Here is a 72,089-nt window from a genome sequence, read left to right as displayed (position 1 = left end):
TTCAGTGTCAATACGAACATGTCATCGTAATGGGTGACTTGAACATAGACCTGCTAAGAGACACTCCCTCCGCAATAAACCTAAGAAGACTGTTTAGTTGCAATAGCATGAACATTCTTCCATTACAACCTACACACCATACGGCGCACAGTCATACTCTTATAGACGTAATCGCAACGAAACAGACTGACAAAGTAAGAGATGTTGGTCAAACATCGGCCCCTGGCCTCTCAGCACATGATGTAATATTCCTGGCCTACTCTGTGCAGCCCCCAAGGATCAAATCGCGTTACATAACTTGTAGGAACATGAAACGTATTGACCTTGACGCTCTAACAGCCGATTGCTCAGAAATCCTATGGCATCAAATAATCAGAAAACCCACAATCGACGGAAAAATTAATGACCTTGGTGATAAACTCACTGCCCTCTATGACAAACATGCACCTGTGCGCACAATCCGTGTAAGAAAATCTCCTGCTCCATGGCTGACAGCTGAATTACGTCAAATGATGACTAATAGGGATGCTGCCCACAGGCGTTTCAAGGCAGATCCGAAACCCGAGCGTTTCGAAGAATATAGAAAGCTACGGAACAGAGTGAAACAATGCATTCGCAATGCTAAAATCAGGCACGCTCGCTCCCTTGTATGCAGCGATCTGACGCCCACGACTCTATGGAAGAATCTCCGTAGCTTGGGGGTCGGAAAGGCAAAATCGGAAACTACTTTTCATGTGTCTGCTAACGAATTAAATGAATTCTTCTCTGCACCTCAGAATACCAGCACAGCTGATAATTACCGTCCACAAGAATCCCCAAACAGGATAACTAACAACGATACCTTCCATCTAAAACATGTAACAACAAATACGGCAAGAAAAGCAATAATGAGAATCTCTTCTGATGCAATAGGCAACGACAGTATCGGTATAACCATGATTAAGAATGTTGCCGATATCTTAGTACCTGTCTTAACTGACATATTTAATTTTTCCCTCGTGAACGGAATATATCCTACTGCATGGAAAAGAAGCCTAATTCGACCCATCCCTAAGATCGAAAACCCGCAACTGCCTAGTGATTACCGACCAATTAGCATACTGCCTGCTGTTTCCAAAGCACTTGAATATATTGTTCATGACCAAATCACTGAACACTTGCACGAATTCAGCCTATATGACAAATTTCAATCCGGTTTCCGTAAACATCACAGCACAAACACTGCTCTAATTAAAGTAACTGATGACCTGAAATATGCCATCGACAATCGAAAGGCAACAATATTGACGCTACTAGACTTCAGCAAAGCTTTTGACACTGTTAACTTTGACATATTGCTCAGAAAAATGCAACAGCTTAATTTCTCTGATAGTGCAATGAGATGGTTTGAAAGCTACTTAAAAGACAGACAGCAATGTGTTGTCTGCGTAAATGAAAAATCTTCCTGGAAACATGTTTCCTCGGGAGTGCCACAAGGATCAGTCTTAGGACCACTTTTGTTTTCTTTATATGTCAACGATATTTCGTCGGTTCTGTCCTCCTGTAAATATCATTTCTATGCCGACGACCTCCAGCTCTACCTAAGCGTCAGACCTGAAGATGTAAACACTGCAATCGCTCAGATGAATGATGATCTGTCTTCAGTAGTGAGATGGGCGAAAAACCTGGGGCTTAAACTAAATGCAAAAAAGACGCAAGTAATCTTAATAACCCATCAGAAATTAATAAGTTCAGATTTCCGCGAACGGCTACCTCCTATTCTGCTCGACGGTACTCCAATACCATATCAGAAAACAGTGAAGAACTTGGGTGTAACTTTGGATGAGCATCTCAACTGGGCGGAGAATACAGTCGCAGTGTGCCGAAAGACGTCTGCTTGTCTCTATGCTCTCAAAAAGTTTCGGAACATATTTCCACAGGACTTGAAACGCCAGCTCGTGCAAGCACTCGTTCTACCGAACCTCCACTATTGTGATGTGATTCAACAAGGCATGAGTAGTGAAAACAAAAGACGGCTAGATCTAACCATGAATGCCTGTGTGCGTTACACCTGCAATATTCGCCGATATGATCATGTTAGTGCTTCATACTCCGAGCTAGGGTGGCTGCGGCCGGACAAATTGCGTGACTACCACACTCTATGTCTACTCCACCGACTCCTCATCGCACAAGCACCCCAGTACCTTGCTTCAGAGATTAAAAACCTGTCATGTCATCATAATCGAAACACGAGGTCACTCTTATTTGGTATCCTAACTGTGCCCACTCACAAAACAAAAACTTTTGCAAACTCCTTCTCAGTTGCCGCTGTCCGCCTATGGAACAAACTGCCCCTTACCTTGCGCAAAATTCGATCTCCTGCTGCTTTTAAGAAGAAGTTGAAGCATTTCCTACTATCATCCTCACAAAGTTCTCCACAAAATTAATGTACAAGGACAATCCCCTCATCTGTCAAATAGCAAAGCTAGCGTCTCCTATCTTGCTCCTGAGACGCCTTCCTCTTCATCTTTCTCTATTAGCCACGCAATCTTCTTCTCCTTTATATTTCCTTAATTATGTTTCATCATGTCTCTATTCTTCTCCTCCCTTCACCATGAGTCTCCCTCATACTCCGTGCTGCCGGCACTCCTATCTAAAATCTGTCTCTTCAATAATGTCTAATTATAACAGTACTTGTGACCTAAGAATATAAACTCTATATGTATGTATTTTTCCAGGTGTACCTTTCAAATTGTTTATTTCACTTTTTGTACTAGATGTAGTTTAACATGCCTACTAAAACATATGAATGTAAAATAAGTAGAATGCCTGGTTAGATGTAAGAGAGGGCCTGATGGCCCTAATCTTGCCAGGTTAAATAAATAAATAAATAAATAAATAAATTGTGAATTAGACAAAGAACGGGGAAATAGCGGTTTGTTGCTTAAATTTTAGACTCCAGTGTATGAGAACACGCCAGGCAAGTGGAAATGGTCTGCCTGTACTAATGTTTTAGTTCGATACTCAACAGGGCATGCGTGGTGATTATGCTGCAGGGTCGCAGCAGAGCCAGGTCCGTAGGTAATAAGGCTTGCACGTTTTGGTAAGTGACACGGATAGTGGCAGTTGTCCTGAACATCGTTATTGCCCTCTTGAGTGTAGAGCTAAAACACTAGTACAGACAGGTCATTCTGAATTTCCGCGTGCCTGTTGTGTTCTCATTTGTGCTATTTATACTACCAAAGAACATTTATCTCCACTTTAAAGTAGGTGTACCTCCTTGAAAAGCATTTTCGGTCATATTTCCATATGGCGTTTTCTGCTCCTTTCCTCTCAGTATCTTTTCATTTAGCAAAATCACACCGTATAACCTCAGTTCCCTGGAACTATCTGTTTGAAGCCTTCTCAAAACTGAAGTGAACAGCACACCCATAGAGGAAACGGAGCAGAGAGGTTTGGAGACATATCAACATTTAAGAGTTGATTCGGAAGTGTTTGAAAGAAATCAGAGCTTATCGCACAGACGAGTGCAGTAGTACACTACTGGCCATTAAATTGCTACACCAAGAAGAAATGCAGATGAGAAACGGGTATTCATTGGACAAATATATTATACTAGAACTGACATGTGATCAAATTTTCACGCTATTTGGGTGCATAGATCCTGAGAAATCAGTACCCGGAACAACCACCTCTGGCCGTAATAACGGTCTTGATACGCCTGGGCATGGAGTCAAACAGAGCTTGGATGGCGTGTACAGGTACAGCTGCCCATGCAGCTTCAACACGGTACCACAGTTCATCAAGAATAGTGACTGGCGTATTGTAACGAGCCAGTTGCTCGGCCACCATTGAGACGTTTACAATTGGTGAGAGATATGGAGAATGTGCAGGCCACGGCAGCAGTCGAACATTTTCTGTATCCAGAGAGGCCCGTACAGGACCTTCAACATGCGGTCGTGAGTTATCCTGCTGAAATGTAGGGTTTCGCAGGGATCGAATGAAGGGTAGAGCCACGGGTCGTAACACATCTGAAATAAAACGTCCACTGTTCCAAGTGCCGTCACTGCGAACAAGAGGTGACCGAGACGTGTAGCCAATGGCACCCCATACCATCACGCCGGGTGATACGCCAGTATGGCGATGACGAATACACGCTTCCAATGTGCTTTCACAGCGATGTCGCCGAACACGGATGCGACCTTCATGATTCTGTAAACAGAACCTGGATACATCCAAAAAAAAAATGACGTTTTGCCATTCGTGTACCCAGGTTCGTAGCTGAGTACACCATCGCAGACACTCCGGTCTGTGATGCAGCGTCAAGGGTAACCGCAGCCATTGTCTCCGAGCTAATAGTCCATGCTGCTGCAAACGTCGTCTAACTGTTCGTGCAGATGGTTGTTGTCTTGCAAACGACCCCATCTGTTGACTCACGGATCGAGACGTGGCTGCACGATCCGTTACAGCAACGCGGGTAAGATGCCTATCATCTCGACTGCTAGTGATACGAGGCCGTTGGGATCCAGCACGGCGTTCCGTATTACCCTCCTGAACCCACCGGTTCTATATTCTGCTAACAGTCATTGGATCTCGACCAACGCGAGCAGCAATGTCGCGCTACGATAAACCGCAATCGCGATAGGCTCTGAAAAGCTAATCACTTGCATATCACAGCATCTTCTTCTTGTCGGTTAAATTCGCGTCTGTAGCACGTCATATTCGCCGTGGAGTAATTTTAATGGCCAGTAGTGTGAATTCAAATACGAGGAGACAACGAATGGAACAGTCCCTTCAACAGGTCCGGGTATACAATAAACGTAAATACCACTCACGGGTTACGTCCTAGACTTGTTCCGATTGCTGGCTTCAAGACAGTATGAAGAGCGGTCTGTGATCGCGGGCCATGTGATCAGCATGTCACAAATCTCTCCAGGCATTATTTCCCAGTTTATGAACCCTGACGATGTTGCTGCTTCTTTATTCAAGGCGACTCTCCTTTGGTCTCACGAGGATGAGTGGACTCGATTCCAGACCACCTCGATCCATTCGACTGGAAGATAGCAACGCTAGCCATTCAGCTACTGAGGCAGCTATGAGTGAACAGTGATTTGTAAGATGTAGCTTGTTGGAGTAGAGTAGTACTTCTTTGGGTGGTAGGAAAGGGGCTGAAATTTCATCCGAATTAAATGAACTCTTGATAGAAAAGTTTAAATTCCAAATGCGTTTGTACAAACAAAATCTCATATTGACGACAGTGCCGGCTCGAAACCAAAAATTCAGTTGTATCTCGCAAACGGCTCTTTTGGCAGCACATGTGAGAGGTGGCATGAGCCCCCTCTCATATTTCTATCTTACGATTTTCCTCTCTAATTGCATGCAGTGAAAAGTCGCTATTCCTTCACACGCGGACTTCCCATGCAGCGTCTCTCGTCACCAGGGTGGTCCGGTGACAGGCGGGCTCTGCTGATCTGGAGAAGGTTAAGCCGACGGGTGTGAGGAAGTCGAGTGAATGCTTTGCAGACGTCAACATTGTCCAAAGACACGCCCGGAGGGCTCTGAAGTAGCGGATGGGCTAGAGGTTCCGTTACTTTGCAGAAACTTAGCGAAAACACTTTCTAGCGGGCTACCAGCGAGGCGTGGGAATGACTTGTGTACCCAGGCAGTTGTGGCGGGAAAATTCCCGCGCTTTCTGCAAAATAGTAACTGTGATTGGCTTGCTCAGGGCATAGCTCCGTGACGTAGCAAAATCAGCGCAGAAATTGGCGCCAAGAATCTCCATTGGTGGAATGGTAGTGCTCCGGCAATGACGTGGAATTTTCGCCGGTTTTCGATTTGCTGATTGGAATATTTAACCACGGCCACTATCGTGGGGGCGGGAATGTTCTGTGTTCGGCCTGTACAGGTGCTCAGGGGTAGTCGTCTCTCGCCTTTCGGTGGAAGTAGGTTACAAGACTGAGCTCTTGCTGCTCGGGTCAGCCTGCCTTCCGTGGGCTGTCTAATATACTTTTATTTAATTGTAACTGTTTGACGAAGTTGCTGAAGTTTCGACTTCAACGTAACTTTCCGAGTACAGTTGGCAATTGAGCGTTCTGTGTACAAGAGGCCTATGTTGTCTGTCTTGAGCAGTTTTGGCTAATGTTGACTGTATCGGAGTTACTGGGTGACTTCGCTTGTTAAAATCAATCACTGTACCGTCAGTGATTGTGTGGCGAGCTTTCTTCGTCTCCCTCAGAGGCGCATTTGTATTACTAGGAAGTCTTTAGTCTGGAACAACCAGGCCAGGATAGTTTGTTTCGGGCTATACTCGCGACATTATCATCACCACGACGGGCCGTCGAAGCAACCAGCCATCGCCTCCGGTACGCCAAATCGTGTTCTTGCAGTTAAGAAGACAGATTGGTAATGTATGTCCGCAGCACGGGCAGACAGGGATTTTCCTAGGTGATAATCAGAGCTCAGCAGAGCGCGCCTGTTCGTCTTTTCTAACTTTGTTCTGTCTTGGGTAGCAGCAATTAATGTTGGGTTGGCTGTGTGTTCTCTCTTAAGATTTGAGTTGCAAGGAATTGGCTCCACATACCACTTCGTCATAATCCTCACAATCTAGTTTAGGGACAACTTCACATTCACAGTGTTTGTTTGAGTATCCAATTTGAGCCAATTTGATGTATTGTAAATGTTTCATGTGTTTTTGTTTATTATTTTGTGTTTAGTCTTAATAAATCATATTGTTATTTTGGACAGAACTTTCATTCTGTGAATCGGTAGAGCAACCCTATGATTTCTCACTATGTTAATGAAACCTTCGTTTATTTAACTTATTTATCAAATTAAATTATTGCAGGTGCCAAACTCTCTTCTACTCCACTGGCAGGGTTGATTAGAGTCAGTTCGCGTATTTTTTTTATCCTTGTGCAACAGCAAAAGTCGGAGTTAGAATAGGGGGGGCTTAGAGCATCATTTACATATGTAGATTCTAGAAGAATTTAGTGTTAAATACACTGCTAGCCCCAGCACCTGGCATAAAATGGCGACCCTTAGCCTCGGATCTTTCCTGTGAATCGCTGATAAGCAAGTATTATTAGTAGTAGGGACATTCAGAATTTTTTTTTTGCTTAATTTTTTTTATTGATTAATACCCAAGGTTTTTTTTCTGGTAGTTCCGCATTTAGTTTTAAGAAGCTGCGCATGATTACAGTTTTTGTTTTCAGTGTATATATTCTTTTGTTCATTGTTTTTGTGTTCCTTTGATGGTGTGTCCGTATCACATCCCACTTTGTCGGGTTTGTGTGCGGTTTCTGTACCACAACAAATCGTGCGTATAATTACAGCGTTGGAGAGGCGTTGTTGAAATTTTATGTCTATGTGTAAAAAATATATGGAGTAGGTTAATTTTATTGTGCATTTTAGATAAATTTGTTTTTCATGAATGATAACGAGAAGTAAGGCACGACTATTATCGAGCGAAGCTAAAACAAAAGAGGATAGCATAATGGATAAGGGGCAGTTTACTGACGGGAATAGGTTCAGAGATGAGATGGGCACATTTTGAGCAGGACAGGACGCCAGGGTCATTGATGAGGAAGGTGATTTGGACGCGATCTCAGAGCAGCGTTGCGGCCGTGATTATGACAGTGAAGTAGAGGATGAAACAGAGACAGGCACACAGGTCGAGACGGTAGCAGAAGTTTATAATCAAACGAACGAGAGCAGACAGGGGCTAGCTCGGCCACGTCAGAGCTCTAGCGCCCAGGTGTCAAGAGTTACATCTCCCACGTTTGAAGAGGATCAAAAAGATGACGTAAACCCAATACTGAGCTTCCTACGATCAATGAAAGAAGAAGCTGACGAACAGCGTAAGAGGGAGAAGGAAGAAGAGGAGCAACAACGTAAGAAGGAGAAGGAAGAAGCTGACGAACAGCGTAAGAGGGAGAAGGAAGAAGAGGAGAAACAACGTAAGAAGGAGAAGGAAGAAGCTGACGAACAGCGTAAGAGGGAGAAGGAAGAAGAGGAGAAACAACGTAAGAAGGAGAAGGAAGAAGCTGACGAACAGCGTAAGAAGGACACTGAGGCAATAATTTCGCATATAGGGGAAATTCGTGGGGAATTACTAACAATAAAGAAAGAATGTGGAGAAGTAAAACAAATGTCAATGGCTGCACAAAAAGTAGCAGGCCTTGCCAAAACGGCAGCAATAGGGGCAATGAAAGTCGCGGAAGCAACTTCTAAACTCGCAGGGCGCTTGCGACGTACAACACAATCCCACCCAAAATCCCTAGCATTCTTAAAAACTCAAGGTAATATCGCGGTTGCGAACGCCACGAAACGAATGGAAGAAGTAGAGAGTCGGATAGCAAAACTAGAGCAAAACGGGCACACGAGCACTCCGCGTTCGGATACCAAAGATGGAGTACGCAGAATTGTGTCTCCGAGGAAAAGCCCGCCGTGCTCTAGCCCAATGACCGAGTGCGGAACTAACAATGCACACGCAGAAACAGCGAGTAATAGCTCCAATAATTATAGCCCACTTAGGAGAGTGAATTCTGAGTGCCACTTCCACTGTGATACAGAGGTAGCACATCACAGTTATCAGCAAGATAGAACAGGACACTCAGCAGACGTGCAAGTATCGGAAACGAGTGACAACACCAGTGCGAGGATCAGACAGGATTTTGATCACAATCACTTCCTGTCGATACTAAAATTCCAAAAGTTCAAAGAAAATGGAGGTTCGATGCATCCGAAGAGCTGGGTGATGCAGTTTACAAATTCATTACCGGCATCATGGCCAACCCAGGCAAAATTAGAATTTATGTGTGGACACATCGAAGGCTAAGCCGCGGAAAAGATGCGGGGTGTGGCAGTGACGTGTCGGACTTATCAGGAATTTGTTGGTGCATTCCTGCGGACCTACTGGTCAAAGGAAACGCAAGACAGGATTAAAGAGGAAATAATATTTTGTCCTGAACTGGAAGTGTCCGGGCATAGGAGCGCAACCAAATTTCTTGACGATTTACTCAAGAAGAATCAATTTTTAGATAGTCCGTATAGCAACGGAGAAATCATTAAATTTTGCTTTTCCAAATTGCCAGTTAGGTACCAACAGACACTTGTTGGGAAGTGTGGATCTGACATAGAAGCATTCAAGAGTCTATTGCGCGAACTCGAAGTAGTCTTTGATAAACAAGACGCAAAGGACAGGAAGAAGGGGCAAAGTAACAAATACCACGGGCCAGGAAGGGAAGACGACAACAGATCGCATAATCGCACTGGTTAGTTAGGAAACCAGGGTTACGGAAGTCAAGGTTACGCTATTCAAGGTTATGGAAACCAAAGACACGGAAACCAGAACGTCAGGGAGCAGGGTCAATCTAGACAAGGAATCTGGGATAGGAGGAATAACGAACGGCAAAGCGACCGTAATTGGAGAGAGCGAAACCAAGGACAACAGTGGAACCAGGAGGTTGAAACTAGACCCGCAAATCCTAATGCACGTCAGAGGTGGGGGAGCTTAACAAGGGATTGACGCCAGACTAGTGCGAACACAGGCCGCCGGAATATCGCACGTAACTCGGACCTGGCCAATTACGGATGATACATTACGAAGATTTATCAGAAATCCTGCTCGAGGAACATAAAGCAACTCCTCGACAACATCGGCAGCCTCTTATCACAGTAGCAATAGCTGAAAAGAGGATGAATGCGATAATAGATAGTGGAAGCTACATAACAGCAATATCTGAGGCAGCATACAAGAGGTGCTCTCAGGAGATGGACTGGCCTGTTCTATCGGTTAAGAAAACCAAAATAAAAGGGGCATTAGCGGGTAAATGTACGGAGGTCACCCAACAAACAAGACTGGAATTCTCCTGCCAAGGACACAAAATAGAGTCTAACTTCTGGATCGTGCCAAATCTGGCGATCGACATGATAATAGGAATGGACTTCCTAAATGAACATGAAGCGATAGTTGATCTAGGACGAGGTGATGTGGTTTTGAGGAAAGGGAATCCCGTCCACATTAAGTTCGACGACCAGCTGATCCCAGCTCAACTACCGTCTAACTGTGTACGGATAAACTATGCGTGTCTGAAAGACAGAAAGGAAGAACAGGTCGACGTTGCGGGTAGGGGAGAGGACACGTGTGAGAATGAAGTCGGAATAATGGGAGAAATAAAGGAGAAAATAGGAGAAAAAGTGGAAGCAATAAACAATATAAGGTGCGACCACCGCAAAGAACTTCATAAATTACTAGTAGAACATACGGAGGTCTTCCTTCCCAAGACAGGATCAATAAAGAACTTCCAATATGAATTTCGTGTACCTCCGCACAACCAGTTTCGTGTGCCACCCTATCCAATCCCCTTGGCATATCGACAGAAAGTAGCAACTGAAATTACGCGAATGCTGAGTGAAGGAATAATAGAACCTACGGCTTCAGCCTATAATAACCCGTTAAGAGTAGTCGAGAAGGCAGATGGTAGTATTCGTTTAGTCTTGGACTCGCGACAAATTAATACCATAATAGAACCCGAAACAGACAGACCGGAACGATTAGAGGAACTCTTACAAAACTTCCATGGAATATCAATCTTCTCATCAGTTGATCTAAAATCGAGTTTCTGGCAGATAGAGCTCCATCCAAATTGAAGACAATACACAGCCTTTTTAGCATTTGGAAGATGTTACCGGTTTCGTCGTCTACCATTTGGTTTGAACGTTTCATCTGCCGCATTCATTCGGGGGCTGGACGGCATACTAAGCGATAATTTGAAATGTCATGTCACCAGCTATGTGGACGATTTGCTGATCGCGGAGAAATCTTGGGGAGAGCACAATGCGGTCCTCGGTGAACTCCTTGCGACATTCAAGGAATACGGAGTGACTATCAATATCGAAAAATCGAATTTTGGGACGTCCTCTGTCAAATTTCTAGGACATATCATCACGGGTGAGGGCATTGCGCCAAATCCCGAAAAGATCGAAGCGATTGAAAAGTTTCCCATTCCTACGACAAAGAAGCAGTTAAGGGGGTTCTTGGGGATCATAAATTTTTACAACCGCTTTATACATGTCAAAACTCAGAGCAGTCCTAGGTTGCATCAACTTACAGGAAAGAAGATTCCTTGAGAATGGGATGAGGCGGCCGAATCCGAATGGAAAGCATTAAAATTCGCATTATTACAAGCACCCATCCTATCACACCCTAATTTAGCAGAAGAGCTTTGCATAGTAACGGACAGTTCATACTCAGGTCTGGGTGTCATGGTGTTCCAAGACCATGTACATGAAGGAAACAGGGTGTGGAAGACAATTGCGTTTGGTAGCAGAGTACTAGCCAAGAGTGAGAGGAATTACTCAGTAACCGAGTTAGAGGCGCTGGCTATTGTATGGGCGTTTGAAAAATTCAGATACCTTCTGTTTGGTCGCAAGACGAGGGTCTACACAGACCACAAGGCACTCGAGTTCTTGATGACTGCAAAGCTTAATCACAGGCGGCTCATTAGGTGGGCATCATATCTGCAGCAGTACAACTTTTCGATAGAATATATCCCCGGCAGTCAGAACATTATTGCAGACGCCTTATCACGGTCACCGATCGGATTTGGGCACAACATGGAAGAAGATCTGGAGGAAAATCACTACTGCCTTTTCTATATGCAGAAAGTAGCCTTTGAAAATTTTATTACCTGTAGTATGCAGGACGTCAAGAAGGAGCAAGACAAGGACCCTGCCCTAGTGTTATTGAAACAGAAATGGATAGACAGAAGACACGCCACCATCAGGCAGTTCTACCTCTTGCGGAAAGGCATAATTTTCCACCGAAATTATGCCAATGACACTGAATGGGGGGTATGCATCCCTGAACACCTAATAAACAAGGTTATATGGCGTACTCACTTCAGCTATGGACACTTCGGACCAAGCAAGTGCAATCTCAAGCTAAGGACCATGTGTTACTTTCGAAACATGGAGCGTCGAATACGGAGGGTACTGTCGGTGTGTAAAGACTGCGAAAAGGCTAAGCACACCACTGTGATCATGCAGGCACCATTATACCCAATCGTACCGACCAAATTAAGACAATTAGCAGCAACAGATTTGATGGGACCTTTGCCAAGAACAGGAAGAGGATATACTTACGTATTAGTGTTTGTTGAACTAACGTCCAAATACGTTACCTTTACGCCACTGAAGAGGGCGACAGGACGAACTGTATCACGAGTCCTAATCCGGGATTTCCTACCACAGGTTGGTCATGTGAGTAAAATTATTTCTGATAACGGGCCACAGTTTAAGTCAAAAACATGGAAGGAGACGTTGCGTGGATGTAAAATTGATCCCATTTTTATATCTTCACACCATCCGAGCTCGAATGCTGCAGAACGGGTTATTAAGGAACTCGGAAACTTGTGCCGGTTGTACTGTAACAAACAGCACACGACATGGGACGTTTTCCTTAAAGACTTCCAGGAGGTGATCAATGAGGCACCCCATGGGATAACAAAATTGGCACCCATTACAGTACTGAAAAACCGGATTACTAAGGACTTGATAACCGAGGTCGTAAACTTCCCACCAAGGGCGCGAACGCAGCACCAAGCCATAGTGGATTTGGCTCTCAAGAGGATACGGGCTGCAGCAGAGGTCAGGAAGAGACGTGCCGACAGGGGAGCTCGTCTACGACACTTCCAAATTGGACAAAAGGTGCTCGTGAAGTCTTTCCGACTTTCGAACAAACAAAAAATGAAATGCCAAAAATTCTATTCTGTTTACAACGGCCCGTACCGTATAAGGAGAGCAGCTCACCACAATGCTTATGAATTGGAGACGCTGAAAGGAAAGAAGTCCATAGGACTCCACCACATCTCTCACATAAAGGAGTTCGTGGAACAGTAGAAGTGTAAGTGGTGTACATAGTAGAATGGGCAAATACATTAACCTTGCTATAGTAGTAGTGTAAGTGGTGTACATAGTATAATAGGCAAATATATGAACCTTTCTTCGGGGAACAATAATCGTTGCATTAATAGATTAAGATTGTTAAAGTATTAACACGCTGCGTTTTCTCGCATAAGAATTTACTGCTGTTAACTTTTTTTTGTCTATGTTCGGGATCTCCTCTGTCGTTGCGATAAGAGGCACTACCTTTCCATGAGCAATGTTTTTGTCCTTTCCTATCTGGTGTCCATGTTAAGGGATAAAGATGAGTGACGAGATGTCGCACAAACGGGCGCATACAAGAACGTGCTCTTAGAAGCGTTCTGAGAAGTCGTGATACGCTCCATAGCGGCCACAACCAGTTCGTGAGATGTTCATACCAATGCTTGCAGGCACGCGTCAGTGCACTGCAAGATTGTGGTATATTGCGTGATTTCGAGGATGAATATGGGCAGTGTAGTTTTTTGCAGAGCTGCGCCAGCATCGTTGTCTTGCAAGTCAGGGTGAACCTGTGAGCGTTTGACTCCAATGGTGCCCTAGACGAGAGAAATGCGGGCATGAAGCCTACCATGCCAATGTGCTGGTTGGGGATTTAGCGTGCTGCTCGTGACTGTCACACATGAATAACCAGGGACTTATACTTGGATATTCGTGACATACTGTGTAGCTGGCGTGTGTTGGGCGACTGAATCCTCAACAGGAACCAGTCCTGGCTTGGTCATATTACATTGCCTCTGGAAAGGTGTGCTTTGATCGCGAAAACCGCATCACATAGAGAAGGAAGTTGCAACTATAAATTTATTGTCGTGTATAGCCATGGCTAACCCAGTCTCTGGAGTTTCAGTGAGGCGTAATGAAAACTCGGAGGTCATGTCGTACGGCGCGCACATCACTGTCGTCAATAGCGGCGAGCAGCGAGACGATATACTAGGATAAGTTAAACTGTAGGATTTAACAATAACTAGATTAATATTGTGGGGGTTTTCTACCACAAGTGTTTGGCGCGCGCCTGTTAGGATGTTATTTTTCAGGTCATCAAATCACAGACCCAAGATGGAGGGACGACCGGCGAGTGAACGTAGAATAGTTGCTTGTTATTTATAAGCTCAGTAAAACTTCGACCTGCATAATAACATAATTTATTCAAAAGACATAGAATGTAGATCGTTGGCAAATGGTAGTTAATTCTTGAGCATGTCTAATGTCGATCTATATAATCTATAGTAATATTAGTGCGGGCCCGCACATTTAGCTGTTCATCCAGTGTAGCGTCACACACCATGTACAGTAGTGAGACCGGTCTCTACACAAATATCAAGATAAATTATTTCCATGTCTAAATTTGATACACCAAGATTTTGTTATAATGATATCATCATCATCATCATCATCATGATAGCCATAGATTAATAACTATAAAAGTAAAATAAGAGTGTCTGAAATGACAGACCATCAATGTGTCATTATGTAAATTTATTATAACATAGAAGGTCATGGGAAAAAGTTAGGCATAAGATTTTTGTCAGAACTGTGCAGATGACGGGAATCGTCGCAATGCAGAGGCCAGCCAGCGCAAAACAAGAGGTCTTCGGCTACCTGCAAGAAGGCGAGCGTCCGGTCCTGCAAGCTGACAGTCACCGGGCCGTATACCTGAGGAATTAGGCGGGATCCTCGCCGGGCCACAAGCGAAAGTGAGGCTGGCCGTTGACACTGACACGCGACCCACACGCGACAGCCTGCTAGCTCTCCGGACGCGGCAGCCGTTTGGAGGGATTCCCTGCAGCAGACCACGTTGTCGTGAGTACACGAAGAAGATCACATATCGTGTCAGAACCTGCGCCTCATGTGCCTCAGGACAGAAAGGGACGCTATATACTCACCTGTTTGGGTTTTTACGACTCACTGGCATTGGCCGATCTGCATACACAAAGCAGTATCGTGCCACACTAACAAATGTATGGTCTCATTTCTAACTTCTCCTCTCTATTAGAGAGCAGTTTTAGCAATCGTCTCTCCTAGTTCGATCCTGTATGGATGACCTCACACACTTGTGGAGTCACTCCACGTGCCATCATCCCTCATCGAACTGCAATATTGGGAAACGTAAAGTACTGTCCAGCGAGAGAAGAGACCTAGACTAGTGGTGTATCCCAACAAGTAGACCTCAGAGACAATTAATCGACGTGAGGAGAGCCTATCACTGTGTCTTCCTACCGTACTGCCATGACCATATGCGTGGGTCTTGGTGCAGTCTCAACAGAGTACTGCAGATGCTCCAGCACACCCTATTGCCGTTGCAACAACGTAGCAACAACACCCGACGTTTAGCCCCATGTGATGTCAGTACTGTGGAATTTGTGAAGTGCTTCGAATATTTCTAACAATGTGATTTAGTGCCTCATTCGCAGCACAGTCGTGAACTTTGTGCAATGTGCACGCACAACTTGATGCCCCATGATCCTTGTTTTTTTTTCTTAAATTTCTTTCTCTAGTGTTGTTTTTGTAATGTATGTTATACCTTGTATGTGTTTGTGTTTTACACTGTAATTCTTATTACAAATTACTGTATTGTTCTCCACGCAATGTTTTTTTTGTATTTTGTATTTATTGTTGTGTGTATACAAACAGTGTGCCTGAAGTCCCCATAAACTGAAGCAGATACCACCACTGTCATTGTGAATGGACCATCAGTTCAGGGAACATTTTGTAAAGGTTATTCTTGCTGCAGGGAGACAGAATGAATCGGAGGTTGTAATTAGATTCTGAAAGCTCACAAAGAGAGTGTTAACTTAAATAATATCATGTGTGAGTGAGTTCAGGTTAGTTTAATGATTAAAATTGTTGTAACATCTTGGGCATTTAATTGCGGAGCACTCCAACTCTGATTGTAAAGAATAAATTGCTCCATATTTGGCTCACATGCCCGGGCCGTATTTAGAGAGTGAATGTCTGTGTGAATCGGTGTTTGGAAGGGGCTCCCTGGGTATGGATGTGTGATGTAAGTGTTAGTGTTCCATATTAAGAAGGTGAAGTTGGCTACATCATAAATAATCGTCCCTCTATGAGCTGCATTTTTCAGTTGCAGTGATTTTCTGTATAGAGTGCGGCATGTGCAGCCAGTTTGCGAGATTGTTCTTGGGCGATTGACTCACTACCTTGCTCCTAAGAGAGCCAACCGCTCACCAATTACAATCTAAAATGGCGTAGGGGCTATGAGAGATGGCATGAGCCCCGTCTCATATTTCTATCTTACGATTTTCCTCTCTAATTGCATGCAGTGAAAAGTCGCTATTCCTTCACACGCGGACTTCCCACGCAGCGTCTCTCGTCACCCGGGTGGTCCGGTGACAGGCGGGCTCTGCTGATCTGGAGAGGGTTAAACCGACGGGTGTGAGGAAGTCGAGTGAATGCTTTGCAGACGCCGACATTGTCAAAAGACACGCCCGGAGGGGTCTTAAGTAGCGGCTGGGCTAGAGGTTCCGTTACTTCGCAGAAACTTAGCGAAAACACTTTCTGGCGGGCTACCAGCGAGGCGTGGGAATGACTTGTGTACCCAGGCAGTTGTGGCGGGAAAATTCCCGCGCTTTCTGCAAAATAGTAACTGTGATTGGCTTGCTCAGAGCATAGCTCCGTGACGTAGCAAAATCAGCGCAGAAATTGGCGCCAAGAATCACCATTGGTGGCCTGTACAGGTGCTCAGGGGTAGTCGTCTCTCGCCTTTCGGTGGAAGTAGGTTACAAGACTGAGCTCTTGCTGCTCGGGTCAGCCTGCCTTCCGTGGGCTGTCTAATATACTTTTATTTAATTGTAACTGTTTGACGAAGTTGCTGAAGTTTCGACTTCAACGTAACTTTCCGAGTACAGTTGGCAATTGAGCGTTCTGTGTACAAGAGGCCTATGTTGTCTGTCTTGAGCAGTTTTGGCTAATGTTGACTGTATCGGAGTTACTGGGTGACTTCGCTTGTTAAAATCAATCACTGTACCGTCAGTGATTGTGTGGCGAGCTTTCTTCGTCTCCCTCAGAGGCGCATTTGTATTGCTAGGAAGTCTTTAGTCTGGAACAACCAGGCCAGGATAATTTGTTTCGGGCTATACTCGCGACATTATCATCACCACGACGGGCCGTCGAAGCAACCAGCCATCGCCTCCGGTACGCCAAATCGTGTTCTTGCAGTTAAGAAGACAGATTGGTAATGTATGTCCGCAGCACCAGCAGACAGGGATTTTCCTAGGTGATAATCAGAGCTCAGCAGAGCGCGCCTGTTCGTCTTTTTCTAACTTTGTTGTGTCTTGGGTAGCAGCAATTAATGTTGGGTTGGCTGTGTGTTCTCTCTTAAGATTTGAGTTGCAAGGAATTGGCTCCACATACCACTTCGTCATAATCCTCACAATCTAGTTTAGGGACAACTTCACATTCACAGTGTTTGTTTGAGTATCCAATTTGAGCCAATTTGATGTATTGTAAATGTTTCATGTGTTTTTGTTTATTATTTTTTGTTTAGTCTTAATAAATCATATTGTTATTTTGGACAGAACTTTCATTCTGTGAATCGGTAGAGCAACCCTATGATTTCTCACTATGTTAATGAAACCTTCGTTTATTTAACTTATTTATCAAATTAAATTATTGCAGGTGCCAAACTCTCTTCTACTCCACTGGCAGGGTTGATTAGAGTCAGTTCGCGTTTTTTTTTTATCCTTGTGCAACAGCAAAAGTCGGAGTTAGAATAGGGGGTGCTTAGAGCATCATTTACATATGTAGATTCTAGAAGAATTTAGTGTTAAATACACTGCTAGCCCCGGCACCTCGCACATGTATACCGGAAAATTTTTGCTTCCATAATCATTTAATTTTACCCGTCGCAGTGTCGCTATTAATTATATAGCACATCCAACCTTTGCACATATGTGACTTAGTTCTAGGAGACACTTATCATTGTGGTAAATTACCGTAAGCACCCCTATTTGTGTGGGTGGAGGTGACGAAGTGATGAAACGCAAGCATAATTCTGGGACTCTTGAAGCAATTTCAACTAAACGTGGTAAACACATTGCTTATTGTATGGAAAAAAATTAGTGTGGTGGTAAGAGATCTCTTCCACCATATGAGCGAGGAGCGGGGAGATTGGGGGGTAGGTGAGAGGAATGTACTGCGAAAGGGGAGATATGTAAACAGGTTCTACGTCTAGCCGCGGGATCAAACAAAGAAATCGTGTCTGTTCTTTAGGACATGTCCGAAAGAGCAGATACCACTCATATAAATCTAAAACGAGTTATGTTAGTGTCGAAGCCATAGTTTCTGCGATCAGTAGACTGAGTGCCAATCCTCCTAATGACTTTCCATGCCTTTCCATGCCTGCCACCAGGTACAAATACGAGCAGTTTAGTGGCCAGGCAACAACGCACGTACACTGCGAGCTCTGTGAAATTGCTGCTCGCGCAAATGGTTCAAATGGCTCTGAGCACTATGGGACTCCCCTAGAACTTAGAACTAGTTAAACCTAACTAACCTAAGGACATCACACACATCCATGCCCGAGGCAGGATTCGAACCTGCGACCGTAGCGGTCTTGCGGTTCCAGACTGCAGCGCCTTTAACCGCACGGCCACTTCGGCCGGCCACTGCTCGCACATGCCGTTGTGCCAAGGAAAAACAAAATGCTTGTGCCCCCCAAGGATAGATGCATACTTGTTTTGATTATACCTTCCACAACGTCAAGCTCACCCAGAGAATGTCACGAAATCGTTCACCAGACCACAATGCTCATTTCTGGTGAAGGGTGTCTGCTTTCAGACGTTTCACGCCGTACACACCATCGGCCATCTGTCCGATGGATATATGAGTCACCTGAAAAGGCCACCTGACGTCACTCAGTGGACGTCCAGTAGCGTTTACTGGCGAGCAAATTGCAGCCTTCGTCGCCGATGAACGGCAGCTCGCGTGGGTGCGTTAACCAGACGCCGGCGGCTGCGGTGTCCTAAACGAAGAACGACGGCTGAACGGTCGTTGACGAAACACTGCTGCTGGCCCTTTGCTCGTTCGTCTGAGCGGTCAGTTGCTCAAGAGTTGTATCTTTCTTCACCCTTTCCCATATCCGCAGCCGTTGTTCACCCCTGTCATCTATGGCAGTTTCCAAACTTAGCCGTTTCGGAAATGTGTCCATCCTTGGCCCAAAAGCCAATGATCATGCCATTTGGACGTCAGATAAAACGCTCCGTTTCCGCGTCAGGACAACGACTGCACTGTTTTCCACGTCCTCCCAGACATGTTTTATGTACCCTGTACTGCTAGTGAAGCCACCTGTGGCCTGTAGGTAGTTATTGTACGTCGAACATACGTGGTGGTCACATTAATGTGTTTGGACCGAGTAGGTTATCTGAATAACGCACGCGAGTGTGTGTGTGTGTGTGTGTGTGTGTGTGTGTGTGTGTGTGTGTGTGTGTGTGTGTGTGTGCGTGCTTGCGTGTTTGTGCGTGTGGGCGCGGGAGTACCACTATATTGTTTCCTTTAACTTCAACGCAGCATTTACCCATAGTTCGGTACTGAACAGTTATATACTGAACACAGCTCTGGCAGGCCAAGGAAGCACTCGCTGCTAAACTCCTTGTGTCTGGTTTTCTCTCATAAATATATATTTCGTTTAATTGTGTTGAATGAAGGTGATGCCCCTTGCAAGACATTGTAAATAGGAAATTCCCTATCAGCAAACTTACAGGACATGAACCAGTCCGGCAAGAAGGTAGGCAAGTCCGGATAGCATGCGCAAGGACTAAATTATTTAATCATCCTCGTTCCGTATGAATTAATTTCACACGCGCGTCAACATCTCCCCAAAGACTATCTCCCCTTCCCTCCCGAGGAGGGAGGACCCCTCCCTCTTCCACGGTTACCGCCAGCCTCCAAGTGTCTCATTTCGCCCGCCACATCCCAACTTCTAGTCTATACTACTACGTAAAGGCAAGTTGTGAAGTTGTAGCGCAACATTCTTATCTAAATTCTCGAAAAGTTCTTGGGGAAATTACTTTTAATTTTTACACGATACTCTAATAAACGTACAGACGGACATAAGCCACCTTCACTCTTAGCAAAATTCTCCAAAATTTCATAATCGATTCACTTCAAATTTTTACACGATACTCTAATAAGCTTTCGGACAGACATATGCTATACATTTTAAATGTACATGTTATATAAATATATATACACTTTATAAAGGGGAAACATTGTCAGCAAAGATCTCGAAAAATTCTTGACTAATTTAGTTCAAATTTTACATGATATTCTAATATACTATCGGATGGGCATAGGCTACGTATTTCTTTAACATACGTGGTACGCAAATACGTACATATACAATACATAAAGGGGAAACGTAAGCTAAATGTTCTTGACCGATTTACTTCAAATTTGTAATCAGTATTCTAATAAACGTTCGGATGGGCGTACGTTACATACTTTTAAACATATATGGTAAGTAGTTATGTATGTTATTCCTAAAGGGCAATGCTGTTTGCAAAAATCTCGAAAGGTACTTCTCCAATTTATTTCAAATTTTTACACTAAACTCTAATAAACATTTCGAAGGACATTGTCTGTATACATTTAAAATATATGTAATGTAAACATATATTTAATATATAAAGTGAAAAGGTTGCTAGCAAAAATCTTGAAAGTTTCTTGCCCGTTTTACTTCAAATTGTTACACAATATTCTACTAACATCCATAGAGACATAGGCTATATATTGTTTTAAAAAGCTGTAACGTGAAAACGTGTGGTTTTGTTTCCTTTTCTCGCAGTCAGTTTTAATTTAGATATCAGGGCATTAGGCTAATTGTTTCTTCCACATATATTCTTTCTGCTTACACGTAATTTGATACAAAAACTGTATACTCAACAGTATGGTTTTTCCTTTTCTTTCAGGCACTTTTACAGTCAATATTAAAAGGAAAGAGGAATTTTGTGCTTACGGTTTGTCGGTTTATGTTTAGAATACTACTGTGCAAAGGAATCTGATTCATCTGAGAGTTTGCAGTCCTCGCCATTCATCCATTAAAACCATAGGAAATACTGTCATTGAAGCTGCAGCTGGAGAGGTCTCTCCTGTACCTCTTACATTAATGATCCCAACCAATTACCCGTTCATTTTCAGTGACTGCATTTCCTAACCGAGCCTTAGTTTGCAATAACAGTACCTCAGGCTGAAGGTCAGAGAGAGAGAGGGGGGGGGGGGAGAAGAGAGAGAGAGTGATGGACAGACAGAGAGAGAGAGAGAGAGAGAGAGAGAGAGAGAGAGACAGACGGACAGACACACAGAGAGGGAGGTGAAGAGGAAATGTACAGTGAGGGAAAGGGGGAAATGGGCAAAGAAGGGGAAGAGGAAATGGAGCGAGGGAAGGGGAGGGGGAGAAAATTGACAGACGGAATCGGAAGGAGGAGATGGACAGATAGAGGGGGCAGAAGGAGATTAGAGCGTATTCAGAGTGAACATTAATAAAACTAACAAACTGCAGGGACGGTTTCTTGAAGGGAAATAGAGGGAAAAAGGGTCGTATGAACATGTATCTCGAAATGCGTTGTCGCCACGGTATATGGCGCTGACGAATGAAAGTTCCTCTGGCCACCGTGCACTCATAGGAGGTGACAGGCTTGCCTGTAACTTGTACTAGAGCTCCTCTCGACATCTTGTAGAATCCTGTCCTCCGAATCTTGTGTACGCAGAGTCCGCCGCCTCCCTGCACGTTAGTCTCTCTGAAAGGACATATGATCAGACAAATTCCCAAAATGAGATCGAAATGAACTGTGATGTGGTTGTTGTCTCTGGGGATACTTGTTTAAATATAGCCATGCTGCCTCTCGACCGTTTCCATCCGCTTGGCGTTACGTAGATACCATCTTGGCTTTCCCGATATGAATACCGCACCATTCTGCAGCTTACAGTACGCTGCGTGAATCACAAAGTCTGTAACACACGGAACCCACGGCATGTGGTCAGAGGATTCAAATGGTTCAAATAGCTCTAAGCATTATGGGACTTAACATTTGAGGTCAGCAGTCGCCTAGACTTAGAACTACGTAAACCTAACTAACCTAAGGACATCACACACATCCATGCCCGAGGCAGGATTCGAACCTGCGACCGTACCAGACCAGCAGCGCGGTTTCGGACTGAAGCGCCTAGAACCGCTCGGCCACAGCTGACGACCGTGGTCAGAGGAGCTCTCGTTCATCAGCACCACCTACCGTGGCAACGATGCAATTCCCGACACATGTTCATAGGACCTTTTATCCTCCATCTCCAGTCAGGAATCCATCCCTGCAGTTTGTCGGTTTTATTAATGTTCGCCCTGTATACAATTCCCATTACAAAGCATTGCCGGGTTCGCTAGTAGCATGTAAAACGTAGAAGGGAAGGTTTGAAATTGGACAGAATTGTTTGCAGAGTTAGCGGGAGTTAGACGGTGCGACGTTATCGACTCGCCAGCAACTTGGCACCAGCTGGCTGCGTCCTGGGGCAGAGGCGGGGTCCACCGGGTCCACGGCCGGCGGGAGCCCCGCTGTCCCCACGCGGTGCGAGCCGCTGCCGCTGCCGCCTCCCCCGGCAGTCTGTCACTGTGGAGCGCCGCTTGCCAACCAGCCATCCATCCATCACTCCGCCTGACACACCTCGGTCGGCCCTCAATAGAGAGGGAGGCCGCCCGCACACCGGCCGTTCAGGAATAATTTAAAACTCGAGTATTTATTATGACGCGAGCCGCCTACCATTAATTTTCCGCAACACGGGCTTCGATTAGGGAAATGGAAAGGACGGGATGGAGCGGGCGCTACGCGCTCCACTAAATGAGACTTTTCGCCGCTGGGATGGGTAAATTCTTTACGTCAGGTGGATGCCAGAACGATACGCCAATCTCCACGATGTACTGCCGTCGTCACCAGTTCTTTAGCTGTTTACCAGTTCAGTAAGAGTTGAGCTGTTACCCACAACATTTCTATTTGTTCATAATAAAGAAAATCATTTACAGGTGTTTAAAGATTGTCCCATATTCTTACAGGAGCTACACTATGTGATCAATACGTTCGTGGCGCCCTCCATCGATAATGCTGGAATTCAGTATGGTGTTGGCCCACCCTTAGCCTTGATGACAGCTTACAGGCATGAGTTCAATCAGGTGCTGGAAGGTTTCTTGGGGAATGGCAGCCCATTATTCACGGAGTGCTGCACTGAGGAGAGGTATCGATGTCAGTCGGTGAGGCCTGGCGCGAATCCGGCATCCCAAAACATCCCAAAAGGTGTTCTTTAGGATTCAGGTCAGGACTCTGTGCCGACCAGTCCATTACAGCGATCTTTTAGCCGCGTAACCACTCCGCCACCGGCAGCGCATTATGAATAGGTGTTCGATCGAGTTGAAAGGTGCAGTCGCCATCACCGAATTGCTCTCCAACAGTGGGAAGCAAGAAGGTGCTTAAAACATCAGTATAGGCCTGTGCTCCTCCATGAAAATCACGACCACACCATAACACCACTGCCTTCGAATTTTACTGTTGGCACTACACACGCTGGCAGATGATGTTCACCGGGTATTCGCCATACCCTCACCCTGCCATCGGATCGCCACATTGGGTACCGTGATTCGTCACTCAACACAACGTTTTTCCAGTGTTCAATCGTTCAATGTTTGCGCTCCTGACACCAAGCGATGCGTCGTTTGGCATTTACCGACGTGACGTGTGGCTTATGAGCAGCCACTCGACCGTGTAATCCAAGTTTTCTCACCTCCCGCCTAACTGTCATAGCACTTGCAGTGGATCCGGATGCAGTTTGGAATTCCTGTGTGATGGTCTGGATAGTTGTTGGCCTGTTACACATTACGACCCTCTTCAGCTGTCGGCGGTCTGTGTCAGTCTCCGGCCGCTGTGACCGAGCGGTTCTAGGCGCTTCACTCCGAAACCGCGCGACTGCTACAGTCGCAGGTTCGAATCCTTGCCTCGGGCATGGATGTGTGTGATGTTCTCAGGTTAGTTAGGTTTAAGTTAGCTCTAAGTTCTAGTGGACTGATGACCTCAGATGTTAGGGCCCATAGTGCTCCGAGCCATTTGAACCATCTCTGTCAGTCAGCAGACGAGGTCGGCCTGTATGCTTTTGTTCTGTACGTGTCCCTTCACGTTTCCACTTCACTACAACATTGGAAATAGTGGACCTAGGGATGTTTAGGACTGTGGAAATCTCGCGTACAGACGTTTGACACAAGTGACAACCAATCACCTGAACACGATCGAAGTCCGTGAGTTCCGAGGAGCGCCCCATTCCGCTCTCTCACGATGTCTAATGACTACTGAGGTCGCTGATACGGAGTACCTAGCAGTAGGTGGCAGCACACTACACCTATTGTGAAAAACGTATGTTTTTTAGGGTGTCCGGATACATTTGATCACATAGCGTAGCACCGGTAAAACCTAAAAAAAGCCCTACACGCATTCGTCTAGAACTATGTACTTTCTGAAAAATGAGGCATTTTACTTGGTGTCAGGAAGGACCAGAATTTAGTGTTATAGCCTGTTAACGTTCATTGCCCATTTCTTAGTGGTTGTGTCTGGCTATGTACTTACTTCTCTGATGGTGATGCTTAACTGTCTGCTGCATCGGACGTTCTAAAAGTATCAAGTTGAGGTTGTGATACTGTGGAGTGTGAACAACGCAAACAGTGAAACAGAGTTCCGTTAATCTGTGCCGAAAACGGGAGGAATGTTTTATTCATTTGTTTTACATGTCCAGGACTTAAATAGCAGAAAATAATAAAAATAATAACAAAATTCTGCCAGGCGCTACTGATTATCTGTTACATGGGCCGTAAACCACTGTCTTAACGACTCTATCACCTGCTGCACACAGGTCTTCTGTGGTGCAAGGATCATACAGGTTTCCGCATACAGAAAAATGTTGTGGGTGCTGCAGGCCACCAGATTCGCGGGAATCATCTTCAGTCGCAAAGTTCCGCTTCTTGAGGCTCACCTTGCATCGTGATATTCGTGTCCTCAACCTTTTCAGTGTGTTCCATGTCGCATTCGGGAGATAAAGGCCTCAGCAGGTTCCTGTTTGATGTTCACCCCAACCCTTTCGGTTAACGAATTTCGCCATAGCTTTATTCGGCGACTTGCAGGTGCTGATGGAATCGCTGCTGTCCGCATGAAACTCTTACCCAAGCAGGGAGTGTCTGGGAGCGATTTGCTGCTTCTTTTTCTCCATTTCTGCTGCTACTATTCTGCGGATGCCAGGGGGCTCCATATCAAAAATTTGTCAAATTATGGTGACATGTGTCGGTCGCAGGAAGTGACTCAGAGTGCGTCCAATCTCATTCAACGCCTATCTTCCTGCTTGACATTTGTGGAATTTCACCAGACTGGTGTAAGCCCCAGGTGCTGCCAGCAAGTTTAGGGATGATGATATGCCGGGCATTTACTTTTAGCTTTATTTCTTGGTAATCATGTTTGAATGTGAGACTGCGATCCCATTTTACTCTCAGGTATTGTGCAGTACTGTGGTGGCATAATAGTTTCATTCTCCAGGCAGTATTTCAGTTCATCATGACTTCTTGGCTTCTCAGATGAAAAGTACAGATCTGCGTCTTCCTCGGATGTCGCTTTAAGTGATTATTATCATAATAGTTGCCGAGATCTTCAAGGGCTGCTTTAAGTTTCATCTCCACTTCCTCAAAGGTTTTGCGTAGAGCTACAGTGGCTGTGTCATCTGCATAAATAAATATTGATCATCACCGCAGGGGTGCCAACACACTACCGTGAGTAGGGTCCTAAATCGGCTCTTATTATTACGCAGAGTGACAAAAAAACCTCCTGTTTTGCAGCAAAACACTGGATAAGTTGTGTTAAACGGTAGACTTTTGTGATTGAATATACCTTCCTGATCAACTTCTTGTGGTTGACGGTGTTGTAGGCTGATAACAGATCTATGAATGCCACTCCTGTAGTCCTGTTTTGCATCCATCTTCTGTGTATAGGATTTCACCAGAGCATGAGTTTTCTGGGCGAAAACCTGGCATTCTTCTACTGTCAACCAACACCATTAGATCAACAGACACGTTGGCATGTTCGCCGGACGACCTTCATTACCACATTCAACCTGAAAAAAAAGTTCAGCAGGTGGGTCCAGCAACTTGCGGGGATGAGATCGTTCAGATAACAACGACGAGGGGTCGTGGTAGACCTCGTACGGTTCATACTCTGGACGTGGAGGAGCGATTGTTGCGACGAGTAAAGGATGGTCCTGAAACTACGCTCTTGTGTGGTAAATTCTACACCAGGTATTGCTTTAACCATATCACATACCGCGTGTGAATGTTATCTGGACAAAAGATCACCATGACAGATAAGTTTTCTGCCGTCGTGTTCTGATATGGTGCGCTGAGTATCCGTAGCCCACGCTTCTGTTTCATTTACCGGAGATGCAGGATTCGCAGATGGGGGGGCAAATAAATTATCCAAGTGACACGTGCGGCTGAATACCAACTGTCGAGGTATCGTTGAAGCAAGACATCAGGTTCACTTTAGTATCAATATGTGGAAAGTATTGCGGGTGGCCAAGTTGATATGACCATTCACTGTTATTAGGTAAATTAAGGTGCTGTTTAATAGCAATTTCCACTCTGCTGAAGAACATTACACTATCAGAAACAAGTGGATCTGGTATGTTTTATGTTGTTGGCCTGTCAGTCTTCAATGACTGTTAATATCGTATTAATGAGGTTTATATCACGACCGTCTGTATGCAACTCAATAAAGGCAATATTCGTTTTGGCAGACACCTTCCGCCTCATTTTATTAAGTCATCACCAGTGGCCTCAAATACGTACACATTTTCATTTATATGAAACACTTTCATCTTACACTTTCTGCTATTATACGAGTTGTTGTTGTTGTGGTCTTCAATCCTGAGACTGGTTTAATGCAGCTCTCCATGCTACTCTATCCTGTGCAAGCTTCTTCATCTCCCAGTACTTACTGCAAACTACATCCTTCTGAATCTGCTTAGTGTAGTCATCTCTTGGTCTCCTTCTACGATTTTTACGCTCCACGCTGCCCTCCAATGCTAAATTAGTGATCCCTTGATGCCTCAGAACATGTCCTACCAACCGGGTCCTTCTTCTGGTCAAGTTGTGCCGTAGACTCCTCTTCTCCCCAATTCTGTTCAATACCTCCTCATTAGTTATGTGATCTACCCATCTAATCTTCAGCATTCTTCTGTAGCACCACATTTCGAAATCTTCTATTCTCTTCTTGTCCAAACTATTTATCGTCCATGTTTCACTTCCATGCTTGGCTACACTCCGTACAGACACTTTCAGAAAAGACTTCCTGACACTTAAATCTATACTCGATGTTAACAAATTTCTCTTCTTCAGAAACGCTTTCCTTACCATTGCCAGTCCTCTCTACTTCGACCATCATCAGTTATTTTGCTCCCCAAATAGGAAAACTTCTTTACTACTTTAAGTGTCTCATTTCCTAATCTAATTCCCGCAACATCATCCGATTTAATTCGACTACATTCCATTATCCTCGTTTTGCTTTTGTTGATGTTCATCTTATATCCTCCTTTCAAGACACTGTTCATTCCTTTCAACTGCTCTTCCAAGTCCTTTGCTGTCAGAATGTCATAGAATTACAATGTCATCGGCAAACCTCAAAGTTTTTATTTCTTCTCCATGGATTTTAATACCTACTCCGAATGTTTCTTTTGTTTCCTTTACTGCTTGCTCCTTTGTAAGAGTAAGTTACAAAAAGTTCTCATGTAGGCACCTTTTGCTCAGTATACACTACCTGACAAAAAAGGTTAAGCTCCAAGAAAACGTGGTCAGACGTCAGAAACTTCGTATACACACACACACACACACACACACACACACACACACACACACACACATACGTACATACACACACACCATCGACACCATCGGGGGGCATGTAAGTTACTTTCTCATGATCAGGGTTCACAGCCTTGTAGAATTTTTAAAGCGCACCATATTCGCTCCAATGACTATGAAAATTATTTGTTTCACAATTGCGGTTCCGGTCTCTGGGCCGTTTTCAAGGATATTGCAAAAGATTTTGCCTCAGCACATGTTAGACTTTAAAATCCTCCGACACCTATATATGTTATTGTTTTTAAGGGTTTATTGAAAACGCTTATTTTTGACAATTACATGTATGTAAGTTGGAGTAATTTAAAGTCTTAAACGTGCTGAAGAAGAATCTTTTGCAGTGCCACCTGAAAATGATCCAGAGGCCTAAACTGCAATTGTGAAAGAAATAGTACTTTCTATAGGAAACAACAAGTATGCTGCCCTTTAAAAGGAGGATGTAAATGATTTAGAACTGCAATTCTCTGTGACAGCTAGAACAGCCGCCAGAATGCATTAGTGTTGTTCGTGTTTAGTGTCGTTATAAGGCCAGGACAGAATATACACTGAGGAGCTAAAGAAACTGGTACACCTGCCTAATATGCTGTAGGGCCCCCGCAAGCACGAAGAAATACCGCAACACGACGTGGCATGGATTCGAATAATGTCCAACGTAGTGCTGTAGAGAATTGACATAATGAATCCTGCAGGGCTGTCCATAATTCCTTAAGAGTACGAGGTGGTGGAGATCTTTTCTGAACAGCACTTTGCAAGGAATCCCAGATATGCTCAATAATGTTTATGTCTGGGGAGTTTGGAGTCCAGCGGAAGTGTTTAAACTCAGAACAGTGTTCCTGGAGCCACTCTGTAGCAATTTTGGACATGTGGGGTGTCGTATTGTCCTACTAGAATTGCACAAATCCGTCGGAATGCACAATGGACATCAATGGATCCAGGTGATCACACATGATGCTTACGTACGTGTCACCTTTCAGAGTCGTATCTACACATATCAGGGGTCCCATATCACTCCAACTGCACATGCCTCACACCATTACAGAGCCTCCACCAACTTGAACAATCCTCTACTGACATGCAGGGTCCTTGGATTCATGAGGTTGTCTCCATACCCGTAAGCGTCCATCCGCTCGATACAATTTGAAATGAGACTCGTCCGACCAGGCAACATGTTTCCAGTCACCAACAGTCCAATGTCAGTGTTGATGGGCCCAGGCGATGTGTAAAGCTTTGTGTCGTGCAGTCATCAATGGATCACAAGTGCGACTTCGGCGCTGATGACGTATCGTTGAATGGTTCGCACGCTGACACTTGTTGACGGCCCAGCATTGAAATCTGCATCAATTTGCGAAAGAGTTGCACTTCTGCCACGTTGAACGATTCTCTTCAATCGTCGTTGGTCTCTTTCTTACAGGATCTTTTTCCGGCCGCATTGATGTCGGAGATTTGATGTTTTACCGGATCCCTGATATTCACAGTACACTAGTGAAATGGTCGTACGGGAAAATCCCCACTCAAACGCTACCTCGGAGGTGCTGTGTCCCATCTTTCGCGCGGACTATAACATCACGTTCAAACTCACTTAAATTTTTGTAACCTGACATTGTAGCAGCGCTAATCGATCTAACAACTGCGACAGACACTTGTCTTATATAGGCGTTTCCGACCACAGCGCCGTATTATGCCTTTCTACATATCTTTGTATTTGAGTCCGTATGCCTATAGTTTCTTTCCAGATTCATCTGGACGGCCCTAATGGAAAAATCCTTAGTATTACGAAAGTCGTTTATGCATATTCTCTGCCTCGTGCGACTGGACCTTGCACGAAAGCTGACTGAATGATGGATTGGTCGATGAGGTCCATCATCATGGCTTGTGGTTTCACGCGCCCCTGGGACCTTAAGATTTGCGTCTATAGGACATTTTGAGGCATTGATGTATTCCTATCCGTCGACAACCGGCTCATGTTATTAGAATATAAGTGACCAAATCCGACGGCAGCCAAACGTCATCGCACTGTTCGTCATTCTATGCTGAGGACGACTGTGGTAAACATATTGATCATATCCAGTATTGTGAACAGACAGATATCAGTCTAAGAACAATGTGACCCTATGTCGACAAATATTTTTTTCTGGATATATGTCTGTATAAACGTAGTTTTTATTATTTCTCTCTCTTGGTAGAACATGAGATTTTTTTTAAACACTCTGTGCAATCAGTCCTTAACTATAATTGGAGGCACAAAGATTTTTTTGTACGATTTCATAAGTACGACGGCGTAGTACAAATTTTCATTAAAAATCTCTTTCCGAGTATACGTTCACGCGCAGCTGAATTAGAAGCACATGGCTAGTAGACTGCAACAACCCCTTTCACCCTGAGGACTGCACCGCTACATGGACTCTTATGACACGCTGAAAGGATTGGTCAACTAAACCATGATGGCCTAACAGCTGTCCATAGATCTAGACGGTAGTTGCAGCTCACATCTCCCTCAGTGTCGTTCCATATGTGCTCAGTAACTATGCCAGGTTATATGGGGGCCATACAGCCACAATCAGGCTCATGGAATATTACTTAAACTGCAGCAAGCTATAGGGCAGTTGATGGTCTTTTTTTTATACAGATTCGTTGTGCTATGCTACAGGTGAAAACACAGATTTGCATGATCTAATAGTAGTTTCCGACATCATCTTCAAGTGACAGACGATGGCAGGTTTATGTGATTTCACGTCATACTCCTACATGACAATCCCTCCACCACCTTCTTGAAGGACCCCCTGACGGCAAATGTGTTTTGGGTAAGCGATTGATTATTCTGGTAGCAGCATTATCACACCTTTTGAGCCAAAGTCAATTTTAAAGAAGAGGAATTGTGACCCCTTCGACACCACTTATGTGGGGTTGCCTCCTCTCAGGCACCAGATCACCGACGAGGCACCACTCAGCTGAATGGTTGTCGAAGTTTTTTTTTTTTTTTCGACGTGCGCAACGAAGGTGGCTTGGGTGTCACCGAAGGAGATACCTAACTGAAGAGGTCTTTGCCGTTTTATCACGCAATTGTCATGGTTGCCCCCTCACTGATCACGCCACAGGAGGAGCGAAAGAGGAGAGCCAGAAAAACACAAACACCTTACGCTGTTTCGGATCGCGTCCAAATTTCCTTGGTTCTAAACGATTCCTAGTGGTTCTACCCTGTATACCAGAACAAAAATTGCAGTCGCTCTACACCCCAAAGGGACAGATCACGTTCAGTGTGTTTGCAGCCTCACTATGTCCTTAGAAGAGGATTGAATTGTGCGAGGGGGGTGTCAGCATTGTCGACTTTGTCATCCTGTTGCTTATCGCACTGCGAAATGTCGTTCTCGACCGCGAAATATGTGAGAAGCAACGCAACAAGGCAAGGGGCGGTGTCATTGACGCCCTTTTTTCCGCCTCCAGAGGACTTCTTGTATCGATTCTGAACGACGGTGGGTTTCCTCGGGAACCCTCAAGCAAACCGTATAGTTTCAACGCTGGATATCGCGGTTCTGACCGCCACTGAAAAAGTATCGAAAGAAGCCGTAAAATGCGGGTAACAGGGAAGGTGACGTCCCCCTCATTGTGTGACACGTCCACGATGGCTTTCAATAGAATTGTTGTGAAATTTGGTGTCAGAGTGACAGCATTAACACACCCTTGCATCTCACATGAACTTCTGAGCTGTAGCCTTTTCTTCCGCATTTGTCGACACCTTGCTGTTTTCGCGTCGCACAGAGGAAGTCTGTAGGCATCTTAGAGCCAAATTTCAAACATCTGCGTTGCAATGGGAGACAATTATGGTGTTTCGGAAACGTGACACCTTTCTTATCGCAGTGTAGTTGAAATACTAACTCCTTAAACAGCTGCCCATAAGGTGATCAAGGCTGAACACCACAAATTAGCCCCATTGCATATTTTTGTAGAATGAAGAGTTCCTTTGTTTAAGCTGATTTACTCCAAGATACAATTTCATATGCCATATAACTGAGTAGAAATAAGCAAACCCTGTTAACCTGTTCATTTGTTTTCTCCAAGGTTCTCGATAATGTAAGGGTCGATTAAAAAGTTTCCGTTCGAAGGCCACACTAATCCCTAGCTTGCACGTCGCTGGTTATACAGGGTGATTGTCTCCACCGTGTACAAATTGTAGGGCTTGATCGATGACAGGATACGGAACAAAAAAAGTTCTAATGAACTAATGTCCGGAAACGCACCGTTTCCATGCTAGACACCATTTACACAACCGTAGATTGTTACAGAGACTGTGGTCTAATACGCGCTGTACCTTGCAGCCACAGTTACGGTACGTGTTGAAAGTGGTTTCTATAGGGCTCAACGTATGTGTGTACGAGCCGTAGCATGTTCTGTCTCATGCCGCGGGCATGGATGTGTGTGATGTCCTTAGGTTAGTTAGGTTTAAGTAGTGATAAGTTCTAGGAGAGTGATGACCTCAGATGTTAAGACACATAGTGCTCAGAGCCATTTGGTCTATCTCACACTTTCATATCCGCCAGACTGCATCCGAACAGTGTCTAAGGCAGTGCGAATACGCTGCTCCATTGTCTCCACATTTGGAATAGACTCTGCATACACGATACGTTTGAGATGGTCCCACAACCAGAAACTGCACGGATTGAGATCGGTGAACGAGTAGGCCATGCAACCGGTCCCCCTCGTCCGATCCATCGACCAGGAAAGACACGATTGAGTTGTGTCCGGAGGTTAACGGTGAAGTGGGCTGGAGCACCATCATGTAGCAGCCACAAAACCGTTCGCATAATCAATGGAACTTCTTTCAGCAGGGGAGTCAATGTCACCCGCAAGAAACGCCAAGAGTCCCGGCCTGTTAGGTGACGTGGAACGAAGACTGGTTCGCCAATTATCCCGACACATTCCAGTTGCACCGACGATGATAGTTCGCTGTCGCCATATCATGGAGGTTCTGCATACTGTCCCACAGATGACTGGTGTGAAAGTTGAAGATTTCACTCCGCGTAAAAGTGGCCTCATCGGTGAATAGGATGGATGACATGGATCCCAGAATGATGGTTTCCCGGTTAGGAAACCAGTGACAAAACTCCTCCCGATGTGGAAAGTCTGTCGCTAGTAAGCCCTGAAAACGCTGTAAGTGATAAGGGTAGTAACAATTGTCATGAAGAATTTTCCACACGGTCTTCTGCCTTAGGCTGTACTGGCGTGCGAACTGCCTGGTATTGGCACGGAGGTTGTCTTCCACAGAGTTAATCATATTTTCCTCCAAGTCTGGTATCCGAACATTTCGGGTACGTCCTTCATGATTTCCTGCTTCCTGAAACGATCTGTCTCAGACAAACGGCGAAACTCTGTTGGAAACATTAAATGCATGTGCGGCTGGTCCCGGCGGAGGTTTGAGTCCTCCCTCGGGCATGGGTGTGTGTGTTTGTCCGTAGGACAATTTAAGTTAAGTAGTGTGTAACCTTAGGGACAGACGACCTTAGCAGTTAAGTCCCATAAGATTTCACACACATTTTGAACATTAAATGCCGTGGTTGTTGTCGGCGGGGATAGGTCTCCTGATACAACCGTGCTCCCCATCTCCCGTTGCCATCTCCCTTCCCGTAAGGAAACACCATGCCGGCAACCTCTCGATTCGGATACGGAACCACTGTTTACAACGCTGCATCACATCCACTACAAGATGAGACAGAAAGAGAAGTCAGTCCGAAACAGCATTATCTATTAATATGGCAGGAGAGGGCGCTAGTATGAGGAACAGTACCATCCTCTAGGAAGAAACCATGTATACCGTAACTGTGGCTCATGGTACAGCGCATGTTAGGCCGCAGTCTCTGTAAAAAAGTATGATTGGCTAAATGGTCTATAGCATGGAAACTGTTGTGGATTGGCAAGAGAGCCAACCCACTATGAGAGGAAGCCGAAAGGCACGCGTTTTAGCTCACGCAGGCTGGCGTGAGGTCTGGAACAGGTCGAGGAAATGAGACTAGCAAAAAAGGACGTAGCTGTGGAATACTTAACTTTAATCCATAAATGGTGAACATCGCTCTTGACGGTACATGTTTTACAGCATCAATAGTAACTGGTAATGGCGCCTTGCTAGGTCGTAGCAACTAGCAAATGACGTAGCTGAAGGCTATGCTAACTATCGTCTCGGCAAATGAGAGCGTAATTTGTCAGTGAACCATCGCTAGCAAAGTCGGCTGTACAACTGGGGCGAGTGCTAGGAAGTCTCTCTAGACCTGCCGTGTGGCGGCGCTTGGTCTGCAATCACTGATAGTGACGACACGCGGGTCCGACGTATACTAACGGACCGCGGCCGATTTAAGGGCTACCACCTAGCAAGTGTGGTGTCTGGCGGTGACACCACAGAAACCATGCATTTTGAGACATAAGTTCATTGGACCTTTTTTGTTCTCATCGATCAATACCCAGAGTTCGAACACGGTGAAAAAATCATTCTGTGCACCCGCAACGGATTCGCGCTGTGTTGCACATACGTTGCAGTAACGCCCGAAAATGGAAACGTTTGGATCGCCCCTTATACTAAGTGCAAAAGTAACCGAACTAACTTTAAGAAGCTCTAAAATATGTGTCCATAGGGTCTTCAGTGCATACCCCCTAGGAATCTGAAGATTCCGACTCACTTATTAAATCCTGCCAAGGCATTGAATTTATTAGTGTATAGTGTAGAATATACTGTGTTTTCTTAAAATCAACAGAAAGACTACTTGCAGAAGAGCAGTCAGCAGTCCTCCTAAGCATACCATTCTTAACTTCCCCCGCTGCTATGTGTCTATTGGGACTGGTTAAAATACGGTTACCATCCGCAAAAAAAAGGAAAAAAGCTGTCCGTAATGTGTATTATTAAATGGAAGATAAGTAACATAAGCGAGAAATAACAGAGGACCCAGTTCTGAACATTGTGGACTTTCATGAATGATTTCTACACCATCATAAAAGTAACACCTGTGTACACTTTATCACTCATGAAGTACAACTTCGTGCTTTTGTATTCTTAGGTAAGACGTGAGCCATCTTCTAGCTGTACCACTAATTCGATTAACCTTTCTGTAACAAAAGGTTGTGATTCACATTGGAAAACGACTTAAACATGTACGTCTATACTCCCCACCTTACGGTATGCGACGGAGGGAGCTTTGTGTACCAGTCTGATTTCCTCCTTTTCCTGTTCCAGTCGCGTATGGTCCACGGGAAGAACGGTTACCGGTAAGCCTCCATGTGGGGTCGAATCTCTGTGATTTTATATTCATGACCTCGTCTTGAGATATACATAGAAGGAAGCAATATGTCGGTTGGTTCTTCTAAGAAAGTACTCTCTCCGTTTAACAGTAGACGATACCGTGATGCACAACGCCTCCCTCTCATTTTATGCCAGTGGAGTTGCCTGACCATCTCCATAACGCGTTCGAGCTTACTAAACGAACTTGCAACTAAGGGCGCTGCTCTTCTTTGGATCTTCTTTGTTCCCTCTATCAATCGTATCTGGTACGGATCCCAGACAGGCGAACAATATTCGAGTATTGGTCGAACGATTGTTTTGTAAGCTACTTTCTTTGTTAATGGACTACATTCCCTGAGGATTCTTCCAATGAATCGCATCTAGCATCTGACTTACCAGCAATTAATTTTATGTGGTCGTTCCACTTCAGACCGCTCCGTGCGCATTCTCGTACATATTTTATGAAAATAACTGCTTTCAACGGTAGTTCTACAATCTTGAAATCATTCAGCAAAGGGTATTTCTGCCTATGTATTCGAATTACGTTATATCTCTTTATATCAACGGGTCAATTGCCACTTTCTACACCAAGCGTCGACCCTTTGTAGATCTTCATGTATTTCGTTACAATTTTCTAGTATTGCGATTTCTCCGTACATACACCATTATCCACGAAAAGCCTCATGGAATTCCTACTTGGTGATTTGCATACATTGTGAAAAATAATGGTACCTTGAGGTACACTTTAAGTTACTTTTACGTCTGAAGACTTCTCTCCCTTCAGAATTAAATGCTGTGTTCTCTTGGCTAGAAACTCTTCAATCTAATCACATAGTTGGTCTGATAGTCAGAACGCTGGTATTTTGTTCATTAGGCAGCATTGTTGGGAAGTTGGGAAGGAAAACATAGATACAAAGAAAGTAGCTGCGAAGAAACCATGGGTAACAGAAGAAATACTTCAGTTGATTGATGAAAGGAGGAAGTACAAACATGTTCCGGGATAATCAGGAATACAGAAATAAAAGTCGCTGAGGAATGAAATAAATAGGAAGTGCAGGGAAGCTAAGACGAAATGGCTGCAGGAAAAATGTGTAGACATCGAAAAAGATATGATTGTCGGAAGGACAGACTCAGCATACAGGAAAGTCAAAACAACCTTTGGTGACATTAAAAGCAACGGTGGTAACATTAAGAGTGCAACGGGAATTCCGCTGTTAAATTCAGAGGAGAGAGCAGATAGGTGGAAAGAATACATTGAAAGCCTCTATGAGGGTGAAGATTTGTCCGATGTGATAGAAGAAGAAACATGAGTCGATTTAGAAGAGATTGGGGATCCAGTATTAGAATCGGAATTTAAAAGAGCTTTGGAGGACTTACGGTCAAATAAGGCAGAAGGGATAGATAACATTCCATCAGAATTTCTAAAATCATTGGGGGAAGTGGCAATAAAACGACTATTCATGTTGGTGTGTAGAATATATGAGTCTGGCGATATACCATCTGACTTTCGGAAAAGCATCATCCACACAATTCCGAAGACAGCAAGAGCTGACAAGTGCGAGAATTATCGCACAATCAGCTTAACAGCTCATGCATCGAAGCTGCTTACAAGAATAATATACAGAAGAATGGAAAAGAAAATTGAGAATGCGCTAGGTGATGATCAGTTTGGCTTTAGGAAAAGCAAAGGGACGTGAGAGGCAATTCTGACGTTATGGCTAATAATGGAAGTAAGGCTAAAGAAAAATCAAGACACTTTCATAGGATTTGTCGACCTGGAAAAAGCGTTCGACAATATAAAATGGTGCAAGCTGTTCGAGATTCTGAAAAAAGTAGGGGTAAGCTATAGGGAGAGACGGGTCATATACAATATGTACAACAACCAAGAGGGAATAATAAGAGTGGACGATCAAGAACGAAGTGCTCGTATTAAGAAGGGTGTAAGACAAGGCTGTAGCCTTTCGCCCCTACATACATCTGTACATCGAGGAAGCAATGATGGAAATAAAAGAAAGGTTCAGGAGTCGAATTAAAATACAAGGTGAAAGGATATCAATGATACGATTCGCTGATGACATTCTATCCTGAATGAAAGTGAAGAAGAATTAAATGATCTGCTGAACGGAATGAACAGTCTAATGAGTACACAGTATGGTTTGAGAGTAAATCGGAGAAAGACGAAGGTAATGAGAAGTAGTGGAAATGAGAACAGCGAGAAACTTAACATCAGGATTGATGGTCACGAAGTCAATGAAGTTAAGGAATTCTGCTACCTAGGCAGTAAAATGACCAGTGACGGACGGAGCAAGGAGGACGTCAAAAGCAGACTCGCTATGGCAAAAAAGGCATTTCTGGCCAAGAGAAGTCTACTAATATCAAATACCGGCCTTAATTTGAGGAAGAAATTTCTGAGGATGTACGTCTGGAGTACAGCATTGTATGGTAGTAAAACATGGACTGTGGGAAAACCGGAACAGAAGAGAATCGAAGCATTTGAGATGTGTTGCTATAGACGAATGTTGAAAATTAGGTGGACTGATAAGGTAAGGAATGAGGAGGTTCTACGCAGAATCGGAGAGGAAAGGAATATGTGGAAAACAATGATAAGGAGAAGGGACAGGATGATAGGACGTAGGTTGCAAGTGCTATTCTGAGATGAAGAGATTAGCACAGGAAAAAAAAAAAAAAGGCAGCATTGTGGAATTCTATTGAACGCCTTCTGGAAGTCAAGAAACACAGGATATACCTGGGCGCCTGTATGTGCTTTCTGAGTCGGGGCCTTAGACAGGCCACAAAAGATGCTGACTGCAGTTTTTGTCACACTCCCTTCTATCGGCATTTATCAAAGTATACCGTGACTGTTCATTTCAGGCCACGTTCTTCAGTCCCTAGCGTCGTGCACGTACTAAATGAACCTATCGAAATAAATTTGGTTATTTTTATTCAGTTAATTGGTTTAAATGCATTTTTCATTTCAAATTCTTTGCTGCGTCATTTCAATCACCACATTAATTTTTTTTAAATATTTTTTTTTTTCGTATCATTCGTTTTACAGTTGGAATCTTTGCGCATGTGATTTCAATTTTTTTTAATCTACCACAACATTTAAACGTTTGAAAATGCGGATGGATAGGTTAAAAAACAAAGGATGGATTAATCTATTTATATTGGCTGTACAATTGTGTCGTGGTTGTATTGATCGTTGGCCGTGCGGTTAAAGGCGCTGCAGTCTGGACCCGCAAGACTGCTACGGTCGCAGGTTCGAATCCTGCCTCGGGCATGGATGTTTGTGATGTCCTTAGGTTAGTTAGGTTTAACTAGTTCTAAGTTCTAGGGGACTAATGACCTCAGAAGTTGAGTCCCATAGTGCTCAGAGCCATTTGAACCATTTTTTTGTATTGATCGTTACAATATGTACATTTTTTATGGCACTAGGCATAAAAATATTCAAAACACAAACTCTCATTGCACTGTGGGCAAAATAATATAGTTTAAGATTTAAATGAAAAGACGGATTATAAATAAAATGAAATACAAGCAACATGAGGACTAGAAAAAATGAACGCAATAACGTAGACGAAACTATAAAATAATAAAACAGAAATTAAATCAAAGGTAATACATTAAATAATTAACATCAAAGTCTTCAAATGAAAAAAGAGCAAATAAAAATGTTAATACAATGATTACAATGAAATGCAACAGGGTTAGAAATAAAAAATTACTTTTAAACCAATAAATTGAATAAAAATAACGATCAGTATTATTTTTATAAAGACACAAAAATGAAAATGTGAACGTACCTCAGAAGGCTCGATCCCACTACCTTCAGCACGTTAAAAAAGCGTCTTAAGCGCTACGCTACACAAACATATCCTTAAACGCTGTTGGTGAATTACAAATATGCGAAATGCCACAAGTTGTGAAAACCTAAGAAAATTTGTTAATAGGTGTGGGAACAGTTCAACACAAAGTTAGACAAGTCAAGACTCTGTAATCTCGGATGTTCTTCCAGATACTTTAAAATATATTGCAGGCTGTGTCACATTTGAATGCCAAAAAATTGATAAATCATGGGACTCTCCAGCAGTAACAAGTGAAACAGAACTGTATAATACAGACGGAATGTCAACTATACCCAACGACAGCATGGAAATAGGGTGTTGTACTTTGAAGCAGCATTTGTTGCTTTTCATGGAATTAAGTGTGCAAACAAACAAAACAAATATCGTAAAATATCTGTACTCTATTTTGATACAAAAGTTTCCTGGGGATCATAGCGCAGTTAGTTATTGCTCTTTATGAAAGATCAAGAACATTTACAGGGATTAGGAATCTGAATCAAGAAGCTAAGTTGGAAACCGTGAAGAATTGTGTCACAAGCGGATGCAGCATGGATTACATATTCATCTGGTAAACGGCAGTAGAAATCTGTAACAGGATACATTAACATTTGTTTCAACAAACAAGTGAGTTATTTTCCATCTTAACTATCGTTTATTTAATCCTAGGGTTTAATACATTAGTCATTAATCTGCCGTCTAAAAATCCTAATGAGAGATTTATCTCACTGAATTTTGTTGAAAGGTCACCATAGACAGGCAAATATTTTTCATTCTACTATGATCAAAGTCACTAAAAAAAATTCAGTGTTAGTTTCGCAATGTTGATGGGACATAAAATACCAACATACTAATAAAAATAATAGTAGTTGCACAATAAACATTTCTAAGGCATGAACGTTACAATTAATAGGTCGTTGAAACATTGACTGTGAACGACAAGAAACTGCAATGTCTGGAACAAGAAACATGTGTTCAACGGTGTACCCAGTGAGTGACATGGTAGGGCATATATGCTCCTGTCCCTGCAACAGAGAAGAAATGAACGTCTGGCAACTCAACTCGCATCCTGCCCTGACTAACACAAGCATCAATTCACTATCAGTTTGAAGGAATGTAGAACATGTTATGGACATTGATGAGTAGCAAGTGTACCAAGGGGCTTTTGAATGCAATATCTAAACTATTCTGTCGTTCACCCCATTGGTTCAGACCCTGGGAACGCTCTTGCGCTCATTGATAATTATTGCAGATACTGTCTATTGGTGCTACAGAGTTGCCAATATTTTTACCAGCAAAAATTTGAAACACTTGTTCTAGAATCAAATACTGATATCTTACTGAACTTAATACTAAACAGTGAGAGCATGTATCAATGATGTGGTCTATGACAAGGGATAGTCATGGTTGTATAAAATATATTCTGAAAATAATAATTCATCACCGTAGTTAAACAATTTGCCTTCGAGAAATTTATCTCACTGAATTCTGTTAACAGATCACCATAGAAGTGATTCGCAAGATGTATCGACGTGACAGCTTGCTGAAATTTCAACTATGGTCGACGTTGCTGACAGATATCTCCCTTGCTCGTGTACTTGAGGGAGCCTGGCTTATCTTGTTCAGAGGACCTCCTCCACCATCTGGACTAGTTAACTGTCCGTACAACGACATCAGTTGTCGTCAACTTCCATATGGCGGCTTGTACGAGTAACACATCCTGTTCACGACTCCCGCTACCCAACTCTCTTCAGATCCTATCGTAAAGTTAGACTTCCTTAACTATCAGTTCTCATGTACTGCTTGCAATGCGAACTCTCTTGGGAGGTGACTACTGGTTTATTATAAAAATAATTTTCGTTTCCTTTGCATGTGGTGGTTTGTTAACAGCTTGACTTCACCTTTGGTTAACTTTCAGGCAAAAAAATGTTTCCAAGTAGTGTGTCTCATTTAATCCACCCGTTCGGCTTCAAAACTACACGCAACTCTTCGCGTTTTGTCATTTTTCTTCGCACTTGCCAAATTTACATCGGACCCGTTTGCAGCCAACTCTGACACGTGCACTATATATGGTCGATTAGGTCATTCAAATTTTCTTGCTAGAATGTTTTCTTTCCACCAATTCATCATTCTTCTCCGTCTTCGTTATTTCATAGCCTACTTAATTGTAACAAATTGTAAATGAGGTTAGCTCTGGTATTTTCGCACTCTGTGTGCTCTCTCCCTATAAAAACTTATGTATTATAGATCGACAATACAAAATGAAACAACTGAGATCTAATTATAAAAGAACGACATAACAATAGCAAAGTAACTAACTTTCCGAATTGTGATACATCACGAAATAATGATAATAAATAACATTAAACAATAAAAATAACAATGAGAGCCGCTGAATACCATACAAAATTGTAGCTCTGAAACATGTTAGCTGTTAGTCCTCTGACATATTTCATAACTGGATCAATAATAATCTGTCCCATCCCCAATAAAGACGTAAAAGATGAAGATAACTAGCGAAGTAGTTGGTATTTTGTAGACATGAATGCATGTTTTCCCATTCTTCTCCCTTTGGAAACATAGTAAACGTTCTTAGGATCCTCTCTTAGCTATCTGCAATAGTTCCTTCAGTAGTTTCAAAGTAACGGAAGTGTATCTATGGTCGGTATTTTGCACACACATCTGCTGGGCAGAGAAGCTGTGAAGGATCATTCAGACAGGACTGGCAATAGTCGTAGATGGGGAACGTCTCTATTACGGGACAGGTGGGGTGGGTTCCCATGATAGGTCAACAGGGAGTTGTTCGTTTATTGTTGCCAGAGGGCCCACATGCGCGGCCGCAGTGCTCATGTAGGGGTACACTGAGAACCCGGTATAAGCTAGTTACGTCTTCTGTGGCTATCTCAACGTGTTGTATGAATGCTTTAAAGGGATTTTATTTTCTCTTATCTAATATATAAAGTTTTGCTTGTTACTTCAATAGAGACTGCTGATTTAATTCTTCACTTTTGTGATATTTTCCTTGTGTAACGTATCACGTGGATCGTAAGTCAGCTATTTGTACTATAGGCAAAATAGGTGCATTTATAGTGTTTCCTTTTCTCTTTAAAACTTTACAGAAATGTTTACTTTGATATTTTGATATGGACTGCTGATTTAATAGCCATTTTTTCTGATATTTCTTGTGATGAACCACGGTGGTTGTAAGTCCGTTAGATGTGCTACAGATCGAGTACGTGCTTTCATAGTGTGGTGTGCGTACTGTAAGACCTTCGGTACACACACCATCAGATTATTTGACTTGTCGCTCTAACGAAGTAGGCGAGTGTCAGCAATATGTCTCGTGGTCTTATCGTGGCGTGTTTATCTTCTGCTGTTAGGTCAGACGATAGAAATGCCACTTGCATGCTTAGAGTAGCAGATTGACGGTGACCAACATTAAACAGAACGATTAATTTTCACACACATTTATTAAAATAATAACAAACATAAAAATGACTTTACTTGGTTCTGGATGCTATTTCCAATTGACAATCTGAAGTTCCTTTGGTATTGGTACGTTAATCTTATTCTCACATATATCTCTGATACTTGACAAAAGTGTCTATACAATTATCTTCATGGCGATGTACAGGAATATGGTAACCTTATTAGGCGCAGACCGAATCTTGACTATAGACTGGTACAGACAATTGTGGACTGGTACAGACTGGTGCAGACAAATGCAAACTGACTAATCAGAGGTCTGTACACTCATTATAACACCTTGCGCGTTCATATATCACTGCGCGAGTGTGATCCGCGAGGAGAAAAGGTTCTACGTTAGCAGCAATCTCATTGGCTGCGGTACATATTAATACGCAGATTGGCGGAAGTAGAACTTGGTCTGTGTCTATGGCAGCGCCATCCCGTAGTGCGGAGACGGACGAGCGCGGCGCCTGCGCTGATGTGCTTAGCGGGGCGCGCTCTAGTGGGAAAGTTGTGTACGCGCTTACTACGCGGAACTATGTACACAACACATAGTGACTCCTTTTCTCTTTAAAAGTGCAAGCTATGTATGTTGCTGAATTATTTGTTCAGGTTTGATATTTCTTCGTATGACGAACGACATGGGTTGTGGGTTAGGTAAATGTACCAAAGGTGGAATGAGTGTTTCCCTCCCTTTTTAAACTGCTACTTGGACAAATTACTTGCCATTTCGATGTAGATTTCTAAACTGATTGTTCTGTTTCGGGGTCCTTTCTTGTGTAGTGAGACATGTGTGAAAGGAGACAGTTAGGAGGCACTCAGATTGAACGAGTATTTCGGTAGCCACAGAAAGGTTTCGACTGCCATTCTCATCCAAATTATGGACTGAATTAATCACTATCGAAGTGCCTGCTTCGTCTGATAATCCGCGTGGACTGTACCACGTGAGAGTCTATGGAGGATGCCATGGCCTGAAGTAACCTTAAATTCGAACTCAAGGATGGATTACCCCTGCTTATGTTGAATCATTGCAGCTGTTGTGAATGCAATATCTTTTTTTTTTTTTACGTTTCCTGCCCCTGTACCAGTATCACAAGTCATTCCTGAGTTCAAGCTCTCAGAATTGAGAACATCTGCAGAGTATCGTACCTAAGTGTTTCCTTGCGTGTCTGGTGCGTATGTTTGTCCTTGACACAATAATATATTCCCCCCCCCCTATTTCCCCCCCCCCCCCCCTGGCAGAGAATTGTATAGTATGACTCTTTATGTGAGTGTTTTGCTGTTTCAATTAGTGCTTGAATTTCTCTGAATCCATTAGAAAAATGTGGGTTGTTAGATTTCCGTACAATAAATGCCATAGCAGTTTCCAGTGTTTTACGTGTTCCCAGTTTTACCCAGATCCCGCCTCACATGCCGTAGATAAACGCTGATCACTGTTTCTGTTAAGCTCGAACTCAAAGTTCCCCCTTAATTAACTTACTTGTCCTGTTATGCTTATGAACAAGGTAGAACTATTAGCCCCACATGTCATTGCCACCTGGTACAAGTATTGATAGGTAGATTGTGTAACGATGGTTCGCATTCATTTGAGCACCAAAGTTACGTATTAAATTCACTTACGTATTTAGTCTCCCTATACTGTTTGGAAACTTATTTGTCATTATATTCTAGTATGCTAAACTGTTCATGTCATGTATACTTTGCATTTACACTTCAGTGACAATTACAATTTCTTAGCGGACGTTCTGATGATTTGCTATGCCTGAAACACGTGAAAAATAAACCTTTTTGAACAACACGTGAACTGCTGTTATTAGTGACCAAATGAAGTGGGGAAAAAACAGCATTCTCAGTCTTAACTGCCGCAGGCAACCTGCACGATTGTATGTCGAAGTATAATAGGATTGTGCTGTGTCGTAGCCGGTGGAGATGTGAGAGGTTACGCAACACATTGTACAGCATAGGTGTGCATACAAAACTGCATTTATTGGCCACTATCATGGTGTCATATCAGGGGATGTTATCAACTGCTGCGTGTTAAGAACTACAGCATGTGCAACAAAAGCTGAAAAAAGTGTATGCTCTGTACACAGAGTGTTTTAAGTCTGGTTCAAATGGTTCAAATGGCTCAAATGGCTCTGAGCACTATGGGACTTAACTACTGTGGTCATCAGTCCCCTAGAACTTAGAACTACTTAAACCTAACTAACCTAAGGACATCACACACATCCATGCCCGAGGCAGGATTCGAACCTGCGACCGTAGCAGTCGCGCGGTTCCGGACTGCGCGCCTAGAACCGCTAGACCACCGCGGCCGGCTTTTAAGTCTGGTATGTTTCATAATTGCCTCATTGTGTTGCACTTTTCGCAGACGCGAGTCTACCTCCGCGGTAGCCACAGCGACGAACGTGAGCTGCTAGGGGGAACGCGTCCCGCAGCTCGGCCTGCTGTTGACTCCAAACACGGAGGCCGGCCTTTGTGTTTGCTCTGTATGTGTGTCCAGACTCCCTGGCCGTTTCTGCGTTTACCACTGCTGACTCCTTCTACGTGTTTAGGCAAACTACGCAACATTGTTTGTTACTCACACGCTGTCCCCTGACGCAGAAAGTGTCCACATTAATACGTGTTGCAGAGGGAACCATTAGTGCTCAGTGGGACATACTGCACTACGAACCAGGGACTTGCAGCTACGAAGGTTGTCGTCAACTGCTACGAGCACATTGGAAATACGAAGCGAGAGGAGCGGTGAACTGCTTCCTCTGTACATATAACAGTATCGTTATTATAGCTTGGTTTAGACTGATGCAGCTCCCCCATCCTGACACCTGCCATGTATGATCCTTATTATCCTTATTCCAGCGGTAACTGCTGCCTCCCACCACCCACTCCTCCCAAGCAAAACTGTTCAACATTAAAAGCTGCTCTAAAATTTGGTCGCTATGCAGGGCTCCAGAAACTTTTGACAGTATCAGACTCTAAAAGGATATTACGGTCTATCGAAACCAAAAGTGCACGAGTAAAATTAATATTCAAATACCGTAAATTATGTGAGAATCATTACAAAGTAAATAATGTATGAGAAACCCCTTTCTACGAGCACCTGTGCATGCAGGATTGTTTTACACTGACGAGGTCGAAGGAGATCAGCTGGAATGAACATCAATCATCCTCCGATATAAAGTTACGGATACGAAAACTGGCACTGGAAGAATGGGCAAGGATCGTCATCTTTTCACCTGGCATAAAGGTCAATACTATGCTGCGATCCAATCAGCAATTAGAAGCTTCGCCATGTCTAGAAAATTTCAGGCGAGTAGGAGGCCGATAACTCATTTGTTACGAATGGTTACCAACCCTAGTTCATCATTTTCCGACTTGGGTTAAGAACCCTTCTGCGACTGTCAAAAGAAAGAAGAATGAAATGTAGCAACTGGTTGTTTTCCTGCAATTACTTCAAAGCACAGCAAAACCACTCACTGCAAAATCTTGTGAAATTGAAGGTGTCCCTTCCAACAAGTGCTCCTGTTTTATTGAGTCTCCAAATACAGAAAGGACTTTTTTTATTTTGTAGAAAATAGCAGCTTATGTATATGAAGTCTGTGATTATATAAACACACTAATCTCGATGTGTAGCCTTCCCAGTCTTTGACGAGTTCTTTCTGGCTTCTATTTCGTCTACAGTTGACATGTCAAGGTTCTGTAGTTACATTATCTGAACACATGTATGCGGACATTCGTATGTAATGCATAATTCTCCACTAGATGTCACACGAGTCGTACCTGCCCCCCCCCCCCCCCCCCCCTCCCTACTCCAGTATAAAAGCAGGCAAGGAACGTTCTGCACTCAGTAGGGAAAAGCTACAGCAGAATGGATCGGTCAGAAGAACTAAGTGACCGATCGTGGACTGGTTATCGGACGCCACCTGACTAAAAATCCACCAGAGAGATTTCAAAAGTTCTAAATCTGCACAAGTCGACAGTTTGTGATGTGACTGTAAATGGGAACGCGAGGAACAACAGCAGCAAAACCAAGGACAGGCAGTTCTCATGTACCGATGCACAGGGATGTCGAGCATTGCGGGGCGTGGCTGTAAAAAATCGCATTAAATCAGCTACCAGCGGTCCGGCTAGTACAATGACTGTGTAGGAAGTTAAAACGAAATGTCCGCAATGGTGTATTAGCTTTTAATGAATGACACGTTTCTGTAGTCAATCCTGTGCGCCCCCGGTAGCTGAGTGGTCAGCGTGACAGAATGTCGCCGGTCGTGGTGGCCGAGCGGTTCTAGGCGCCTCAGTCTGGATCCGCGCGACCGCTACGGACGCAGGTTCGAATCCTGCCTCGGGCATGGATATGTGTGATGTCCTTAGGTTAGTTAGGTTTAAGTAGTTCTAAGTTCTAGGGGACTGATGACCTCAGATGTTAAGTCCCATAGTGCTTAGAGCCATTTGAACCATTTGACAGAACGTCAATCCTAAGGGCCCGGGTTCGATTCCTGGCTGGGTCGGAGATTTTCTCCGCTCAGGGACTGGGTGTTGTGTTGCCCTAAACATCATCATTTCATCCCCATAGACGCGCAAGTCGCCGAAGTGGCGTCAAATCGAAAGACTTGCACCCGGCGAACGGTCTACCCGCCGGGAGGCACTAGCAGACGACATTTACATTTACAGTCAATCCTAAGAGACGCTTGAGATGGTGTAAAAGCGACGTCACTGTACTTTGGATGAGTAGAAACGACAGATTTGGTGTGAGACTCACGCCATACCCTGTGGCAATCGGGTGGAAGGGTTTGGGTTTGGCGAATACGTTGAGAACATTGCCTGACATTATGCATAGTGAAGTACGGAGGAGGTGTTATTACGGTATGACGCTGTTTTTCATGGTTGGTTTTGGTCTCCTTATTGCACTTACGACAACCCTAAATACAGAAGGATATGAGCACATTTTATAGCACTGTGTACTGCTTACTGTAGAGGGAGTCATCGCAGGCGATGGTTGATGGTACTAGCATGACAGAGGGGACTCTGTCATAAAGCAGTATCCGTGGGCAATATCATTTCTGAAACATACTGGCCTGTGCAGAATCCTGACTTGAAACTAATGGAAGACCTTTGGGATGAGGAGGAACATTGACATTGCTCCCGCTCCCACCGTCGAACATCGCTAGCCTTTTCTGGATTCGGCTTTTGAGGAATAATGGGCTGCCATTCCTCCACAGACAGACACGTCGGCGGACGTTCCCCAGCACAGTTCAAGGCTTCACAAAGACAACAGTTAGAAACACCTAAGTTAATGTCAAGTAATAAGTGTCCTGATACTTTTAATCAGATAACATGATTCTAAATCATTGTTATTGCTATTTACGAGTGTTGTCCAGAAAGTAATGCACCGCATTTTTTTCTCAGCCGAAAACAACGATACGTATGTGAAACGTTGCGTATGTATTATCTGAAGTCTCCTGGATGAGCACGATAAGTTTCCGTCACATCCGAAAGATAGCGCAGCTGCAGGACGGTTTCAAAATGGCGTCTGTAGGTGATTTACGTTACAAGCAACGTGCCGTCATTGAATTTATCACTGCAGAGAAAAAAACTGTGGGGAATATTCACAAACGCTTTTGCAAAGTCTGTGGAGCATCTTCTGTCCACAGAAATACAGTTACTCGCTGGGCACGGATGGTGAGGTCATCAGAAGGCGGTTCGGCGGAGCTCCACGATTTGCAGCGGCCAGGGAGACCATCTACGGCTGTCACACCTGACATGTCGCAGCGAGCTGATGTAATTCGCCAGGACAGACGCATTACGACTCGGCAGTTGGCGCTGCATCTATCAGTCAACAAAGTAAGTGTGGATGCAATTAACCATAGTCTTGGATATTCAAAAGTGTGGGCAAGATCAGTCCCCCGATGTCGAGCGGTGGATCACAAATCGCACATAAAAAACATTTGTCTTGATTTATTGCAACGTTTTGAATCTGAGGGGAGGCCTTCTTGTCCCGGATTGTGACAGGTGATGAAACCTGGGTTCATCACTTTGAGCCCGAAACAAAACGACAGTCCATGGAATGGTGCCATCCCCACTCCCCACAAAAGAAATGATTCAAAGCAACTGCTTCCGCCGATAAGGTCATGATCACCACGTTCTGGGACTGTGAAGGTGTGATTCTGATTGATGCGATGCCAAGAGACAGTACCATTAATCCGGAAGAATATGTCAACGCCTTAATAAAACTCAAGACGTGCTTCCCGTAACTTCGGCACCACAGCAACCGAGGAGATGTTTTGTTGCAACACGATAACTCTCGGTCCCACACAAGTTCAAAATGGTTCAAAAGGCTCTGAGCATTATGGGACTTAACATCTGAGGTCATCAGTCCCTTAGAACTTAGAACTACTTAAATCTAACCAACCTAAGGACATCACACACATCCATGCCCGAGACAGGATTCTAACCTGCGACCGTAGCAGTCACGCGGTTCCGGACTGAAGCGCGTAGAACCGCTCGGCCACTGCAGTCGGGCCCACACAACTCTGAGTATTGCTGTTCACATCGCAAAACAGGGTTCGACAGTATTACCCCATCCGCCATTAAAGGATGCCATTCGTGGAAGACATTTTGAGGAGGATGATGAGGTGATTCACACTGTGAGTCACCGGTTCTGCCACCAGCACAAGGATTTATACGGACAGAGCATACACGCCCTTGTTTCGCGCTGGAGGAAGGCCATAGAATGTGATGGAGATTACGTGGAAAAATGGGGTGTGTAGATAAAATACCATTCTTTCGTGTGTGTAATTCTCATTATGTTCAATAAAGAATAATCGAAGAAAAAATGCGGTGCATTACTTTCTGGGCAACCCTCGTATACTGTAATTTCTCTGTATATATGGTTTTATTTTTCTAGTGATTACAAGCCACTAGAAAAAATTACTGGATCCAAAGTCATCAGTAATCTGCCTTACATACTCATATCTAGGCTTATCCTGTTGTTCCTGACTTCTAACAGCCCCACAACTATGTTTTTCAGGCCGTATCTCGTGGTCGTGCGGTAGCGTTCTCGCTTCCCACGCCCGGGTTCCCGGGTTCGATTCCCGGCGGGGTCAGGGATTTTCTTTGCCTCGTGATGGCTGGGTGTTGTGTGCTGTCCTTAGGTTAGTTAGGTTTAAGTAGTTCTAAGTTCTAGGGGACTGATGACCATAGATGTTAAGTCCCATAGTGCTCAGAGCCATTTGAACCATTTTTTTAATGATTTTCAGTTACGACTGCTGACATTGTATGTGCTCAAACAATTCTCTCGCTTCTTTTCATCAAATTCGTTATTAGGTAGTACTTCTCGCTGGCCTGTTTCAGGTTGGTTCCTTTACTTAGTGGATCAGTCCCTTTAATCTTCAACAGTCCCCTGCAATACTATATCTCAAAGAATTATATCTTCACTGTGCCGGGCAAGATTAGCCGAGCGGTCTAAGGCGCTGCAGTCATGGACTGTGCGGCTGGTCCCGGCGGAGGTTCGAGTCCTCCCTCGGTCATGGGTGTGTGTGTTTGTCCTTAGGATAATTTACTTTACGTAGTGTGTAAGCTTACAGACAGACGACCTTAGCAGTTAAGTCCCATAAAATTCACACACACACATTTTTGTATTTTCACCGTCTTCTCGGTTTCTGGTGATTCGCTCCCATACAGACTCGTACTCCAGATAAATGTAGAAGCAAAATATAATATCGAGCTATCGACAAGACACTTAGAAAGTAATAATACTCAGTGAATGAAACACAAGAGATATTTACAGTTTTAAACCAAGAAATACAGGAAACCATTATTCAAAACGGGTTTTGAGGATGGTAGCCATCCTGAATGGCTCGCAGTGAATTTTTGTCTATAATTAGCGACAAATCTTGAAGGTTTTGGCCTCGAGGGACGTCTCTTTGTTTTGCCTTGGAACATCGGCGCTATACTAGTATAACTCACAGAATACTTTTGAACTTAAGAATTACGTAAACAAAATTAATTTGTTTATGCCCTTAACTATGACCGAGCGAGGTGGCGCAGTGGTTAGCACGCTGCACTCGCATTCGGGAGGACGATGGTTCAATCCCGCCTCCGGCCATCCTGATTTAAGTTTCTGTGATTTCTCTAAATCGCTCCAGGCAAATGCCGGGATGGTTCCTTTGAAAGGGCACGGCAGACTTCCTTCCAAATCCTTCCCTAATCCGATGAGATCGATGACCTCGCTGTTTGATCTCTTCCTCCAAACAACCCAACCAACCCAATCTTAATTATGGTAATTTAAAGCGACAGTTTACATCTCTAGATTATGACGCACAGGATTTCCTTTTCACACACACACACACACACACACACACACACACACACACACACACACACACACAATGCTGAATAAAGCAAAGATATTAAGCTCACATATATGCAGATACTATGCATTTACTGGTAGACAATACCAGTCCCCAAATTCGATTCATGCTGCTGGAAAAATGTGTACAAATGAGATTAAAAAAGTGCACACATTACCAGGGCAGAGGTTGGCAGCGACCCTAATTTATGTATGCATGAAATATCAATGAAACTCAAGAAGTTGGAGTGTTGTACGAAAAAGAAGTGCGACGGACAAAGATAAGAAACAAATCTCAGAGTTTATCGGATGAGGCGATCAGTGCACTAAGAACAAACACATATTCGAATGTCATTTAATCACAAAGTAGTTCCAAGGCAGGAATCTTAAAAAAATTTGGTAATTTGTGGTAAGATGCTATTGGACCAAACTGCTAAGGTCATCGGTTCTTGAGCTTGCGCACTACTTAATCTGACTTTAACTTACGCTAAGGTCAACACGCACACCCATGCCCGAGGGAGAACTCGAACCTCCGATGGGGGAAGACGCGCTAACCGTGACAAGACGCCTTTGACGGCCCGGCTACCCCGCGCGGCCAGAAATCTTAGAGATACAAGAGAATTTTATTAAATATTTAGAGAAGAAACAGAGAAAATGACGTGGGGCTACAAGCAATGTCTTCTAAAACAGAAGACAGAAGGAAATCGTAAAGTACGAATAATGAAGAAGAAAGAATAATGTATAGAATGCCAAATTATTAAGTGAGAAATTGAACAAGCCGCTTTGAAGTGCTTACCATAAGTATATACGGAAACTGAGAGGAAGGAAAGGTGTGATATTCTACACGACGAAGTAAGGAAGTCAACATCGGATGGACAGATGTGTGGAAATTTTACGACGGGAATTCTTAGCATATATTTAAAGGAAATATACAAAAAATGATGCAGAAGATGCTTGCAAGAGCTTTTTGATATGGAGCACAGACCTAGAATGCAAGAACGTAAATCTTTAAAGAAGTGGATAAGGATGATATGGGACTATCAATCTCAGCAGTAGGACCAATACAAAAACGGTAGGATAGATAGGACTCCAAGGGAAATACGAATTGCTTGAATGAAGCAGGTGTAAATGAGTTTATTTGATCATTCAATAAAATATATGGCACTGAGGAAAGGTCAGAAGATTTTTTGACTGCAATTCACAAGCTAACCGTAAAGAAACAGGTTGTCAGAAAATTTAGTAATCACAGAACTATCATACTCGTTCATCATGCTGCCAAGGTAATGTTAAGCGTTTGAAACAAATAAGTGGAAAGGGAGACGGAAGAAACTTGGCTGAGAGACAATTTGGTTCGTCAAAAGAAAAGACAGTAGAGGCTGCAGGCTTTAGAAATGAAGACATCGCAGAAAATGAAAAGAAATGGCTTGACAGTGGCAAACAACAAGAGCTGTAGAGAGTAAAAGAAGAAAGGCGATTACTCGACGTAGCTGAACTTGGGAATTGAAACTGGATTCAGCATGTAGTGAGAACGAGTGAAGAGATTTTAAAAACCTTTTTAGAAGGATAAGAGTAGTGGAAGAGAAAACATGTACAGAAGATCGTGTATGATCTTCTTATTGGATGTCAATATCATCACCTGAAACAGAAAGCAATCGAGTGCCTAAAGTGGAGAGAGTAAGGACCTGCCCACAGAGAAGAAAATCAATGATGATGATGAATCATAGCAGTGCTTTGTTAACCAGACTGTTGAGACTCCTACGAGTATTCATCATCATCAGAAATGATGATATTGTAAATAATTTAGTACGTTTCTCAACATAAAAACCAAGAAATTTTTCAGATTAAAATAATGTTATGGTAGTAGATACAGAAACTGTGACAATTAGGCGCAACTGGTAGCGCGCTGCCCGAAAAAGACGAATATACGGATTTTAATTCCGGAAGGACACACAGTTTTAATTTGTCACGTATATTAAACGCAGAATATTTCCTGCTACAGTAGTTTTTTTGTCACTGAGACGTAGGTAAATTTTCGCTAAAACAATCAGGGAGTCACGTCTGCAAAAACGTACTAAAGGTTCTCATACGTAGAAGCTTTTAGAATGCTGTTATCACACACAAAAAAGCGTCGTACTTCAAAAAAATGAGAACCTCATTTCAAAACGAAATAATGTAGTTGTTGGACGACCTAAACAACGTTTTCTGTTTTATACACATGGAGTTCTGCAGTTCGCACGAATTTCAGGAAGTTCATGGAAACTATAGTCTCAAAGTCTTTTCTTTAATGAGATTTATTTGAAATTTAAAATTTACTATGCTAGAAAATTATTAAGCTTCATGCCCATCTTGAGTGACACATTCCAGAAGACAACTCAGAGTGTTTTTAACATTTCAGATAAATCCTGCTACGGTACCAACACTAACATTTCAGTCAGAATGAAGATTTGGGTAGTATATGTCCTCTGGAAGATTTGGCATAATATTTTTAAAATAGAAGTTGTTTACTGTGGATTTTTTCAACACTTGACACATAGGTGGTTACGAAATTTTTAAAAATTTGCCATCGATTGTTTAGAATTGTTTCACAGGGCTTTTACCTCTGTTTTCTTCAGTCTTCGTGACACATACTCAAACATTCTGAGTGTATTTCTAGCAACAGGTCGCTCACAGTTCCTGAAACAACTTAGAGTAGTTGTTACCACGTTATAATATTGGAAAACTTATCAGAGGTTGTAAGATATTTTGACTGACCCGCTTTTTGTATTAGAGTAATAAATTGTGGTGTAATGTCTTCTCCCCGACAATGTGAAGTAATGGGGACAGATCAGTTTCTGTACATTCCATTACTACATGCTGATCCATCAGGCATTAGTATTTCCAGATAAAGTATGGAGAAATCTTGCAGAAACTCCTAACGACAACAGTAAAAGCCACGTATATTTCAAAATGTATACGGGAGAATCACATAAAACTTGCACAGCAAATATTGCGGAAACAGAAAGTGCTACTGATATGCGGTATTCATAGTATGGCTATGCAGTCAGGGGCTCTTATTGATAGCCAGTCAATAGATTTCAATAGTACTTAATGTATTTATTGTGCAAACATACACTTCTTTTAATGGAACAATGCCTATTTTCCTTAACAAACTAAAAGTAGCGTAGATTAGAATGCCAGTGGTGTGTTTTGCAGGATTCTAGTGCGAGTCGTTTACGAGATATCGTATTTTGAAAAGTTTCCACACACTAAAGGGTAACAAAAGTGAATACACTAGTTATGTGGATTCTGGCCAGTAACGAGACAACTGACCATCACAGGTTGTGTTGAAAATGACCAGCGGCAGCTACAGCACACGCTTCAGTCTGGTATGGATCGACCGGTGCAGACGTGCTAGCATTTCAGCGGAGGTGCCCGAGCAATCTGCAGTAGTAAGTCATTCAATATCGCCGGGCATAGTTGGTATGTCCCTGTAGACGACGTCTTTTTGCTTTCCCCATACACATAAGTCTGGGGAACGGACCATCCAAGGCAGAGGTCATGTGCGTCCAATCCAACGATTTGGAAACAATTCGTGAAGACATGCTGCATTACTTCATGCACTATGGGCTAAACAGCTATCATGTTCGTATCAGAGGTATCTCCTAGTCTGCAGAGAAACATCTTCTAACATTCGTGGAAGACGCCCTATTAGGAGGCTGTGATACTTGTGGGCATTCAGCATTCCGTCTACGAAAAACGCGCCTTCTAGCTAAACGGTCATTATCCCACACACCACGTTTACTTTCCACGGACGATGACTTTCCACCTAACGAAGTCAACAGTGGTCAACAGACCAGTGGTGCATGTTTCGGCGGTTTACCTGGCCGTGATTGATAAATGTAGCGTTATCACTAAACAAGATACATGATGCATACGGAGCATACTGTCTTAATGCCCCAGTAAAGAAGTTAACACAATTGTCATAATCGTTCCATGAAGCTCCTGATGGAGAGAGATGTGATAGGGACGGAACCGACGTCGATGGATAATGCGTAGAACACTTGCCTGACTCATACCAGTTCCTCATGCGATTGCGCAGGAGCTAACGTACGGTTCAACTGCAGCAGCACCAAGAAAGTTAATTTTTCCCTCCTCCTGTCATCTCTTGTATCCCTCTATTACGTTGTAAGGGTGTTACAGTACTACTTTCATGTAATTGGTTGATGAGGTTGATAAATAATTGCCACGATCTTTGACGCGAATTGGGATGTCTTACAAGAACAAACCACATTCTTCCAACACACTCCTTAAACAATGAGCATGTCACCTTTTTATACATCTGTAAATCGCATCGTCTACTCCCATTCTACTGCTTGGACTGCCACACACCAACTAACTGGACCATCGCAATGCACTCAAGGAACGCACAGCACATTGTAAGCAAACATCACAACATCGTATCTAGCAACTACGCAGGTTAAGTCGGCGTGGAAACTTTTCAAAATGTGATATCTTGTAAATAACCCGCACCAGAATCCTGCAACAAACACCACTGTCATTCCAGTTTACCCTACTTTTAGTTTTATAATGTCAATTGGCATTGTTCCAATTTCAGAATCGTATGTTTGTTCAAAAAATACACTTTCTGAGTATTATTACAATCTGTTGGTTGACCAACAACACGAGTCCCTCACTACGAATCCTTTTATAAGAATGGCACATCAATAGCACTTTCCAAGTTCGCAATACTTTCTGTGCAAGTTTTAGGTGATTCACCCCGTGTACCCCATTTCGAGACATTTTAGAAGTAATAGGCATTTCCAGCTCGCGGTCGCAAACGCAATAGTGCCGAAACCAGTTGTTTAAATGCTGCAAGACAGCCCGTACGAAAGTCATTATTCCACGAATACCTCCGCACAGTTTTGTTATATGTGCACTAACAAAACATTGCAGCACAAAATGAAAAAGTAAATATTAGAAACTCAGAATAATGTCAAATTCAATAAATCCCCCGCGAGGGACAAAGCAGAAATAAGTTTAGCGTCAAGATAAAAAAAATATTTGTCATGATATGTACACTATCTGACCAAAACTATCCGGATACCACTACGTAATGCTGAACTGACCACTGGATGCCACGATACACGGACCTGCGAGTGCAAAAGGTGGCGAGGAGTACTGTGGTGTCAGCAGAGAGACAGCAACAGCACAATGGGTCGGTCGGGGAGCTCAGTGACGCCGAACGTGGACTGGCCGTTAGATGCCACTTGAGTGACAAACCCATCGGGAACACTTCAACACTTCTAAAGCTCCCCAGGTCGACTGCTGCTGACGTGACTGCGAACTGGAAACGCGAATGAACAGGCACGCATAAAGCAAGACCAGCCAGACCGGAGGTACCGACGGCCAGCGACCGTCGAGAATTGTGGAATGTGGTTGTAAAAATCACAAGCAAATCAGTGGAAGGAATCACTCTTGGTCATCAAAATGCTGCCAGGTGTCCAGCAGGCACAATAACTCCTTATGGAATTAAAAATAATGGGGTGCAATGACAGGCCGGCCGCGGTGGTCTAGAGGTTCTAGGCGCTCAGTCCGGAGCCGCGCGACTGCTACGGTCGCAGGTTCGAATCCTGCCTCGGGCATGGATGTGTGTGATGTCCTTACGTTAGTTAGGTTTAAGTAGTTCTAAGTTCTAGGGGACTGATGACCACAGATGTTAAGTCCCATAGCGCTCAGAGCCATTTTGCAATGACAGAGCGTCTCTTCATAAGAGGCGGTTGCTGTGGCCGAGCGGTTCTAGGAGCTTCAGTCAGGAACCGCGCCACTGATATGGTAGCAGGTTCGAATCCTGCCACGGGCATGGATGTGTGTGATGCACGTAGGTTAGTTAGAAGTGCTTAAACCTAAGTTCTAGGGGATTGACGACCTCAGATGTTAAGTCCCGTAGTGCTCAGAGCCATTTGAACCATCTTCATAAGCCAGACATTTCTATAGTCATTGTTGAAGGGGCTAGGACGCCAAACGCAGCAAGAGAGGCACCACATATATTTACGTCTACATCTGCATCGACACTCTGCAAATCACATTTAAGTGTCTGCCACAGGGTTCATCGAATCACCTTCACAATTCTCTATTATTCCGATCTCGTATAGCGCGCGGAAAGAATGAACACCTATATCTTTCTGTACGGGCTCTGATTTCCCTTATTTTATCGTGGTGATCGTCCCTCCCTATGTCGGTCGATGTCAACAAAATATTTTCGCATTCGGAGGAGAAAGTAGGTGACTGGAATTTCGTGAGAAGATTCCCTCGCAACGAAAAACGCCTTTCCTTTAATGATGTCCAGCGCAAATCCTGTATCATTTTTGTGACACTCTCCTCCATATTTCGCGATAATACAAAACGTGCTGCCTTTGTTTGAACTTTTTCGATGTACTCCGTCAGTCCTATCTGGTAAGGATCGTACACCGCGCAGCAGTATTCTAAAAGAGGACGGACATTTTAATCTCCACTGTCTATACTTTTACAAAGAGATTCACAAAGCTTTATCAGCATCATCAGGAAGGATTCAGGATTCACACTCACAACAGTGGTAGTTCCAAAATATAACAAAATAATTTTTTTTACATGTGAAATTTCATCATTTTGGCTACATTTGTTGCTATAGGTACACTTTTCTTCATAAGTAAGAGAGATTCTTCGACGAATTTTCCATGTGGTTACTCTCCTACTCCAAGTCGGCCCGTTTGACGTCCTACCCCCCTTAACGAACGCATGATAAGGCGTTAAAAGCGACGCCATTAGGCACCGAATGTACGGAAACAAGTGATTTGGAGTGATTAATTACACTGCACCCTGTAGCAATACGATGGAAGGTTTTGGGTTTGGCGAATGCCTGGAGAAAGTTGCTTGCCATGACGTGTAGTGCGAACTATGAAGTACAGAGGAGATGGTGTCACGGTATAAGTTTTTTTTTCCTTTTTATGGTGTGGCCCCCTATTGCGCTTATGAAAACGCTAGATGTGATAGGATTTTACAGTACTGTATGTAGTATAGAAACAGTCCAGGCACGATGAGTGTCTCAGCATGACAATGCACCCTGTCGTAACACAGCATGTGTGAGGCAATGGTTCGTAGGCGATTGTTCCTGAAATACATACGCCTGTCCAGAATCCCGACCTGAACCCATTGGAAAAGCTTTGAGCTGAGCTAGAACGTTGACTTCGCCCAGACTTCACCGTCCAAGAGTGGGCTGCAATTCCTGAACAGTCATTCAGATACACCGAAACTCTCCCCAGCAGAGTTCATGCATTTATAAAGCCGAAGGGTGGGCACACCTCGCATCAATGTGCCGTAATAGGTGTACGGATACTTTGATCAGATACCGTATCTCTGAAACCAGCAATGGAGAAAATAATAAGGAACTACAAACTACGAAAAACGTGAAGTTTTAAAAGTTCCCCATTTTTTATTTTTTTTGTGATAGAATCATACAATAAAAACACAGCGCAATTACAGCAGGAAATTCCGGAACTGCAGTCCATAATTCTTCATAAACTATTTGATACTCTCTACCACGTAAAATAACAATCTGATTTCACAATGCGTATCATCAGCTACACACACCCATGTTGCATCCTCGCGTCTCCTGATGTCATCTACCCATCTTTCATTAAGGCGTTGCCCCGGTCTTTTCATCTCTCTAGGACCCAAAGCTTTATTTTCATATTCCAGTCATTCTCCTGGCTACATGATTGCCTATATCTACTTCTTCATTTTCATTACAGTCATGCATTTGTTCGTTTTCTTGTCTCCCACTCTAATTTCCAACATACAGGTACATAGCTCCAGCGCAAGGTTGGCAGCATTCGTGTTTTCTTATTGCCTGCACATTAAAATCCGTACGTTACTGTCATAAGTCAACACGGATGATGTACACTGATCGTAAACATCTGTTTCGACATATCTAGGTGCACTGCCACGCTTATACAGTCATCGTCTCTGGACTGTTCCGCTACTATACACAGTACTCAACACTGTAAAATCGTTCCGCAATTAGCGTTTTCTTAAGCATAATAAGGGGATCACATCCTAAGCACACAAAAAAGCGCTATACCTTAACACAACCTCCTCTGCACTTCACCGTTGCCACTAGCAGTGACGGCAAACAACGTCCTCCATGTATTCGCCAACCCTATTCAATTTACAAAAAGCTCTCCACAACGTTTGAGCTCTTTTGTTTATTTCTACTGCTTGTTGCTTCCTTCAGCTTCCCTAAATACTCAACCTCATCATTTTTTCCTCATTTTAATCCCGTTTCATAGCTACTTTCAAAGTTCCACTATTAATTTTTTCCGGTTATTGCTGAAGTTTTTATGGCCCAGTGGCAATCAGTGAGGTATCATCCATGAACTGTCTTTGTCTCAGACACCTTCCGTTGACACATATTCGTTCATCAGTTCCTGTTTTAACATTTTGAGGACTTATTCGTGGGTAGTTGAGAATAGTTTTATTGATACGGAATCGTCTTGCCTGATTCTTCTATTAAGTTCTGAATTTCTCACTATCTAGATAAAGTCTAACGGCAACTGTAGCATTGCCGTACGTTTTCTTGGTCTACTAACACAAGAAGAATCAGTGTCTTCCTTCTCAGAGGCCGTTAGGATATATTTTGCTGAAACTGAGCTAAAAACCTTTTCAACATTGATGAATTCCAACTAAAGACGATAATTCATATGCATTATGACTATCTACAGTTTCTTCACAATTTTAAAAATGGTCCCTTGTGCTACATCCACTTCTAAAATCCGTTTTCTTCTTTTCCTTTTTAAAATCCTTTATTCTTAACGCTACTGGTTTACAGGATTATATGTTTTGATGTTCGTTTTATTGTGAGGTAGAGAAATTAATGCATTGTTTCAGTTTTGAGGAACTGACTTCCACAGCATATATACTGTTAACAATTTTTAAATTTCCTTGTCAGCAGCTCGATCATTTCTGAAGCAACACAGTTAACCCCAGGCACTGTTTCTTTCACTGAGCCTAGGATGGCATTAAACACATGGTTTGAGATTTCTCCCAGTTTATCGACCTTTCAGTTTTTAATTATGTGTGCGCCCTTTCATCAGAAATGTACAGTATCAGAATTTATTTATGTAAGGAAAGTAAGAAAGAGCAAATGAAGTAGAAACATTGTTGTTGTTGTTGTCTTCAGTCCTGAGACTGGTTTGATGCAGCTCTCCATGCTACTCTACCCTGTGCAAGCTTCTTCATCTCCCAGTACTTACTGCAACCCACATCCTTCTGAATCTGCTTAGTGTATTCACCTCTTGGTCTCCCTCTACGATTTTTACCGTCCACGATGCCCCCCAATGCTAAATTTGTGATCCCTTGATGCCTCAGAACATGTCCTACCAATCGGTCCCTTCTTCTTGTCAAGTTGTGCCAAAACCTCCTCTTCTCCCCAGTTCTATTCAATACCTCCTCGTTAGTTATGTGATCTACCCATCTAATCTTCAGCATTCTTCTGTAGCACCACATTTCGAAAGCTTCTATTCTCTTCTTGTCCAAACTATTTATCGTCCATGTTTCACTTCCATACATGGCTACACTCCATACAAATACTTTCAGAAACGACTTCCTCACACTTAAATCTATATTCGATATTAACAAATTTCTCTTTTTCAGAAAGGCTTTCCTTGCCATTGCCAATCTACATTTTATATCCTCTCCACTTCGACCATCATCAGTTATTTTGCTTCCCAAATAGCAAACCTCCTTTACTACTTTAAGTGTCTCATTTCCTAATCTAATTCCCTCAGCATCACCCGACTTAATTCGACTACATTCCATTACCCTCGTTTTGCTTTTATTGATGTTCATCTTATATCCTCCTTTCAAGACACTGTCCATTCCGTTCAACTGCTCTTCCAAGTCCTTTGCTGTCTCTGACAGAATTACAATGTCATCGGCGAACCTCAACGTTTTTATTTATTCTCCATGGACTTAAATACCTACTCCGAATTTTTCTCTTGTTTCCTTTACTGCTTGCTCAATATACAGATTAAATAACATCGGGGACAGGCTACAGCCCTGTCTCACTCCCTTCCCAATCGCTGCTTCCCTTTCATGTCCCTCGACTCTTATAACTGCCATTTGGTTTCTGTACAAATTGTAAATAGCCTTTCGCTCCCTGTATTTTACCCCTGCCACCTTTAGAATTTGAAAGAGACTATTCCAGTCAACATTGTCAAAAGCTTTCTCTAAGTCTACAAAAGATAGAAATGTAGGATTGCCTTTCCTTAATCTATTTCCTAAGATAAGTCGTAGGGTCAGTATTGCCTCACGTGTTCCAACATTCCTGCGGAATCCAAACTGATCTTCGCCGAGGTTGGCTTCTACCAGTTTTTCCATTCGTCTGTAAAGAATTCGCGTTAGTATTTTGCAGCTGTGACTTATTAAACTGATAGTTCGGTAATTTTCACATCAGTCAACACCTGTTTTCTTTGGGATTGGAATTATTATATTCTTCTTGAAGTCTGAGGGTATTTCGCCTGTCTCATACATCTTGCTCACCAGATGGTAGAGTTTTGTCAGGACTGGCTCTCCCGAGGCCGTCAGTAGTTCTAATGGAATGTTGTCTACTCCCGGGGCCTTGTTTCGACTCAGGTCTTTCAGTGCTCTGGACTCCTCACGCAGTATCATATCTCCCATTTCATCTTCATCTGCATCCTCTTCCATTTCCATAATATTGTCCTCAAGTACATCGCCCTTGTATAGACCCTCCATATACTCCTTCCACCTTTCTGCTTCCCCTTCTTTGCTTAGAACTGGGTTTCCATTTGAGCTCTTGATATTCATACAAGTGGCTCTCTTTTCTCCAAAGGTCTCTTTAATTTTCCTGTAGGCAGTATCTATCTTACCCCTAGTGAGATAAGCCTCTACATCCTAACATTTGTCCTCTAGCCATCCCTGCTTAACCATTTGCACTTCCTGTCGATCTCATTTTTGAGACGTTTGTATTCCCTTTTGCCTGCTTCATTTACTGCGTTTTTATATTTTCTCCTTTCATCAATTAAATTCAATATTTCTTCTGTTACCCAAGGATTTCTACTAGTCCTTTTTTTTCCCTACTTGATCCTCTGCTGCCTTCACTATTTCATCCCTCAGAGCTACCCATTCCTCTTCTACTGTATTTCTTTCCCTCATTCCTGTCAACTGTTCCCTTATGCTCTCCCTGAGACACTGTATAACCTCTGGTTCTTTCAGTTTATCCAGGTCCCATCTCCTTAAATTCCCACCTTTTTGCAGTTTCTTCAGTTTTAATCTACAGTTCATAACCAATAGATTCTGGTCAGAGTCCGCATCTGCCCCTGGAAATGTCTTACAATTTAAAACCTGGTTCCTAAATCTCTGTCTTACCATTATATAATCTATCTGATACCTTCTAGTATCTCCAGGATTCTTCCATCTGTACAACCTTCTTTTATGATTCTTGAACCAGGTGTTAGCTATGATTAAGTTATGCTCTGTGCAAAATTCTACCAGACGGCTTCCTCTTTCATTTCTCTCCCCCAATCCATTTCACCCACTATGTTTCCTTCTCTCCCTTTTCCTACTCTCGAATTCCAGTCACCCATGACTATTAAATTTTCGTCTCCCTTCACTACCTGAATAATTTCTTTTATCTCATCATTCATTTCATCAATTTCTTCATCATCTGCAGAGCTAGTTGGCATATAAATTTGTACTACTGTAGTGGGCATGGGCTTCGTGTCTATATTGGCCACAATAATGCGTTCACTATGCTGTTGGTAGTAGCTTACCCGCACTCCTATTTTGTTATTCATTATTAAACCTACCCCTGCACTACCCCTATTTGATTTTGTATTTATAACCCTGTATTCACCTGACCAAAAGTCTTGTTCCTCCTACCACCGAACTTCACTAATTCCCACTATATCTAACTTCAAGCTATCCATTTCCCTTTTTAAATTTTCTAACCTGCCTGCCCGATTAAGGGATCTGACATTCCACGCTCCGATCCGTAGAACGCCAGTTTTCTTTCTCCTGATATTGACGTCCTCTTGAGTAGTCCCTGCCCGGAGAACCGAATGGCGGACTATTTTACCTCCGGAATATTTTACCCAAGAGGACGCCGTCATCATTTAACCATACAGTAAAGCTGCATGCCCTCTGGAAAAATTACGGCTGTAGTTTCCCCTTGCTTTCAGCCGTTCACAGTACCAGCACAGTAAGGCCGTTTTGGTTAGTGTTGCAAGGCCAGATCAGTCAATCATCGAGACTGTTGCCCCTGCAACTACTGGAAAGGCTGCTGCCCCTCTTCAGGAACCACACGTTTGTCTGGCCTCTCAACAGATACCCCTCCGTTGTGGTTGCACCTACGGTACGGCCATCTCTATCGCTGAGGCACGCAAGCCTCCCCACCAACGGCAAGGTCCATGGTTCATGGGAGTAGGGTAGAAACATTAGCACCTTATAATATGAAGACTGGACCGACATAGAGGGGAGGTATAAGCATTTAACAAAGGCAATTAAGTGAAAATTTAAATGTGTTGCAAATGTGAAGAACGCAAAGGGAAAGAAAATCTGAAGGAGAGTAAGACATTTATTAAAGAGGTGACAACAATTTTAAGAAAAGGTAAATATTAAGAAGATAAAATTCGCGGTACTGTAGGACTTTGCCACCAGACGCTCAGATTAAAAGATTTCACTTGTGCCATACGTGGACATGGTGAGACTTCCTTCAAGGCCACGGGGAATGGATTTAACTGCCCTCTGTAATAAAAAAAACTGAGTTAATGGATCAACAACGAACTAAAACGAGTGTCTTTCGACGTCCGCCCAGAGCAGATAAAACGAACTATGAGTGGAACGATCAACCACCGAACTTGAACAGGATGTCTTGCGACGTCCGCAACGACCAAACACAACGATCAATAACGAGCAAAACGCAAAAAAAGAAAAAAAAGTGGTCAGCGTGACAGACTGTCAATCCTAAGGGCCCGGGTTCGATTCCCGGCTGGGTCGGAGTTTTTCTCCGCTCAGGGACTGGGTGTCGTGTTGTCCTAATCATCATTATTTCATCCTCATTGTCGCGCAGGTCGCCGAAGTAGCGTCAAATCGAAAGACGTGCATCAGGCGAACGGTCTACCCGACGGGAGGCCCTAACCACACGACATTTCATTTTTTCAACAGAAGTCTTTGCTTCGCTCTGAAAAGTTTGTCCCATTTAAAGACTGACTTAAAGTTGAGGGACGTAGGTGAAATCCGAGCCCATGAGGCACGTGAGCGACGGCTCATTGTGAATACCGTTGTGTCTGGGGACGCTTTAGAGGCATTCCCATTACAAACAAGTGGTCTTTTTATTGGACTTTACCCATCTCGTCAACTCAGGAATGCTGTTTTCACAAGAAAGTCCAGCATCTAAACTGCTAGGGAATCAGCAGCCAACGATGGGTGACGTAACAATACTACCAACCAGCTGCCACACAGGGTCTTTTTAGACCAGGGTTGGAAATTTTGTTCTTGTGTACAATGACGGGGAGGGGTGCCTATCATTCATTGGGTGAAATTTGAAACTGAGCCCACCAATGACAAAAATGATAGGAAATTAAATTCCGAGCTCTGAAGGAGAAATAAGAAAAATGAACAAAACAGCCGAGCAAGGGCAACCTTGCGATCAACGAGCAGTCATCTGAAGAACAGTGAGAACGAATGTCAGTCAGTCAGATCTTGCAGTCACATGGATCAGTTTGTGTGCTGGAGGAGTCATAAGAATCGACTAGTCAATGCACTGTATGTTCTTGCTATAGGACTCTGATTCAAAGATGATTTGAAATTCGTCCTGCGGTGACCTGAGAGTCACACGGGAGTTCCTTTCAGGAAATGTGTGTGATTCATGCTAAATGACTTGCATGCTATTTTGCGTAAAGCATTCTGACTGCTTTCTGGAGTACGGAACAACTCCTATGAGACAGGAGAATGAGATGTAATTTGCGAGACTAGATGCCGAGCCAGAACTCTGTAATCAAAAGATTGGTTTTTCAGATTGCAGAAAATAGTGAAAGGCAGAGACTGCGAAAAATACGGACAGAGTTTGCTGACAGTGGGTAAGATAAGAACATGTACGTACTGTTAGAGAGTTGCCAGTATGGAAACCTAAGCAACCAATCAACCACAAAAAGGCAGAGATATCCATATGCACGGATAAAGAAAAGGAATCGTCCACGCATGCACAGCAGAAGACTAAAACAATGAAGCATAGAGACCGGGAGGAGGGAACTAAAAGAAACTTGGTGTATTGAGGGAGTACGTAATGTTTTTTAAATGATTATAATATCGAATGCAGTTCACAAACAATGCGGCGGAATGGCTTGGATGAATGCACATATTCGGTTCGGAAGGTTGGCACAAAGCCGCTGTCTCCAATCCTGCGGTAAGCTGATCCACAACTGTTGTAACTGATCATGATATCGTGGGTACTGGAACTGGGAGGCAGTTCACGTCCGAGCTGGTCCTACAGATCTTCCTGCAGGGACCGGTCTGAGGCTCTTCCTGACCTCGAGAGGACGTCAGCATCACGTAGACAATCCATAGGCATGTGTACCGTTTATAGACGAGAATTGTCCTGTGTAAAAAGGGAACATGATGCTGTCACATGAGAGGCAAGACATGACGATGGAAGATGTCCACGAGATACCATAGTACCATCAGAGTTCCCTTAACCACTACCAGCCATGTCCTGAAGTCGTACTCAGCAGTTCCCCATACCATGACACCATGAACAACAACGTTGTGCCTCTCCAGAACATTGAAAGAATGGGACTTCTCATCAAATCGTCACCATATTTGCCGAAGATGGTCAACTTGGTTAGTAGATATCTGCGATTTATTGCTGAATACAATGCGACACCATTCGTCAGCAGTCAATGCTGTCCGACCATAGCACCACTCTAAATTTAGTCGTTTGTGTTGTGGTGCCAAAAGCAGCCTATGCATGCGACGGTAATTCTCCAGTCCAGCTGGTGCTTGTCACCGATCAATGGTGTGGGCTGACACAGAATGTTGTACGGAGTTCATTATTTGTTCTCAGATGGTAGACAGAGATGGGAAGGGGTTACGATGTTCTTGGCGGACAATACAGCTATTTTCCCTTGCGGTGATCAGACATGGTTTACCACAACCTTGAAGACAAGCGTGCCTGCCGTCACATTCCCGTGTAGTTTTACATAGTGCCACTGTCACACGCAATTGCCGTCACGAATAGGCCACCTGGCCAAATGGAGACACACAGTGAGATCCCTTTCAAAGTCTGTCGGATGCTGATAATGCTCTCTCACACATGTCTTCAGGTCCAGATTGTATACTGATTAGGTTCCTTTCAGGTTACGCTGATACAATAGCTCCCTACTTAGCAATCATATACAACCGCTCACTCACCGATAGATCTGTACCTACAGATTGGAAAATTGCGCAGATCGCACCAGTGTTTAAGAAGGGTAGTAGGAGTAATCCATCGAACTACAGACCTATATCACTGACGTCGGTTTGCAGTAGGGTTTTGGAGTATATACTGTATTCAAACATTATGAATCACCTCGAAGGGAACGATCTATTGATACGTAATCAGCATGGTTTCAGAAAACATCGTTCTTGTGCAACGCAGCCAGCTCTTTATTCGCACGAAGTAATGGCCGCTATCGACAGGGGATCTCAAGTTGATTCCGTATTTCTAGATTTCCGGAAAGCTTTTGACACCGTTCCTCAAAAGCGACTTCTAATCAAGCTGCGGGCGTACGGGGTATCGTCTCAGTTGTGCGACTGGATTCGTGATTTCCTGTCAGGAAGGTCGCAGTTCGTAGTAATAGACGGCAAATCATTGAGTAAAACTGAAGTGATATCAGGTGTTCCCCAGGGAAGCGTCCTGGGACCTCTGCTGTTCCTGATCTATGTAAATGACCTGATGCTGTAATTTACCGTCTAGTAAGGTCATCCGAAGACCAGTATCAGTTGCAAAGCGATTTAGAAAATATTGCTGTATGGTGTGGCAGGTGGCAGTTGACGCTAAATAACGAAAAAGTGATCCACATGAGTTCCAAAAGAAATCCGTTGGAATTCAGTTACTCGATAAATAGTACAATTCTCAAGGTTGTCAATTCAACTAAGTACCTGGGTGTTAAAATTACCAACAACTTCAGTTGGAAAGACCACATAGATAATATTGTGGGGAAGGCGAGCCAGAGGTTGCGTTTCATTGGCAGGACACTTAGAAGATGCAACAAGTCCTCTAAAGAGACAGCTTACACTACACTCGTTCGTCCTCTGTTAGAATATTGCTGCGCGGAGTGGGATCCTTACCAGGTGGGATTGATAGAGGACATTGAAAGGGTGCAAAAAAGGACAGCTCGTTTTGTATTATCACATAATAGGGGAGAGAGAGTGGCAGATATGATACGCGAGTTGGGATGGAAGTCATTAAAGCAAAGACATCATTCGTCGCGGTGAGGTCTATTTACGAAATTTCAGTCATCAACTTTCTCTTCCGAATGCGAAAATATTTTGTTGAGCCCAACCTACATAGGTAGGAATAATCATCAAAATGAAATAAGAGAAATCAGAGCTCGAACAGAAAGGTTTAGATGTTCGTTTTTCCCGCGCGCTGTTCGGGAGTGGAATGGTAGAGAGATAGTATGATTGTGGTTCGGTGAACCCTGTGCCAAGCACTTAAATGTGAATTGCAGAGTAATCATGTAGCTGTAGATGTAGATGTACACAGTATCTCCGAGTCCTTCACGGTGACCCGGAACATCTGATGCTGTTCACACCTCTTATACAGGGCTATTCAAAAAGAAGGAACAGATTTAAAACATTTATTGCTTCCATACTACGAAAGACAGAAACACTATTCCAGCTTTTCTGGAAAGAGCAAAGTTCAAATTTTTGTTTATTCAATGTGAGCACCACGTGTTACACGATAAATATCAAAACGGTGGCTCATTTCCTGCCACACACGAAGCAGCTGGTTTCTCGTTAGCGGATTCACAGCTTCAACAATGCGATGTCACAGACTTTGAAGAGTGTTGGGTATCATAGTAGGGGAGGGGGGGGATAAAAAAGCGATCTGTTACGTAACCCCACATATAAAAGTCAAAAGGTATCAGATCTGGAGAACTGGGGGGCCACTGGCCATGAAGTTCGTCTTCTGCTCGTCCTCTTCCAATCTGACATCTTGGAATGGTGACATTCAGTTAACGTCTGACGTGCTTAGAGAAATTCTCTACGTTACCTGAATGACATCGTTCCAGGACGTCGAACTGGAAGAGGAGGAGCAAAAGATGAACTTCATTGCCGGTGACCTTCCAGGTGTCCGTACCTCACACCTTGTGACCGCGTTTTTATCCCCCCTATGTCCGACACTCTTCAAAGTCTGCGACATCGCATTGTTGAAGCTGTGAATTCGATAACAAGAAACAAGCTGCTTAATGTGTGGCAGGAAATGAGCCACCGTTTTGATATTTGTTGTGTAACACATAGAGCTCACATTGAATGCATAAAACATTGAACTTTTATCTTTGCAGGACCGTTGGAATTGTGTTTCTATCTTCTGTAATTTGTAAGCAATAAATGTTTGGAATCTGTTCCTTCTTTTTCAATAGCCCCGTATACCTTACTAATCCTGTTAAAAACAGCAAACATGAACAACACTTATGCACGCTGATGGCCGTTCAACCTGTCACAGAGAATTGCAACTCTAACAATTTGTATAACTGCCGATAGTGTAAAAGAGTACGAAGTTACATCGACATCCGACCTTGTCTCCTGACTGCTTCACTTTTCTGTCAGGCAGTTAGATAGCAATTAACTAGCACACTGAAAAAGAGTGTCTGGTCTCAAGGAGGAGGTGTTTGCAATGCGGCAAGGATGGCACGCGGCGGGTTTGCTTGCAGAGGCTACGATGCTGAAGAGAGACATACCACTGTCTAGCATAGACCCAACGCGAAGCATCCATAGGAACGCGTACTTAAAAAGAATTAGACCCATATCTGCTTGAGAAAGGAGTGGCAATGCATTGCTTAATGAGCGGGAGACGCTTGTGTAAGAAGAAGCTACGTAGGTCGATGTGGCAATTTCCGAGAGCAATACGTACAAAGATGTCTACACCAAGTGCGATGCGCTGGAACTTGGCCGCGTAGATAAGTGCGAAAATAAGCATATGTCGCTGACTATACGTGCCAAAGTCAGGCCAATCCATGAAAATGTAGTCAACTCATTTTGCCGTCCTGGCGGGACGTTAAAATGACAGTTGAGGAATAGTGTAGTGGGCTGTGCACACACTTCCTTGCTAACATACAGCCTGCAATCGTTGGGCACCTTCGAGAGAACAGTTTCCAGAAATTTTATGGTCATTGGACGACGTCGAAGACTAAGTACAACAGAGGACGACGCACGTCAGTGCATCGCAATGGCAGGCCAAATTCGCACAGTACTGGTGGAAGAAGACTTGAAAGAAATAGTGCGACCGGGACAGGCTATGTGGTCCACCACAAGACGATCATGAATGGAAAGAAGCAGTGGGTCATGGACTTCATGTCAGTCGACTTCAAGCGTCCCGAGATTAGAGAGGGCGCGAAGGTTATACATGTGCACCACCATAGGCATCACCCATGGCAGAGATGCGCGAGATAGTGGAAACTCATGACCAAAGACGATTAGGTATCCCAGCAGACGCCTCATTAGGAAAGGAACATCACATACGCAGTTTGTCATATTAGTGACCGCATTGTGATGTCCCAGAAATGTCTTAGATGGCAGACACATGATGTTCCACATCGAGATAACCGTGTAAGGAATTAAGATTTAGGCATGTCTCAGTTCTGATTCAAAAGTGGCGTCACTTTCGACTTAATAATTTAAAAACCGCCATCCGGTTTCAACCCTACGTAGGGGTCATCTTCTGGGCGTTTACATCATTGGTCGACTGCTGGTGGCGTCACTCCTGTCTACATAACGGCAGGAGTGACAGCACCAGCAGTCGACCAATGGTGTAAACGCCCAGAAGATGACCCCTACGTAGGGTTGAAACCGGATGGCGGTATTATAATAATAATAAATGCGATTAAGACTGTTTTTGAACTATTGATTAGTCATACTAATCGCTGCTTCTCTCCACAACCATGTTGTCCTCTTTCGACTGACTTAAAACTAGGGAGAGTGGCAGTAAATAAGCTGAGAAACCAGTTAAAAGGATCTCACTCTTCCCTGCATTTGCAACGAGAAAGAAGTATGTAGGAAAACAGATCATCTTGTGGCTAAGCTGCGAAAGAATAGATTATGAGGTGAATTTATTTGTGTCTGTGGGTTATCACTTGATTTTATAATCGACAATTACTTACTCTCATGAAGAGCCGTGATCATGAAATGGGCCACTAAAACTGTGACTAATTTGTCTAAATATCCGACTGCATCACATGAAAGGGTCGATCTTCGGTTGTCGCACATGCGCAGTCACACAGTGTGTAACACGGGTTGCCGCCCTTCCAGTACGCCAGCAACACGACCACGACCGCGGCAGCTGCCTTCACGATATCCGGTTGCGCTACATCCGCCGTACACAGTGCCGCTATCGTCGGTACTGGCCTACCCTACGCCAGTCACGTGCCATCACTACACTTTCCTGCTATTCTACCCCGGGATAGTTTTGAAGGATGTCAGCCGGCTACTCTGGAGGCAGTAAACATAGGGAGTTCAAAGTTCACGGGTCTTTGGAATTAATCACGACTGAGTAAGTAGCCCCTTCCCATTCGCCGAGGGCACTGTACACTTCGGACTTTACGCCAGCCGTGGCTCACGAGTTGGAGCTTACTGCCTCGCATACCACGTCCAAACTGAGGTGTCACCGCGAGTGCATCACCAACAACCTGTCCACATACGAACATTTCCCGGCTACGTCACTGATAACTTATTAGGACAGTCCATTATACTTAACTCGGCGACTTCAGCTAGCATAAATAATACAGCTCGTGCCATCTGATTAATTGTTACTACGTATTATTCCGTAGTCACATCAGATAGGAAGAACCTTTTAATTGTATTATTTCTGAAGCTGCTGTATCTTGAACTTTTACTGTGTTTTGTGTTAACAAACTCCCACTGTTCTTTGACTACCTCGGCAAGTACATTCATTAGTAGCGTGCAACAGCCGCAGAGAGTCGTAACATAAGGGGACTAACGGCACATTTAATTTGGGAATGTGTATTGAAGGCAAGGAAATTTTTACAGATAGGCCACAAGAGATGAAAGGTAGTTTAGTACATGGAACAAGGGTTCCAGACAGGTCAGTTTACATCTATGGGATGTGATGATGGCTCCAAGCACCTTGCCGACGAAGGGAAATCTGACAGACATGTACCGTTCATGGATCAGACAGCCTTGCACGTGTATGTGCAGGGTTTAGCGGGCGAGAACCCGTTAACAAGTACGTTGCCCACGCGAAAGCACCGACAACGATACACTATCAAGCGGCGTGACACCGCAATCGAACGCTGAGCTGCCAAAATTAGTGATAAGTGGGTCAAGATGGCTCTAGAGGCAGGAAATGAAGCTCCCATGGAAACAGGGACGATCACATGAAGCGAAGAATGTGACAGAGATTGCAGTACGGCGGAGATGTACAAGTATCTCAGGCGCACCGTGAAACTGCACTATATACCGACCCATCAATAGTAAGAGCCAGTGTAGTTCTACATACGAAAGAAAGCGTTACTACAGTTAGACGATTTTCAGAGGACCATCAGTTTTTCTATACGACAAAGTGGTGGGTGAGACCACAGGTACTTTACTCTGATGTGGGTTACTTACTGTAAAGTGTATAAAGACCCAGTGTTTTCTGTAGTCTGTAAGATGACCTGTCTTGTGTTCCGTCGCTTCAATATGGCCTCCGCTACCAAACACAATAATGACACCGCATCTGCAAGCTAGTCTTTTGCAAGCAGTGCCGCTCGGGCTAGCCACGTGGTCGTGAGCGCCTTGTCATGGTTCGCGCGTCGGAGGTTCGAGTCCCCCCTCGGGCATGGTTGTGTGCGTTGTTCTTATCGTAAGTTAGTATAAATTCGATTAACTAGTGCGTAAGCCTAGGGACCGATGACCTCAGCAGTTTGGTCCCACAGAACTCACCACAAATTTCCAAAAATAGAAAGCAGTAGACACCGCTACCTGAAGAGGGATTAGGTCAAGACTGGGAAAGAAGAAAGGATTTCAGCTGCACGGAGCAGTTTATTTTGTATTGATGATCCGTGAAAGAAAGATGAAGGTAAACAAAAATGT

Source organism: Schistocerca serialis, chromosome 4 (assembly GCF_023864345.2).
Source record: "Schistocerca serialis cubense isolate TAMUIC-IGC-003099 chromosome 4, iqSchSeri2.2, whole genome shotgun sequence".
NCBI lineage: Eukaryota > Metazoa > Arthropoda > Insecta > Orthoptera > Acrididae > Schistocerca > Schistocerca serialis.
The sequence above is the reverse complement of the archived record's forward strand: the minus strand, read 5'-3'. Positions refer to the sequence as shown.